The 71576-nt window shown below is 43.2% G+C and overlaps 5 protein-coding genes across 6 annotated transcripts in view; 1 reads left to right on the top strand and 4 right to left on the bottom strand.

Moving 5' to 3' along the window:
* The window catches only part of gucy1b2 (guanylate cyclase 1, soluble, beta 2), a 41923-nt gene extending 24708 nt beyond the window's left edge, over positions 1-17215 (bottom strand). Inside the window, exons 1-11 of the mRNA XM_079495959.1 lie at positions 17169-17215; positions 16602-16675; positions 16223-16317; positions 12022-12182; positions 11384-11483; positions 9922-10025; positions 8951-9052; positions 8011-8122; positions 6761-6957; positions 3142-3265; positions 1834-1982 (exon numbers count right to left, since the gene is read on the bottom strand). Of these exons, the coding sequence (XP_079352085.1) occupies positions 1834-1982; positions 3142-3265; positions 6761-6957; positions 8011-8122; positions 8951-9052; positions 9922-10025; positions 11384-11483; positions 12022-12182; positions 16223-16317; positions 16602-16675; positions 17169-17171 (1221 nt within the window). The 5' untranslated portion in view covers positions 17172-17215. The remainder of the gene's footprint in view (positions 1-1833; positions 1983-3141; positions 3266-6760; positions 6958-8010; positions 8123-8950; positions 9053-9921; positions 10026-11383; positions 11484-12021; positions 12183-16222; positions 16318-16601; positions 16676-17168) is intronic.
* A 7523-nt stretch (positions 17216-24738) lies between these two features.
* Positions 24739-29675, bottom strand: LOC306917004 (calcium homeostasis modulator protein 6-like). 2 transcript variants are annotated; one of them, XM_079495122.1, is made up of 4 exons: positions 29200-29675; positions 28341-28437; positions 27950-28084; positions 24739-25631 (listed from the first exon to the last, which is right to left on the bottom strand). In XM_079495122.1, exons 1-4 carry the CDS (start codon positions 29659-29661, stop codon positions 25378-25380), a joined length of 948 nt encoding a protein of 315 aa, XP_079351248.1. In that variant the 5' UTR covers positions 29662-29675; the 3' UTR covers positions 24739-25377. The 2 variants fall into 2 exon arrangements, with proteins under 2 accessions (XP_079351248.1, XP_079351249.1); XM_079495123.1 differs by lacking the exon at positions 27950-28084.
* A 627-nt stretch (positions 29676-30302) lies between these two features.
* LOC306917003 (calcium homeostasis modulator protein 6-like) lies at positions 30303-35816 on the bottom strand. The gene is made up of 7 exons (XM_079495121.1): positions 35798-35816; positions 34945-35030; positions 33721-34070; positions 33111-33282; positions 31983-32079; positions 31551-31685; positions 30303-31078 (listed from the first exon to the last, which is right to left on the bottom strand). Exons 2-7 carry the CDS (start codon positions 34969-34971, stop codon positions 30891-30893), a joined length of 969 nt encoding a protein of 322 aa, XP_079351247.1. The 5' UTR covers positions 34972-35030; positions 35798-35816; the 3' UTR covers positions 30303-30890.
* Positions 35817-37334: 1518 nt separating this feature from the next.
* On the bottom strand, positions 37335-61711 carry LOC306917670 (glycerol kinase 3-like). The gene is made up of 20 exons (XM_079495960.1): positions 61430-61711; positions 58931-59004; positions 57976-58082; positions 57028-57105; positions 56278-56357; positions 55964-56101; positions 53805-53914; positions 53475-53541; positions 49283-49318; positions 49096-49163; positions 48766-48808; positions 47450-47530; positions 46609-46687; positions 44932-45028; positions 44081-44165; positions 43754-43874; positions 43407-43550; positions 42303-42389; positions 41217-41306; positions 37335-39608 (listed from the first exon to the last, which is right to left on the bottom strand). Exons 1-20 carry the CDS (start codon positions 61520-61522, stop codon positions 39598-39600), a joined length of 1689 nt encoding a protein of 562 aa, XP_079352086.1. The 5' UTR covers positions 61523-61711; the 3' UTR covers positions 37335-39597.
* Positions 61712-67995: 6284 nt separating this feature from the next.
* The window catches only part of nfkbiz (nuclear factor of kappa light polypeptide gene enhancer in B-cells inhibitor, zeta), an 8003-nt gene continuing 4422 nt past the window's right edge, over positions 67996-71576 (top strand). Inside the window, exons 1-5 of the mRNA XM_079495138.1 lie at positions 67996-68213; positions 68552-68670; positions 69147-69868; positions 70838-70943; positions 71475-71576. The exon at positions 71475-71576 is cut by the window's right edge and continues 45 nt beyond it. Coding sequence (XP_079351264.1) covers positions 68075-68213; positions 68552-68670; positions 69147-69868; positions 70838-70943; positions 71475-71576 — 1188 coding nt within the window. The 5' untranslated portion in view covers positions 67996-68074. The remainder of the gene's footprint in view (positions 68214-68551; positions 68671-69146; positions 69869-70837; positions 70944-71474) is intronic.

The raw sequence follows: 71576 nt of genomic DNA, 5'->3' as shown, positions 1-71576 counted from the left end.
TTTTTTTTCATTTGTTTGATTGGCAGTGAGTGGAGTCACTTTTGAGGCATTTTGTTTGTTTTAGTGTTTATATTGAGTTTTGTGAGTTTTGAACCTACAACCTTGGCTTTAGTTTGCAATCCCCTGGCTTTTTGGCTGCGCCACGCTGGCACAGCAAATGATACCGGGAATGTTATAATTGACCTTCTGGGATTTAAGTGGAGTGTAAAAGACCGTTTGCCTGGTTCAATAGGTAAATTAAATAAGTCAAATGTAAATAACAAGTGGCTTGTGGAGGCAGCTGCATGACGATAGATTATATCTCCATAGTCCAGTACGGATAGAAATAATAAAATAAAGCACTTTACTTAATATGCAAATATTAAAGATGTGCAACTGGCCCTTGTTTCATTTGAAAATTTATTTTTCTGTTGAGTGAAGCTTTTCTCACTGAAGTAGGCTCACAGAATAAGGTCTTAAGGTACATTGTCACTCATGCATGTGCTTCTAATTCTAATTAGGTTAAGAATTTTGTTGTCCACAACATCTTCCAGGGTTCCGTGGCGGAGATGATATGACCATGCCTTGCAAAACAAAAGTCAGTCGTTCAAGACCAGTCAAAGACATTTTCTGTCAAGTGTCTTTCGTTGCCCAACAATAAAGCATCTTAAACAAGCTAATAAAGTAAAAATCACACCTGTGTGAACTGAGTGGTGCAATTCCCCTCCCCCCTCTCCCTCTCTCTGTCTCTCATTAGCAGGCAGCAGTGCAGCACTATCTCTCTGTTTCTGGCACAACATTGCTGTTCTGTTCCTTGGAGTGGTTTAATTTAATATGCAAATTGCAGCCCGCCTCCAGGGGGATCTCCTCCCCCTGGAGGCAGGCTCCTAAAAAGAATCCTCCCCCCTCTTCAACCGGAGCTGCGGGAGGAGGGAGGCGGGCTGCCTCGGCACTCTACACCTTAAAAAGCCTGAAAATGAAGGTTTACCCTTCATTTTCAGGGAGAGGTGGCGGGTCAAAAGAAGAAAATCTTCAGAAAACACCTCTACCCCTGACAGAATGACTGAATCTACAGATATACCCCCTGATGATCAGGGTTCATGATGACTCAACTGAGATTTAGGTTATTGTTTAAAACCATCTGTGGGAACATTTTTACTCTGTTACCCACATTTACTCTTTCATTGAGCAAACAAGATGTTTAGTTTGCCTCAATGTAATTACATTGCATACCAGTTATTGTCATCTCTTAGTCTTAGGTTTAGATGACCAAAACTTTAGCACTTTTAATCAACCAGAAATATAATTGTTCTTGTTTAATACATTACTTTTGCTGTAAAATATAATTGTTATTGTTTAATACATTACTTTTGCTGTTCTCACTCCAGACTTTATTATTTAAACAATTAAGATGGACACTCTCAGCCTATTCTCAGCCAGTCTTTTTAAAATTTCAAGTGATCTTTTGTATGTTAGACTTCGGTTAATACTCCAGCATTGAACTTCAGGCAGACTGGGACTTGAACATGGAAGCTCTGTGCTGGGAGACTGATCATTACACCACCATCTCTCAGCAGATGACTACTGTTGAGGCGTTCTTGTGTATGTTTTTTATAATAATTCAACTTTCTGTGGACAGCCAGCTTAAACTGAAGTGAATTTTCAGTTTAACCGTTGCGTCGTGGCACCCACTTTGAGAAACCCTTACAGTAACACAAATTTTAACCAAAGAGAATCACTTTAGCCTACCTTTAAGTAACAAATGGGAGTACTTCTTCCATCACTGTTTGCTGCTACTACTACTATAATATTTACCACAAAACAACAACAACTACTACTACTACCACTGTGCACCTTATAGACATCATGGACGCTGGTGAGGCGGTCGAACTTGGAGTACATGCAGTTGAGCATGTGGACGATGTGGATGGGTTCACAGGCAGCGCAGATGTTGGTGAAGGTTACCACGTCACTGAACAGGATGGTGCACACCTCAAACTCCCCTAACGCACGCACGTGCACGCACGCACGCACGCACGCACACACACAAGAGGGTAAGTAAAACCAAACGTTCCACCATAAACAAGAACTTTTCATTGCAGTGTGTGTGTGTGTGTGTGTGTGTGTGTGTGTGTGTGTGTGTGTGTGTGTGTGTGTGTGTGTGTGTGTGTGTGTGTGTGTGTGTGTATGTGTGCTGGCTAAACAGACATACACACTCAAAAAGGGAACCGATCGTAAGTTGCGAGGACTTTTACTTTGCCAGGAGTTTATTGTCTCCACCAGGCCGAAGGCATGGGGAGAGTGTGTGTCCGTCCGTCCATCTGTGTACAGCTAATCTCCGGCACCGTTAACCCAGTCGATGCCAAATTTTGCACACACTCGAGATGCCAACGATGAACCTCTGCCCCAAACTTTCCAGAACGGCCTGTTATAGCGCCACCAGGAGACCAGGAGGCCAACACATTTTTGGATATTACTCCTCTAGATTCTGTCCAAAGATCCCGCAAATCGTTACACAGTAGTTTATAGTCATGTGTTCAAGACGGATCTGTCCGATATTTCATATTCCATCCTAATTAGCTAACATTCAAAGTAAACATAACTTTCAAAGTTTGCAGGATTGGCCCGTTTTGAACAAAAAGCCTCAAATCATGAACGCAGCGTGCAATTTACGTAAAATCTTTCACAGACTTCTCTACTAGGCTGAGGAATATATCCCACCCTTTTCACATTGGCCTGTTGTAGCACAACCAACAGGTGGATTTTTGCAAAACACATTTTTGGAACAAAATGCTTCAAATCATCCAATTGCCATCCAAGGGGTAAGAAGAAATGGCAGCCTTTTCACATTGACCTATTATAGCGCCACCAGGAGGCCACAACCTGACCTGCCCTGGTGGAGACCTGTGCCGCAAGGGTCACTTTATCTAGTTCAGTCTTTGTCTCTCTGAGTGTCACGACATACGAGGGACGTCTAACCTCGTGCTGACAAGAGCTTGAGACCCGCACGCACGCACGCACGCACGCACGCACGCACGCACGCACGCACGCACGCACGCACGCACGCACGCACGCACGCACGCACGCAGGCACGCAGGCACGCACACGACAGGCAGACGGACAGACAGAACGACAGACAGAATGACAGAACGACAGACAAACCTGCCTCCACCCTCTTGCCATCTTTCAGCTGGTTGGCGACATGGCGAGGCAGCATGGCATACAGCAGAGTCTCCGTCTTCATCTTCTCGACCTCTAGGTGGCGCGACAGGATCCTCAGCTCCTCCTACACACCCACATGCACACATAGGTCACAGCATAGGACATGATAGGTCATCATAGCTCATATTAGGTTGAGTATTTGTCAGTGGTGGAAAAATTACCATCACCAGGGACATGCACACATAGACATCAAAAGGGGCTTCAGCCCCTGCCCTTTTACCCGTCTGTAAAACAACTGCCCTTTCCAGACCACGAATGTAGCATTTACTATGGTGAAAGTAATGAAAATGCCACTCCTCTCCTTTCCATGCCATGCCGGAAGGTAGCATTCAGGAGAATTCCTTTTTTTCCGAAGTCCCCTGAACTTGTCTTGAACACAGCATTTTTGTGTTGAACAAATTTGTTTAGAAATCCATGTCGTACACCGCATCTCCCGTAGATAAAGAGTGCTGGGTTGCGCCCCGGAAATAGCCGATCTACAAGCACTCAACGCATCGCGCTGCGACGCGTTGAGTGCTTGTAGATCGCTATGCTTTGTCCAAAAGGGCCCTCTTACGGGATTTCAGCCCCTGCCCCTCTAACACTCTGCACGTCCCTGACCACCACCGTTGTTCTCCTCAGTCAATCAGCCAAGTTCAAAGGTCTGTGAGCCTGCCTTCCTCTTTCCATTCCCTGTCCTCACGGAGCATCGTCATTTACCTGCACATCCCTCTGCAGCAGACCTGCCATTGGTTGGTATCAGTGGTATTCAGTTTCAAAGGAGCCTAATGCAGTGGTTCCCAAACTTTTTCATGTCAAGGACCCCAAAAATGATACTCATTAGCCTGCTGACCCCCATTTGAAAAGATATGCCAGGGACCCCCCATAAGGGAAGATTTTTACGGCTCTAGCAGTGATTCTCAACCATTTTCATTTCAAGGACCCCCAGTTTTAGGCTACGGTCCCCATTGGGGTCCCCCATCTTCGGGACCCCAATGTGTATTGTAAAATCAAAGTTAATTTAACTCTGAGAGTGTACAAATGGAACCAATAACAGGTCCATTTGGTTCCATTTGTACACTCTCTGAGTTACAGTCCCATAAGGGTCCATTTGGTTCCTAACTATATCATTTATCTGGGGACCCCCTGGAACTCCCTCAAAGACCCCTGGGGGTCCCCGGACCCCACTTTTGGAACCACTGGCCTAATGTACCTGCAGTTGTAGATCAACTTAGGTCATGAAAACAGTGTTATAGTATCCACGAAGAGGAGCAAAGAGCCCCATAAACGATCACAATGCTGTGACCAAATGACGGATCACGCCATGATGACACAGTTGTATAACTGATGATTTCCTTTTTTTGCAGAGAAGTGTACATTTGTACGTCTTTGTTCTGATGAATTTAAAATGGAGGATCCTTATGTAAACAATTACAATTTACAATTTAGGCATTTAAAGCAAACAATAAAAAGTCCATAGACTTGGCAGCCACATAATGTCACAATGAAAAGCCAGGCGTTGGGCTCCTCAAAAAGTAGAAATTTAAGAAGTTGACATTTCCTCCCCATCCCCCCAAAATCTTCCATTACTACCTTGTTTATATTCCAAACGAGATGCTTGGTTAAGTCAGAAATTAGGACAGAACAATTGCCGTTCTGATCAAAACCATGGACAACTACGTAGATTCAGAGAAAATAGACAGTTAAGTCGGCCCCAATCCTTAGCACCCTGGCCCGCGTTTTTGATGGGGATATATGGACATGCCACTTTTTTCATGCCTGGATACACACTGGTGTCTCTTTCAGGTCACATAACACACTGAGACTCTTGTCATATGTTGACAGTGGTACGGTTTTTCTGCAGAGTGGATACGCACGCAGCAGGCGTCTCTTCCAGTTAGATGAACTGTACTATTGACAGTTGAAAAGCTTTTTCTCCATTGTGTATACGCTGGTGTGACTTCAGGTGACTTGACGTGTTGAAACTCTTGCCACACAGTTTACAGTAGAAAGGTTTTTCTCCAGTATGGGTACGCATGTGTGACTCCAGGGTACCAGACTGACTGAAACTCTTGTCACACTGTTGACAGTGGTATGGTTTTTCTCCAGTATGGGTACGCAGGTGTTTCTGTAGATTACCTAGATGAGCAAAACTCTTCTCACACTGTTTACAGTGGAAAGGCCTTTCACCAGTGTGGATACGCTGGTGTGACCGCAGATGAGCTAAGTTATAGAAACACTTGTCACACTGTTGACAGTGGTATGGTTTTTCTCCAGTATGGGTACGCATGTGTGACTCCAGGGTACCAGACTGTCTGAAACTCTTGTCACACTGTTTACAGTGGTAGGGTTTTTCTCCAGTATGGGTACGCATATGTAACTCCAAGTGACCTGACTGAATCTGTGTCTGCTTGTTTCTGGCTGGTTACAGGGCTGTTCATTTGCTGACAGGCTGCTGAGGGCATCTGTCCATTCCTCAGCGTTTGGCAGTAGAGGTCCTTGTGGGACCTTTTCACATGTGGAAGGTGGAGGCACAGGCATATGGACACTCAGAACAGGAGACCCGAGTCTGGACATATTGGGACTCACTCCTTCCTTCCATCATCAAATCCGATGCTACAGTAGATGAACTGTGATAGGGACAAGAGTGTTAGGTTCCTCTCTGGGAGTATTCCCTTATACTACTCCCTCTTCTTCTACTGTTTCGTCTCTCTCAGGAAACTCTTTAGGGTAATCTCTACAAGACGCACTGAGATGGAGTGAAAGTCTAGCAACAATTCACACCTTATGTAGGCTGACCAGGAGCTGAGGTCTGACATCACACGAAACAGACCATTTTTAGTGCAAGCCTAGGAATGATGACTAGCGTGGGCCGTCCATGTTTGAGCCATTTGTGTACACTATGACATCATCAATATATGACAACATCACCATGACTGCAGAGATCCACATACTGTAGAAGCCAGGCCGAAATGTGCCTGAACGCATTCATTATTCAGGCACATTTCAGCCACCTCTTTTGCCCATTCGGACCACTCTATGCAAATCACATCATTCTACAGGCCACAGGTTTCTGCGTTACACTCACAAGTCACATCCTCAATTTCGGCGCCATACATAATATGTAATTATGCGTTCACTACTAAAATTATAATTAATTAGAGACGATCAGAGCATAGAATAGCAGACCTTCCAGCCAATCACAACAGCCCCTCCCTTTCTTCTGCCGTCCTCAATGTCGGTGCCATACATGGTCATTTTGCATTCACTACTAAAAAGTAGGTTGAGAGTGGCTTATTGTCGGTATCAGCCAGTAACACGCGGGAGGGAGTCTGTCCTCGTTACAATGTGCTAGACCTGTGGGAGATGGATTGCTGAGGTGGAGCGCCACACCTACCATCAGAACCCAGTACTTCCCGCACGACTTGCCGCACCCAAACCGTGCTACCCATACGCTGAGCTGGCGGTGCCTGGGATCGAACCCATGAACCTGCGGTCCAAAGGCCAGAGCTGAGCTATACCTGGACACAAAACTAAACTACTAAACTTATTAGTTAGAATATTGCGGTTTCCGTCCAACCTTCTTCCTCTCCAGCTGGTTGGTGAGCTCCATCTCGGCCAGCCTCTGCTGGTTGAGCAGGATCAGGTCTCGGGTGGTGTCGTGCTGGGCAATGTCGGCCAGGTGGAGGCCTCTCTCTTGGAGCTCCTGCAGGCTCCGCAGCTTGGGAGAGCACAGGTAGAGCATGCAGTCCACCGAGGGCATCCATATCATCTGACCTAGAGTGTTGATGGGAGAGCACAGGTAGAGCATGCAGTCCACCGAGGGCATCCATATCATCTGACCTACAGTGGTGATGGTGAAAGCAAATTTTCACTTAGTTTTAGTCTTTTTTTGTGTGTCAAATTTTAGGTAATCAAAATTGTTTTAGTTTTAGTCTAGTCTAGTTTTCGACTACATATTTTTAGATTTTATTTTTTTCTACAAAAATGTATTTTGCTGGACCTTGATGGCGTCGTAATGGCTGATTCTACTACGAGCTTTTTGTAAAGCTTGCCCTCAATTAGTAGTAAACTACTGGTAGATCGACTATTTTCAGAGCGCAACCAAACATAAAATGACTTGCCTCTTTTAGTTTTACTGGATCTCTTCTCCACTAGTCCCTCCCATTTTATATTTAGTTTATTCCTTGATGAATTTACTTAATACATTTAGTCTCAGTTTTAGTCATGGTATGGTATATGGTTTTTATCTCGCTAGATAGAAACTAAATGTACACGCCTCAACTCCAAGTTCTTATCAGTGTTATCAGTTTAATATGATTATGCTGTGGGGGTTGCAGCCAGAAAGGTTTGGGAACACCCTGACCCTGACCACACATGAGCACAAGCAGCCCGCCTGTATGGTTGAGGCTTCACCACTGAACACTATGTGATATGTTGATTAGATCTATTTATTGTCCACAAGGGAAATTTGTTTTGCTTGGGTCAATGTATACTTTAAGGATAAGTCAATACAATACATATTATTATACTTCCTTCCACAATCTACACCCCTCCATCCTACCTCGTAGTTTGTCCTGTCCCCTCCATCCTACCTCGTAGTTTGTCCTGTCCCCTCCATCCTATACCTCGTAGTTTGTCCTGTCCCCTCCATCCTATACCCCGTTTTTGTCCTGTCCCCTCCATCCTATACCTCGTAGTTTGTCCTGTCCCCTCCATCCTATACCCCGTTTTTGTCCTGTCCCCTCCATCCTATACCTCGTAGTTTGTCCTGTCCCCTCCATCCTACCTCGTAGTTTGTTCTGTCCCCTCCATCCTACCCCGTCCTACCTCGTAGTTTGAGCATGGCGTGTTGTTGATGTTGAGGAACCATCTCCCGGCGAGTCTTGAGAACAAACTGGCTGTTGATGAACTTCCTGATGCTCTCGATGGTAAAGGTCACCTTGTATAGAGACAGAGGTGGTAAAGGTCACCTTGTAGAGAGACAGAGATGGTAAAGGTCACCTTGTAGAGAGACAGAGATGGTAAAGGTCACCTTGTATAGAGACAGAGATGGTAAAGGTCACCTTGTAGAGAGACAGAGATGGTAAAGGTCACCTTGTATAGAGACAGAGATGGTAAAGGTCACCTTGTATAGAGACAGAGATGGTAAAGGTCACCTTGTAGAGAGACAGAGATGGTAAAGGTCCCCTTGTATAGAGACAGAGATGGTAAAGGTCACCTTGTAAAGAGACAGAGATGGTAAAGGTCCCCTTGTATAGAGACATAGATGGTAAAGGTCACCTTGTATAGAGACAGAGATGGTAAAGGTCACCTTGTAGAGAGACAGAGATGGTAAAGGTCACCTTGTATAGAGACAGAGATGGTAAAGGTCACCTTGTAGAGAGACAGAGATGGTAAAGGTCCCCTTGTATAGAGACAGAGATGGTAAAGGTCACCTTGTAAAGAGACAGAGATGGTAAAGGTCACCTTGTAGAGAGACATACAAGACAGAGATGGTAAAGGTCACCTTGTAGAGAGACAGAGATGGTAAAGGTCACCTTGTAGATGTAGAGAGACAGGGAAACAGCTGGGGGTCCCACACTGCTTATCAGAGTGGGGCTCCCCAGTTCAAATAATATGATTATATTTATATCACGTCACAGTCTGAAAAGGTTGAGAACCACACTGCTCTACAGTATTCCAATACCGAGGATGGACACAGGGGGAGCACTGATCAAGCCTGATGTGACGTCTAGTCTATTCTATCCTGCAGTTTGCAGTGCCGTACTTGTGGGTGTACGATAGTGAAGTATTGATCCAGTCTGATGTCAATGATCTGTAGTCCTGGAACAAACTTCTGGACGTTCAACCCAGCTTGTTTCACCTTCAGCTAGAGAGAGAAAGAGAGAGAGAGAGAGAGAGAGAGAGAGAGAGAGAGAGAGAGGCTGTATGACTGCATGAGCATACACGGCTGTTGCAATAGTACATTTGAAGACTTTGAGAGACTGGCAAAACGTGTGTCGTTGCGTGTGAGCTTAAAATATAAACCCAACTTGAATAAGTGTTACTGTAAACGCATGGGGGGTCTTCAATCTTTTTCAGGCCAAGGCCACCTTAGCTGAGAGAGAGAGAGAGGAAACAGTGACCCCCGCCCCACTACATATGTATCAAATTGTGTTGCATATTTAACTTTTTTATAGATTTCATAGATAGCGTCAAAGACTTGTTTGACAGCACTACCATCAGTGTATGTTGGATTCATGTGTATTTTCAGACATTTACCACTTCAACTGTCAATACTTGACCTTTCACTCTGTACTTGGCCTGCTCTTTTTTCCTCCACACCAAAACGCTTTGCCGAAAATAGCCGAATAGCAGATCTACAAGAGCTTGTAGATCTGCTATTTTTGGCTAAAGTTCTCCTCAGAATAGGGATTCAAGTGGTTAACATAAAAAAAGAAAGTCCTATCACACAAAGATTTGGCGGCACTCCCTGTAGTATCTCTGAGGACCGCCTATAGGGGTCCCGGACCCCTAGAGTAACTGAGGACCCCCCCTATGTTGAAGTTGTATGTATAGGACCCCCTCTAAAACGAGATGCTGCATCTCAAGGGGCCATCCTCTCAATAAAAAATCAGAAATTCTTAAAAATGGGTCGGACCCCCTGTAGAAGAGCCCTGTCGTATAAGTGTTGTACAGACCGTGCACAGCTACACATGTGAGAGCTACACAGTGACTGTGACACAGCATACATCTTACTTCTCTGTCAAAGACGATGTGGAAAGGGAAGTTGTTACAGAACACATGCTCCTCCAGCCACAGCTTGTCGGGGTAGCAGGGTGTGAAGGTGCTCTGGAGCTGGCCTGGAAGGTACATCAAACACACCCCTTAGAGTTACAGCTAGAGACTTTGATTTGTTTGAACTCGTTGTGAATCTGATTCAGTGACGTAACATATTTTAATCTAATTGAATACATGGAGCAGTTAATATATAGCAGTTAATATATATATATATTTTTTCTTTCTTTCTTTCTTCTTTTTTTTTTTCAAATCAGGTTTATAGTGACTAATTCCAAACACAAACAGTTCCGACCTTTTCCTATAAGTTCCAACCTTTACCTAAGAAGACCACGGTCCTGACCAGCCCCCAGTGACTCCTCTTCCCAGCCGGTCGCTCAGGCAGGGACACACACCTCTCCTTCATCCTCCTCAAAGTCTTCTCCTGAAAACACAGCAGCAACACAGTCACCAAAAGGGAAATCCACATTGATCAAGGGAGACCTTTTACAGTATACTCAATGTGTTATTTAAATAAAAATCACACCCGTGTGAACTGAGTGGTGCAGTGACGTCACACACTAACCATAGCAACCATGCTCACATGTACGTGGGGCCACATACAGGTACACAGGTACACAGGTACACACAGACAAAGCTGGTTGTTGGAGTGGTTTGCACCACTCAAAAAGTGAGTCAAAGTGAGTTTATGGTCGTTTAACATTGTTTAATGCAATCAGATAGGACTTTTCTGTTTGAATGTATGGGCTGTCAAGGCCAGAAAGTCGTTTTTTGCCACTCAGTAGGCGTTCCTATGATGATGTCACACGCATACCCTCTATAGATCTGTTATTTCTGCTAATCCTTCTTTTCTTTATTTGAAAATGTGCCCAAAGACAGGGACGTCAGGGGATAATACCAGATATGCTAGCGGATACCTAGTATGGGTGTAATTCATTCGAATTGAACAAATCCCCAGAACAATTTCACCCAATTTCACCCCCGATTTTCATTTCTCACTTTGACACATTCCTAGTATGCTACGTACCCTCTCCTCTCTCTCCTGGCCCGGTTCTGCCGTGGCCGGGCTGCGGTTGGTGGTCTTGACGGCCCTGCTGGTCTGTTCCACCTCAAACACCACATGCTCCTTCTTCCCCGTGCGCTCGTCCTCTTCAGACTGGCTCACAACCCTCATGCTCACATCACAGTCGAAGAAGTCGTTGGCGACCGCCTCGATGATGCCTGCATGCAGCCAGAAATACAACAGCATAGAATAGAAACACAACACAATAGAGTGAATAGACCATGGCCAAATAATAATTTATTCATAATATTAGACTTTTCTAAATGGATCAATTCCTAACAGGCATGGGAATATGAGAATCTGTTTTGTTTTGCCTGCATGGTTAAATGAAGGTTACATGCAATGTAAAATAACTTTTACCTGGTACAATATGATACAAGCCCTTCCTGTCAGAGTAGTAATGCAGTAGCAGTATCCCGTCTTCAGACCTTTCCGTACGGAAAGATGGTGCATTCATCTCCTGGTAACCACAGTTAAAGGGAAGTTAACTGTAAACATTGCATGGCCAAGCTCTGCGTCGCCAAGACTTGTATTGCAGAGCCTCGCATTGCCAAGCCTTGCAGTGCCAAGCTTTGCATTGCCAAGCCTCGCGTTGCCAAGTCCTTGGCTACTATGGCTACTACATAATCTTCTCAGGTGGGGGTCATCGGCCAAATAATACACCTTAGGGGTCCTTGACATGAAAAGGTTTGAGAACCACTGTTCTAAAGGTCTCTGCAGCGGTCTGGGTGTAGGTGTATGTATGCTGGCATGTTCCAGGAACCAGGAAACCCTGCACACCATGTGAGAAGACCCACATCAACTGCCCACCCAAGACCAAGATTCCCCACCTTACAGTACACACACACACACACACACACACACACACACACACACACACACACACACACACACACACACACACACACACACACACACACACACACACACACACACACACACACACACACACACACACACACACACACACACACACACACACACACACACACACACACCTCATAGGACAGGGCCAGGTAGCTGTGCAGAGCGTCCAGGTTCTCTATGAACTGGGTCAGGGTTCCTCCCAGAGTTCTCAGCATGGTGTCATAACCTGCCTTCTTACAGAAGCCGAAGAAGTGCTGTCCAAAGAGATGGAGCACCTGCTCAGAGGAGACATCTGCATACACACGCACGCACGCACGCACGCACTCACACACACACACACACACACACACACACACACACACACACACACAAAGCTGAAAAGGCATGCTAACCAAGAAACCTTTACAAGGTCTATATGTCATGACATGTCTAACTTCCTTTCTCCTTGCTCTCCCTGCCCCTTCTTTTTTATTTTTCTCTCCTTGAAAACAACAAACACATTTCACCCACTTCTATACACCTGTAATCCTGTGAGGTGACTACACAATTGTTTCTGATTCTTGATTTATCAGCCTTATGATGAATCTGGAATTCATAATTCTATAAGTAATGTGTGCTACTGTGCTCATCTTGACTTTCATTTGGAGGTGTCTGTAGGGTGTGTGTGACTGTCTTCCACTCCAGGCTCCCACACCCGGTCCCATGTGGTGAGGGCCTGGCCATTTGCTATGTGCCTTCCTGTGGCTATTTGTACAAAGGAGTTTGTTGACATGAAGGAACAGACTGATTGATCAAAGGACTTGTCACTAAAATGTATGCATATTTCTGTTGACACCCTACACTCATGTAAACTGCTTAAAAGGTTGACCAAGATGGGACTCTTTGTCAGTCGGGCGCGAGCCTTGTGGATGCACGTCAGGCCATCTCTGGCTGGCGTGAGCTTTAACCTGTATGCATTGCTGCGCTGTGTACTTGTGAAATAAACAACATCATCTCGGATCTGCTTCTGCTGTCTGCCGTGTGTCACAACTTTTCTCCGGGGCTCTCATGGTTCAGATACATCAGATGGTGTCCGAAATCCGTTGTCATTGGACATTTTTTATGTGCCAGACAAACAGAACCGGCGGCTTTTTTATTCAGTCTAATTCGAGGTGGGGAGTTTTTGTGAGCAACGACGGGGACGTGTGATCCAGCGTTCAGTGCGTCTACATGGGGATGGAGGCCTTCGCCGGCTACAGGCTGCCTCACGACCCTGCCCTGCGAGAGGATGGACTGGAGCGGTCGCATCGACGGCGGGGAGACGGTGGGCGGTGTGCGGCTGCGGTTGGCGGGGACCATCGTCTTTGCGTCAGCGCGCTGGCGGTGGACGACGAGGTGATGGGACGCAGCGCAGCGCGGCGGCGGGGACCCCATGGTTCCCGGGAGAGGCGACCACTCGACGCATGGCGCGGCGGTGGTTTTCACTTTCCTTGGCCGGCTGACCAACACAAGCTGAGGGCCTTACGGTCGTCTACGAGGCGTCTGTGATGAAGTTACGCAACGGCATTTTTCTTCCCGGCTCTGAGGAGACAGAGCTGGGAGGGGGGAGGGAGATGTGATGGAGTTTGCTTCGAGAACTTACAGCGAAAAACAGCGGTGAACAGACTCTCAACTTGATCCGTGGCCTGGCGAACATTTCAAGGTAACTAGGAGAGCAGCAACAGAAGATTTTTCTTTGTCCATATATCAGAGGCGAAGATGGACTTCCCTTCTCTCTGATTACAAATTGTGCGTCGTGTTTGTTTCAACATGAATTAATAGGCCTCGTGTTGATTGTATGTTTTTGTCGTATAATTAGATAAGTTGAGTCATGAGTAGCCTACTTATGCAACAATGAGGTGATTTCCTCGACGTGAAGAGAATATTAAGTTGAATATTGCTTAAACTCTGGCCTGTTAATGTATTTTTATCTTTTCTTATTACTGTTTAGCTGGTTAACAAGGGTCCAGCGTCATTTATTATGTACTACCCTAGTAGAGCAGAGTTTTATTTAAAGCATTATAAACGTATATGTTATTGCACGTCCTAAATTTCCTGAAAGCGGCAACGTCTGTTAAATGTCAGTTATTATTTGTACTAATCATTTGACCATTATTCTTTGTTTAGGATTAGGTATTTGTCGGAAAAATGATTTGAATTACAGACAGCTGAGTTATCGAGGTGTAAAGGGGATTTTTACTGTGGTTTTTAAGCTAAGATGTAGTTTTTTATATGTTGTTTCCGTGGGTGTGAATCACAAAGAGGTGGTCAGGTCTCACGATGGTCCGTCCATGACCTAAGGGATCATGAAGTGAATGTTGTAAGTGTTTATTTTTTTTATGTTTTAGCCTAAGATTAAAGTAACACAGAGAGAGTCCTAAAAGCACATCGAGGATGAAATGTAATGTAATGTAATCATTTATGACAAGCTGTAATCTTAAATGTCTGTAAACCATTTTGGGGAAAGTCCTACTGTAATGCTGCTGTTTCTGATGTCTTGAATGTACCGTCCAGCTGAGGATCAAGGGGGGTGGTAAGAATTATGATTCCATATTTTAGTATGACAGTCTTTTGGACGGTCATAAGGGGGGTTATGATTAATCTGGAATTCATAATTCTATAAGTAATGTGTGCTACTGTGCTCATCTTGACTTTCATTTGGAGGTGTCTGTAGGGTGTGTGTGACTGTCTTCCACTCCAGGCTCCCACACCCGGTCCCATGTGGTGAGGGCCTGGCCATTTGCTATGTGCCTTCCTGTGGCTATTTGTACAAAGGAGTTTGTTGACATGAAGGAACAGACTGATTGATCAAAGGACTTGTCACTAAAATGTATGCATATTTCTGTTGACACCCTACACTCATGTAAACTGCTTAAAAGGTTGACCAAGATGGGACTCTTTGTCAGTCGGGCGCGAGCCTTGTGGATGCACGTCAGGCCATCTCTGGCTGGCGTGAGCTTTAACCTGTATGCATTGCTGCGCTGTGTACTTGTGAAATAAACAACATCATCTCGGATCTGCTTCTGCTGTCTGCCGTGTGTCACAACTTTTCTCCGGGGCTCTCATGGTTCAGATACATCACTTATCAATGACTTTACTTGTCTCTAATTGTTTACTTGCTGGAGTCCATTGGCTTAATTGTTTCAGGCCTATACAGACCTAATCAGGCACCGTATGCAGCCGGGTCTCCCAGGTGTGGACTTGTTTGTGTTGTTGGTGTTCTATCAGTAATGATAGAGGAAAACACTCACAGGCAGTCCCTGTAGATTCTAGAACATAAAACCAAAGGGACCCAGTAGATTTTCAATTACTGTCAAAGCAGAACACAGCCTACAGTACACATCATATCAGGGGAATGACCAGCAAGATCTATCTAGGGTAGAAATGCTCATATTGTAAACAAACCAGTATACAGTATAAGTGTATATATGCATCTGGACATTTCTGTGACAATAATTGAATGACTTAAAAACATCTAAAATGAAACAAAGAGAAAAGTAATACCATTACTGCAAAAGTAAATCAACTAATTATACTATTGTAGCCTATATCTGTTATAATTTATAAATTATATATTTGGAACCAAGTCAATCTAAATGCAATGCCTCAACTCCTACAATTCCAAGTGCTTGTCAGGGCGGGAGGGTCCCCAGTTCAAATATGATTTTTGAGGGTTCCATTTGTACACTCTCTGAGTTTACAGACCCATAAGTGTCCATTTGGTTCCAAACTATAATTTAGCTGGGGACCCCCTGGAACTCCCTCAAGGACCCCTGGAGGTCCTCGGACCCCACTTTGGGAACCACTGGTATACAAGGTCATGGAGTCGATGTTTCACCGGCCACATTTAATTTATTTGCCTCCAAACTGGTTTATAGCACAGGCTGATCTCATGTTGGGGGATGTGAGGTTTGTATGACCCATTGCCTCTTGCATTATGTGCTAAATCAAAACAGGTGGTACACAGGTCAGTTGAGTGATATCTAACGAGCACTTCCAAACTCCAGCACTTAGAAAAAGAATCACCTACAAAGTAGCTCATAACATGTACCTTATACAGTGGATTTTTATGAAACAAACACTTTGAGGATAGAAAGAGAATAATTCAAGCTTTCTGTACAGCTGCAATGTTGGTGAGTTTGACGTTGTTTAATACAAGGACTTTTCTGTTTTGATGAATGGGCTGCCAATGGAAGTTGCACCTAGGTAGCACCTTGCCATTAACTTATATGGTAAGATGGCCGCGGTCTGCATATGGAGAATAACAGGGAATGTTAAGTAGAGTAAGTAGAGTTTGCATTCTAAACATCCTACCCAGCATGCAACAGGCCTCCTGTACCAGCTTGAGGGTCAAGGCGTCGTCGTACACCTCATAGGTCATAAAGTGCTCCTGTACACCTGCCAGGCACCTGCAGCACACGCACACCACACACACACACACACACACACACACACACACACACACACACACACACACACACACACACACACAGCTGAAGACATGAGAAAGAGATAAACCTTTACAACGACTTCTAAACCCCACTACTTTCTGCGGCTATATGTGTTACAACCACTGCTGCTCAAACTACTACAATTATCACTATACTACTACTAAGAATATTACGCACACATGCATGCATGCCATGCATGCGCGCGCACACACACGCACGCACGCATGCACGCACGCACGCACCTCAGTTTCTCCCATGTGTCCTCTCCAAACTTCTCCGCCACCAGAGACTTGAGGCAGGTGTTGATGAAACCGTACTGCAGATAGATAACACACATGTTGTTGACATCACAGCTTTACTGTAATTCACCTCCTCACTAGCATCCACTACTGCCATACAAATGTAAAACGCATGCACGCACGCACAGTAGATACAATGCATAAACAAACATCACATACACAGTACAACAGTACACCCTATAGACAAAATGTCAAAGGTGATTCACATTGGTATGTACATTAAGATTAAAATTATATTGTTTATTGTTATTGTTATATTGTTATTGAATGTATAATATTATTCAAGAAGAATGCCTATGCCATGCTCTTTTTGAAGTGTGTGCAAAACACATTAACAGTTCAATCTAGATCATCAGTGAACATGAATCTTGAAAGTGAAGAAACATCTTTGATCTTAATTAATTTGGTCAAAATGTTATCATGGATCATGGATCATGGATCATGGTTATCAATGGATCTACATATATTTGCATTGTGCAGTGTGATTATCGGAGAGACAGGTTTACTCACCATGTCTCCTGGAATTGCTTCAGTTGGACTCAAGCTCCAAATGATGGTTTAGCACAATTAAATCTTCCTTGAATGATAAATGTGGGAGTCTTCTTCTCTCTTTCAACCTCTTTGATTCTCTGTCCACCTCTCTCTTCTTCTCTCAGACACACTCAGAAATGTCCCTGAGGCTCCCTCCTTCTCTCTCTCTACCTCGCACCCACGCACGCACGCACGCACGCACGCACGCACGCACGCACGCACACACACACACACAGGAAACAGCAGACATTACAATATCTGTTCCACTCAGCAAGGTCAATTCTACCTGGCCGAGAAGCATGATTTCAACAGCATTCCAGAGTTTATAAATTGAGGGATTACCACCAGCACAATGCAGCAGGTTCATTAGTGGATAATAATAATCTCAATCAGCCATTGCTATTCAAACATTGTGTGGTTTGTCATCATGGCGCTAAATAAGTACATAACTTTACTTTTAGTTATGGTCAGCAGGCTGAAATACATCACACCGAATCAAACCGAGCACAGCCTCCATCTACAGCAGGGCTTGGCTATGGTAAGAGTCTGTCTTCTTATATGTGCACTCCTCAACTTCAACAATATGGCATTGGTCATGAAGCTCAGACTACATAGGCAATAGTACTGTCAAAGGGACTGACTTTGGACTTTCAAAGTAAAATGGCAAATGATTTGTTCTTAAATATTCACATTTATTGTTATAATGAATGAATTGAATTTTTATAGCGATTTTCCAAGTGCTCAAAGCGCTTTACAATGGTACATTCATTCATACATTGGGAGGTGAAGCAGCGAACAGTCTACGCCAGCGTCCTCACTGCCCACATTCAAACACCAATGGTGGCAAGCTCACACCAACCAACTCATTGAAGGCAATGTAGGGTTCAGTGTCTTGCCCAAGGACACTTCAACATGTGGACAAGAGGAGCCGGGATTTGAACCGCCGACCCAGGGATCATTGGACGTACCTCCTGAGCCACAGTCGCCCATGTGTACTGTGCCGTTATGTACTGTATATTGTAAAATAAAGTATGTACTATAAAGTCAATATTATGTTCGATAGTATCAATCAACGTCATAGCAGACCTGGCCACGACAGCAGCAACAGATTTATTTGAAGACGGCAAGGCAATAAAATACAGCATATAATCGATAATCTCAGAAAAACTTCTACTTGTGTGTGTGTGGAGGGAGATAAAAATGTACACATTGTAAAACTCTGACTGACTAATCCAACAGCTTATTTTTAACACTTTCGTTTCAGGTACGTCCTTGATAGCTTCGGTACCAGGCTTTCATTTTCACGTCCTTGATGATGAATACACAAGCCCAGCAGGTTCTAAATCCCCTATTCGCGGGTCACCTCCAGAGGTTCTGCTCTTCTGTAGATTCAGCAGCAAGTCAGACGTCTGGGGAATAATGGTGAGCAATGGCATAATGCACAGGTTATCAAAGTGGCCTCCTGTCAGGAGGGCAATTGGAAAGGACAAGAAAATGAAACACAAAAGAGAACAGAACAAAAGAGACAGAAAAATTATACCGGTGCCTGTTGTGTGAAGCATAGAGTTTTATAATAGAGAGTAGAGACGTCACCACCGTCAGCCAATCAAATCATCGCTATGGGGTATTCAGATACACAAAGATGGGCACCCCTCAAAACAAGAGAAGAAGCAGCAAAGGAGGCAAATGATCTTTGAATTCTGAGATGTCTTGACTCCTTGAGAGATAGACAGGTCTTCTCTGATAGGTCTATCACTCCTTGACAGATAGTGTGTGATACAGGTTCTCAGTTGCTGTTGGTAGTCATGGCTGCCAGTTCCCACCTGATGTTGTGTGGGAGTTCAGACTGCTCCAGACCGTACTGAATAACTGCTAGTTTGCATAATGTCTTGAGGCTAGGACTCAAGTCTAAGGCCTGACTCACACGTGCACAACAGATTGATGTATAGCTGCTGCATGAGACTTGTTTACTGATGCAAGCTCGCAATTAATTTCCAATGGGAGTCACATGGTTTGACACAACATTTTTGTTGTATGAGGGGGAGGGGGGCAGTCGAAACACAGGAAGCTCAGGAAGCTGCACAGGTGTGTCCAGCCAGAGGTTGGTCTCAGTGTCAAACACACTGATGATTGTGTAGTACTCCCTACAACAGATCGCCCTACAAGGCCCTCTGTTGTTCATCCTGTAGCCCCCAAATACAAACATCTTTTTTCCGATGATGGTGGCAGAGTGACATCCTATCAGGAGGTGTAGTGCCTCTGGTGTTAATAAAAATCACACCTGTGTGAACTGAGTGGTGTAAGGTCTTATATAGACTGATCAGCTGTGGTCTGACGTAATGTCTGACGTAATGAAATCACACCCGTGTGAACTGGGTGACCATAGCAACCATGCTCATTTTTTTTGGTACGGACAGACACGTAAACTAACAAAGCCAGTTGTAGGAGTGGTTTACACCACTCAAAAAAATCACACCCGTGTGAACTGAGTGGTGTAAGGTCTTATATAGACTGATCAGCTGTGGTCTGACGTAATGTCTGACGTAATTAAATCACACCCGTGTGAACTGGGTGACCATAGCAACCATGCTAATTTTTTTTGGTACGGACAGACACATAAACTAACAAAGCCAGTTGTAGGAGTGGTTTACACCACTCAAAAATCCAGACCATTGTGGTGGTGTCCAACTTGTAGGTGTCATTAGTCCATCCAGTCTGCGGTGTCACTCCTCCATGAATAAACATGACCTTCCCCAAGACACAGGCTGAGTGCTTCAACTTCCCCTCCCACTCCTTCGCCAGTCACCTCCAAAGGAGTACACATAGTGTCTCACTGTCACAGCAGTTTGATTGGCTCTCTCTGGTCCTCTCAGACACACCGCCCAGCGTAACATTACTCACAACAGTAGCACAGTACATATAGTCCAAATGAGACCAGTCAGGTCAGGTCCTATTGCTTAAAAGCATGGAATATTCTGTGGCTTAATTTATATTGGTTCAGAGGGACAAACTCCACGCAAAGTTTGGCCAATCCGTGAAGCTGGTGGTTTGGGTTGACCAATCAAGGAAGACGATGCCCGTTGATCTCCCTAATATGGCAAAATGAACACCATTAGTAAGCCAGGGAGAATGTTCAACAGTGACACCTAATGTTCAGTTAGTGCACAGCAGACAGAATGCTCAGCACAGTTGACAACTAGAAAAGCACTCTGTTGAGGTGCCAAGTACTGCCGACCTGTACGAAGTTACGATCAGCCCCTCTATAAAATATTTATTACATGGCTTGGTTGAATGCTTGATTCTGATTGGTCAATCGCTTAATTCAGCGGTGAGTTATCTCATGATAATGACCGCTCCGCTGTATAATGACCGCTGCCTAATCAAACCCTCTGAGCACCACCAGCTGCGCGGCTGCGCCCGCTTGATTTACTGCCGTTTCCAACATAACAGCCATGTAAACACACACACTACTGACACACAATGTAATTTACAGCTAAACATTGCTCTTAAAAATGTTTTTGAAAACATTTGAGCGAGAAATAGACGAAGCAGCTGGACCCGAAAATGGATTCTATTTGATCAACTCACTTCCTTGTTTTCCGACAGTGCTTCAGCCCTGCAGCTGGGCAGACGCAGCCAGCGCGAAGTTATGGAATACTTTTTTTGTTGTGTTTTGGATCAATGGATTAATTGACCACCTAGCCAGATATTATCCCTTACATACGTACCTTGAAGCCAGAGTAATATAGTAAGAGAGTGGCGACACTAGCGTTGACTCTCATTGTAACGGAATGCGGAAGTGCTCAATCTATCTCATTGGGATAGTTCCATCCATAGGAGCAATGTTTGGAACTATAGCCCATAGGCACCCGCTTTGCGGCGAGATCAAAGCGTGTCGCTACTCTCCTACTCTACACTCTGATTGAAGCGTACCTTAGTTACGTCACCGTCAACAGCCAATAAGGGACCATCTTTCATACATATACATACATACATACATACATACATACATACAGTCACAGCCCCCTGTAGTTTGGCCTACTAGGGCCTGTGTGGTTTGTTAGGTAGGTCTATGTCTTTGCTTCCCACAGGTTCTGAATTGCCAATCAGTGCATTCCAGTGTTCCCAGTGTGCTCTATAAAGGGCTGGCCTCACTCTCTCTCTCCTTCCATGAGAGCAGCAGCATGTATAATAATACATAATGTGTTTGCATTGCACCATTCAACACCCCACACTGTGACTACACTCACCACATCCACTCACTTACACTACCTGATCTACTGATTAACACACCCCACTTAGTACGTTAGTATTGTTTGATGCATAAGTTTGCTTATATTGTAAATAAATATTGGTTTGTGCACTTTTAAACAGCCGTGTGTCTTCCTCCTTTGTTATGGCCCAAGAGCCAGGTCATAACAATACATACATACATACATACATAACCTTTTACCAACATTGAAACATATCTTAATTATGTCACCATTATGTCACCATCAACCATCAGCCAATTATAACCACGCATACCATGCATACCACTTTTGATCCAGCTGACCACAGTACTTGCGAAATGCACTCTAGTTAGGTGCTAAGTAGGCCATACATGGCCTACTTGTGCGCAAGCAGAGCACGCAAGTACTGCTACTAACTAATGTATATTACAACTGCTGTGCTAAATCCTTTAGACCCGTTATTATACCCGACTTTATACCAACCTTGAAGGGTACCGTAGTTACGTCACCATCAACATAAGGGACATACATACATACATACATACATACATTATACATACCCTTTTACCCACCCAACATTGAAACATATCTTAATTACGTCGCCATCAACAGCCAATTATAACCATGCATATACATACCATACATACATATACATACCATACATACATGCCCAAAGGGCAACCACACTATAGTTATTGTCACACTTTATTATTCTTCTGGAGTAACCTACCTAACTTCCGCTGTGATTGGCCGAGCTTTGCATAACGTTTGTAGTAGCTAATTGGCTTGTTGTTGGTTACGTAACCAATCTATGTTTTATGTAAACCAATCTATGTTTTACAAATCGTTTATAAAGACATAAATATATCCCCTACGACTTCCTTACACATGATCACAGGGGTAACGTGACATTGTAATTGGCTGACAATATTACTGGGAGGGGCCTATGTAAGCGACTGCGGCAACCACACTTTGCAATTTTTCATAATTGTGACTTTTCTAGTTGATAGTTATTTTACTGTACACTGCTGGTTAGGGTTATTCCATTGGATAACCTTTTGTCGCAACAGTTGCACAGAATCACAGCTTCCACCCAATCACAGGGCAGAATGGCACACCTTCCAGCCAATCACAATTTGCATCCTGACTTCTGTCCTCACATTTTATACCCACTAAATAGCATTATTAGTTTTTTCTGTCCTCACTTGTTATACACACTACTAAAATTATTAGTTTAGATAGAGAACACCCAAATTGCAATACTTTTCATTTCACTTTATTGCCCACTGTTAGCATACATTTATCATCTAAATGATCACATCGTTGTAGATTAATAACCCACTTCTGGCTTAAACCAGTTAAAAAAAACCTACAATGGAAGTTCGACAAAACATTTCCTTTCCTTGTCCTTCCGGTTAGCAGGACATGCGGAAAAATACATTGTGCTCTGCTCTATTCCTGCTCTCCAACCACTTGTAATAGTGTCTCTCCCTCTTGTTCTGGCACCTCCGTGCACTTGTCTCTGTCCAATGGTCCTCAATGCCCCGGTCGCTTCTGGAGCTCTGTTTTGAGGTGGTTGAACTTGAAGCCTCCTCCCTAACGCCTGTTTCAAGTCTTCTTCAGGCTTGGTTGGCTGTTGCCTCTGAGGTGGAGCCGACATGGCTGCCACGGTCTGTGAACATGTCTTGTTGTGCCTGTGTCAGATCCTTGCATGTGTGCGTGTGTGTGTGCACATGTGTATGTGTTCCCGCATAGAGTGAGCGGTCATGGTCAGAAGTGTGAGGGGCGCTCAGATTGACTCCATCTGATACAGAAACACAGAGGAGTCGGAACCAAACATGAACCCGGGGTAGAGCGGTTCGGTGAATTCCGAGTCCGACTGGAACGTATGCAGGTGTGTCCATGTGTCAGAGGAGATGCTGTAGAACGACAGTTTCCCGGCTGCAGAGTCCAGATACACTCCCACTCTGTTGGCGCCGGACTGATCGACGGGGAGCTCAGTCGTCTTCTTGTTATGGCGGACGCTGCACCTTTTGTGATTTTTCCATTTATAACATTCCAGACTCCAGGACTTGTCGTTGTGCCCGAAACCACAGTCGCCGCCCACCCCTCTCCTGTTGATTTCCCTGTACGCCATTGCTATGGAAACCCGCCCGCTCCAGTCCACCTCCCAGTAACAGCGCCCGGTCAGGCCCTCCGTGCACAGCACCTGTTCCCAGTAGTCAAATCTGTCCGGATGAGGAGAGTAGTACTGGATCTCCGTCACACGCGTCGCCTTCCTGAAGTTCTCCGTCAGAGAGAGGTTCCTGTGCGCCGTGTTCGGGTCCAGCGTGAGCTTGCAGACACTTGGCTCCTTCTCCGGCGTACGGTTGCCTGTGGTGAGAATGGGCGACGGCGACGAAACCGGCGTACGGTTGCCTGTGGTGAGAAACTGCGACGGCGACGGCGATGAAACCGGCGTACGGTTGCCTGTGGTGAGAAACTGCGACGGCGACGAAACCGGCGTATGGTTGCCTGTGGTGAGTAACGGCGACGGCAACGAAACCAGCGTACGGTTGCCTGTGGTGAGAAACGGCGACGAAACCTCGATCCCTCGCACGGTTGCGGGGAGGAGACTCTCCTCCTTCTTCCACTGGTTCCTCTCCCTCCTCACCCTCTTCTGCTCAGCCTCCACGTCCTCAAGCCTCTTCTCGATCTGCAGGATGTCTCTGATCCTTTTGTCCTGCGAGAGGTGCCTCTCCTCCCAGCGGCTCGTCTCCTCGGCGAGGACCTTGCTCATCTCCTCTAGGGCCTTCAGGACGGCGTTCTCCTGTCTCCGCTCCCTCTCCTCCATGTAAGAGTAGCCGGCCATGAGAGTCGCTGCTGCCGCCATGGGGAAAACGACGGAAAACAGCTGGATGACATTAACCATCGTGACGCTCGAGACTTCACTGAGGTGCAACTTCGAATGTGTCGGTGTAGCGCGCTGACATGTTTATTTATGTGTCCAACTCTCCCAAGTTGGTGCGCCACAGCTTGGCACTGATTGGACAGAGTAAGAGTATTTAGATGTCGTCATCCTTGTGGTGACAAAAATGTACAGCAGAGGTCCCAGTGTCTGTCCGTCACCTGACACCATGCTCTCTGACTTGGCACATTCTTTTTAACCCACTGTTGAAGGCATGTGCATGATTGGACAGACTGTACACACAGTGAAATGCATTCAAATGGTTAGATAGTACCGGTATTTCATTTAAAATAAAACGTGTTGATGCAGATTCAACTCAAAAACAGTGGACTTGCAAAAAAAACAAGAGAGAGAAAGAGAGCGGCATGTCTGTAATCACAGTTCATTAATGGACAAAATACAAATCACTACTAGACATTAAAGTTCATTCCCGTGATAAAGACCTCCATTAATTGCTATGGGGGGGGGGGGGGGGTTATATTGGAGCTTAGAGGCATCAGGATGAACACATTAAATCATGATTTAATCAGCCATCACCCATTTAGGACAAACGCTTTCTGACATTTTTCAAATATTTATTCAAAAGATTTAAAAAATGCTATATTGCTATATTGCTATGTTATATTATAGTACATACTAGCAACAAGAACCCCAAAAGGGGTTCCCATCCAGAAGGGGTATAAAACGCCAAAAGGGGTTCCCGTCCTGAATGGGTTAAGACAGCCCAGAGCCATAGAGTAAGTCACGCAAACTCTGTTCACTTCATGGGTCCAGTCCAATGGCGGCTCTCCTACATAGACTTCTGTTGAATGGGGACAACCGGAAGTATTGAATGGGGACAACCGGAGGTTTATGGAATGCATTGGAGTCTATGGGCTCGTGAGAGTACATGAACCACGTGACCGGGCTGTTTTCTGCCCCCTCAATATCGCAACTCTTATATTAGATGGCTCTGAGACAGCCTAGAACATTCAACAACTGCTCAACGTCATGGTTTTCTGCTCGCCTGCTATTCCTCTTGTCCTGATACATCTGCAGGGTTTGTATCATCCACCGGCATGAAGCGCCGATACTCAGACCCGCCGCCTCCGACGTCGTTGACATCGCCAGGCAGATCGTCTATGATTTCAAAAGTGAAGTCGGAGATGGCTGCCCACTCCACGGCTCTGACTCGGGTTATCACCTCGTCCGCCGTCTCCACGCGGTCTTTTGCGGCATCTCCTGTGGGTCTGTTCTCCGCCTCCCCTGTGGTCCGCTGGAGTGCTGTGTGTGGACAGACATGTGCACATGCATGTGAGAACGCGTACTGTATATGGGCCTCGCGCTCATGTGAGTGCAGAGTTTGCACACATCTATACTGTACACCTTTGTAGTAAAAATAGAAAGCATCTTCAAATCAGTCAATAAGAGTCTACTACAGAAAAAGACAAGAGTCTACACAGCCCTGCTAGTGGACCCTAGATGATGTCCTGTACCTTACCCCAAATAGCCTATACTGTCAAGTAGTCAGTTCAAACGTGTTCTGTGCTCTAGTGGAGATACAAAAAAAAAAAAAAAAAACTATTTTCGCCGGTGCCTTACCCCTTATCCCTAAACTTCTTTTCCTTTTTTTTCTATTTTGAAAAACATTTTTAAATAGTTCAAATAGCCGACTTACAAGCTCACAACGTGTCGATGTAGATCGGCTATCTGAAATATTTTAAACAGTTTTTCAAAATGGTAAAAAAAAAGGGCCAGAATTGGGATGGGGGTATTAATACTGTAAACTACAGCAAAGGCCTTAAAGTTGAATAAAATAAAATACCTTGATTATTGTGTTTGTTCACTATAGAGAGAGGTAGGCCCAGGTAGTAATAGTAAACTACTGTAAGCTAAAAGCTCTTTGTTCATTCAGGGGAGGTTGCATTCTACTTTTCAAGCTACATAGTTGTGAACAGAACTTTGAGTAATGATGACTTAACAGTTTTAAGTTCTTGATGGTATTGGCTATAGGGCTTAGCAGTGGCAGCCACAATTCTAAACTCAATACATTTTTCCAATAGACATTTCCGAAAATATTGATATTAATTATTTTAAGCCTAGAACCAAGCCATCCAGGTTCCTGGTGAATCATGACCAAAATCAACTTTTGAATATATATTATACAGTAGACCTATCATTAGAGATGTCCCGATACTGTATCGGTATCGGGAAAAGTATCGGATCGGCCTTTATTTGTCATATCGGGTCATATCAGTATCGGTGAATATGCCAGTCTAACCACTGATCCGACACAGGGGTAAGGTGTTGACACTATGGCAGGTAAATAAAATGTTGGGACATGTGGAGTTTGCTTTGGAGTTGCCCAAACTGCAAATGCACATTTGAGTGAGGAGTCTGCTATAAACACAACACGAGATATATAGCTAGATAGCTATAAACACAACATGAGATCACGACACTGGTATCGGTATTCTGTATCGTTATCGGCTAACACAGAATGTGAGGTATCGGGATCGGATCAGAAGCGAAAAAAGTGTATCGGGACATCCCTACCTATCATAATATATATTTATGATATTTTGTATTATTTTTTCACAGAATCAAATGCTTTATGGTCATGATTCACCAGGATCCTGGATGGCTTGATTTTGCTTAAAATAATTGATATAAATATTTTTGGAAATCTCTATGGGAAAAATGAATGGGGTCTGGAACGATGGAACCAGAACATGGCCCCAGTAACTTAACCGTTTGTGTTCTTTCTTACTGGTATTGGGTATAGGCCTACTGGCTTTGGGATTACCTTTCATCTTTACTGGTATTGGGTATAGGCCTACTGGCTTTGGGATTACCTTTCATCTTTACTGGTATTGGGTATAGGCCTACTGGCTTTGGGATTACCTTTCATCTTTACTGGTATTGGGTATAGGCCTACTGGCTTTGGGATTACCTTTCTTACTGGTATTGGGTATAGGCCTACTGGCTTTGGGATTACCTTTCTTACTGGTATTGGGTATAGGCCTACTGGCTTTGGGATTACCTTTCTTACTGGTATTGGGTATAGGCCTACTGGCTTTGGGATTACCTTACTGGTATTGGGTATAGGCCTACTCCCTACTGGCTTTGGGATTACCTTACTGGTATTGGGTATAGGCCTACTGGCTTTGGGATTACCTTTCATCTTTACTGGTATTGGGTATAGGCCTACTGGCTTTGGGATTACCTTTCTTACTGGTATTGGGTATAGGCCTACTGGCTTTGGGATTACCTTTCTTACTGGTATTGGGTATAGGCCTACTGGCTTTGGGATTACCTTTCATCTTTCTTACTGGTATTGGGTATAGGCCTACTGGCTTTGGGATTACCTTTCATCTGGTATTGGGTATAGGCCTACTGGCTTTGGGATTACCTTTCATCTGGTATTGGGTATAGGCCTACTGGCTTTGGGATTACCTTTCATCTTTCATCTGGTATTGGGTATAGGCCTACTGGCTTTGGGATTACCTTTCATCTGGTATTGGGTATAGGCCTACTGGCTTTGGGATTACCTTTCATCTTTCATCTGGTATTGGGTATAGGCCTACTGGCTTTGGGATTACCTTTCATCTTTGGGTCCTTGAACAAGTTGGCAGTGACATACTTGTCAGCAGCGGTCTCCAGGCTTGACTTGATCTGTTGGTGAGTTTCTTCTAAGAGTCTGTCTTTGAACTTGTTTCTGTAGGAGTCCATTCCACCTGCAGCCAGAGAGGCACACATGTGCAGTAGTTATGAATATATTTCAATAAATGTAGGACTATTTATAGATAGATAAGTAGATACTGTAGATCAGTGGTTCCCAAACGTTTTAGCTTGAGACCCAAAAGAAAGATTTGAGGTCTCCCCGGGACCCAAACTAGTGAAAAGAAATTGCATTTTTGTATAACGGTATTTTACATTTGATTTATTTTACCTGTTTGGATTGATAGACAGACCGATCGATATTACACTTACCACAGATTGTTGGGCACACAGATCTACAGCAATGAGTGACTGCACTCAGGAAGAGCACCAGCAAGATAATTGAAGTCAGCATCACCAGGCCAATTCCCTGTAGTTTAACAACCACAGGACAGAATTTGTTATCACTTTGCTGCTTGGTAGCCTAAAATCCAGACGGACTCACTACGTTAATCTTTTGGGGTTTTTCATTCAAACCAAAAAGGTGAATGTAGTGAGCCTGAACCCGTCTGGATTCCACACTAACTGCATGGTGGCTAATAACTACAGGCATAATTCCTCTACACACAAGCTTGCAATCCACCCCCCAACAGAAGTCTGGTTGGACTAATTTTGTGATTAAACTAAAGATGTATATTAGTATATTATGGCCCGGCACGGGGTGGGGATATGTGAGGCCAGATATCGCTGGATTCTGACTTGGAGGTGTTCAGTCATAAGCCCGTGGACACCGTAGACTAGGGCTGTCATGATTACAAATTGATTCATTGTCACACAAATAATTGCGATTAACGATAATTGTGTTTTATGCATTGAATATTGGAACCTTAAAATTTGTATTTCCGTTTGCCTTTTAGGCTTCGTAATCACAAATTGTATAGAGCAAATGTGACAACTTAAATATACAAATAAATCACTTCAACATTTAATAGTATTTTTTTATATTTTCTTTCCAGAAAATGTACAAAATAGCGGAAATAGTTCTACAAGCTTACAACACCAAGTGATGTGTTGTAAGCTCGTAGATCTCTTTTGAAAATGTGTGGACATTATTTTTTCAACATAGAAACGATTGACGATTATGAACGAATTATTGCGATTATAAATTATGTAATAACTGTGACAGGCCCACCGTAGACGTGTTCTTCATCTGAAAGATGACATCCTTTTCTTCATCACTGAGTTTGCCCTTATCTTTACACGGGAGATGTGACTGCTCTTCGGGCAGGCTGTATGAACAGCAGAGGTACCAGTCTCCGTCCATCAGCAACACCACAACCCACACCAGCGCTGCGAAGCAAGCCCTGTTCAGCAGCCCCACAATCACCGAGAATAAGTGACACCTGGACCGGGAGTTCTTGCGGCAGCAGTATCTGGAGGTGAAGCTCAGACTCCTCTGGAAGCGCTTGTTGATCCCCAGGACGAGGAACAGGATTAGGACGGCGGGGAGGATCATGACGGTCCAACAGTACCAGAGGTTGGCGGCTTTGTCTGCACAGCTGCATCTGTACTCCATCCGGAGTTGAGAGTGCCAAAGAAAGACGAACCCCACGAGAACAAAGAAGCTGCTCACTCCCGAGAGGTCCGTGACCATGTGTGTCACCGCTGTATTTCCCATGGTGAGAAAGTTACCCATGGTGTGTGCACTTGCAGGCAATGTCAAAGAAAGTGAGGTTTGAAAACACTGCTGCACACACAAAAAAATAAATCACCTGTATGTAGGCTATTTCATGAAATCTTGGCCTATTGTTCTCTTGCCATCTAATGTGAGGCTCAGTCAGAGTCTAAATTGTGTCAAAATCACACAACTGTCTCTGGTTATACCTCCCCACCATATTGCTCAACAACTTCCTTTATACTCAGGATGTTTTCTGCAACCTTTTTGACATAGTTTTGTTTCCCAATTGTCTGTACCTTGGGCCATCACAGGCTGATAACACAGCATCAACTCAGGGGGACCCAAATAAAAATAGATCTACAAGCATAGCGCATCCCTGCTTTTAATGGGTTAAGGCCCAAACCGTACTAATGCAACTCTTTGCAACAAAACAGTTTTAAGGCCATGGCACACCAATGCAATGCCTTGCAACTGCCATTGGGGATAATGGTTTCATGCAACTACTCGCAACCGTTTGGTTGCAAGGAGTTGCATGGCGAATCATTGGGCCTTATTAGGACAGTTTGTTCCCTTGCTCAATTTCATTTCATAATCAGGAAATGGTTCTGAGACTGACAAATGGTGGATGATCTTTTATTTTCAACTGAAACTTGAGCCAACAAAAAGATATGTATGCAAAAGATGGCAGAGAGGGAGCATGTATATGCAAACCACCAGTGGCGTGCACAGACATTTAGAGGGGCAGGTGCTCAAGTGAAAAAAAGGGCACCTTGTGCAGCGCGTGGAACCAGCCGATTGCCTTAATAGTGTGAGATAGTAATAGTGTGTGTGCCTTAATAGTGTGAGATTTATAGATTTTGGGGCCTAAATAATATATTAGAAGCTTTTTATCAAGAATTGATCAATGTCACCACTTTTTTCTTTCAAAAGGGCACATTGCCAAAAGGGCAGGAGGTGCTCTAGCACCCCCTAGTGTCTATCTGTGCACGCCACTGCAAACCACAAATGTATGCATTCAATTATTAAATTACTGCACACCCATGATAAATACCTCTATCCATTAATTTCGGAGTGTATGGTTGATTTTACAGTAGAGCCGAGAGGCATATCGGATGACCATACAGTACATTAAATAATTTCATCATTATGTTGCTGTTGCTTTGCTCTTCTGTTGCTTTTGCTCTGTTGCTTTGCTCTTCTGCCATTCAAACATCCAGGGGCGTGTAGTGCTGACCTGGTGACCCATGGTCTTCACTAGGCAGTTCATCGAGAACTTCAAAAGCGAAGTTGGAGATTGCCGTCCACTGCAGGGGGACTTGTGTTACTTGCTTTCCTGTGAAGTCAGCAGCTAGTAGTAAGGCTGGATCCATCTCGTCCTGGTCCCCCTGCAGCGCTGTGAATGAATGAATGCATGATCAATGTCCGTACACGGACAAATGTGTCCATGGCAAAGATTGGCCTTTTCCGCGGAAAAGTTTAGCTTTTCTGTTTTACACATCATTATAATGTTCTTATTTTGACCATAAGACCCAATTACTGATGTTCTTATTTTGACCATAAGACCCAATTACTGAATGTCAAGTCTCCAGGTTTTTCTTTTTTAGAATAATGCATGACACTGATTTAGGCTAGTATATGGCACATAATGAGTGCATTAGTACTAGTGGTTCTCAAACTTTTATTTTCAAGGATCCACGTAACTCTGAGAGTGTAAATGTAGCCTGACAGCATGTCGCGGGTTTCAATCCCGATCCCGACGACCTTTGCTGCGTGTCACTCCCCATCTCTCTCTCGGCCCATTTCCTGTCAGCCTACTGTCCTATAATCAAAGGCGAATCTTTAAAGCCCTTGTTCTCTGGGATTACCTTTCAGTCTGGGGTCGCTGTACAGCTTGGCCATGACATACTTTTCAGCAGCGGTCTTCAGGCTGGACTTGAGGTGGTCGTGAGTCTTTTCTAAGAGGCTATCTTTGAATGTTTCTCGGTAGGAGCCTGGTGGACCTGCAGCCAGAGAGGTAAACATCTTAGGAATGCTTTAGAGTGGTGGTTCTCAAACCTTTTTTTGGCTCAGGTCACCTCTGTAAATAACTTTTTTCATTCACGGCAGCCCGGAATTACATCGTTCGTTTATAGCACCTTTTGCCATATCAACATACGTAATGATAATCTTACCCCCCAAAAAAATACAGTACGTCACAAGGACAACTGGAGAGAATATTTGTTTCCATTAGGACAGGCGTTTAACCTCTTAAAACCCCGAAAATGTTGAATATTATCAAAGTATTCAGACAGACTCACCACAGATGGTTGGGCACAGAGATCTACAGCACTGGATGAGTGCACCCATGATGAACAGCAGGAATACCATTGAAGTGAGTAGCATGAGGCCAATAATCTGCAGTTGGAGCAACAACAGAAAAGGACGGTAGTTTATAGACTTTTTGACTCCGAGGAAGACGCAGGTTGAAACTAGTGGTGGATATTGCTTGCAATCTCACGATAGATATGTATCACGATACAGACGACACAATACGGTATATATCGATATATTGATATATCGATATGTATCGATTATACGTTTATTCAAAATAATGACCATGTTGCACAAAAACAATAAAACACTTCCAGAACGCACAGAGATCTTTAAAATTAAAATGAAATGTCTAAACATCCTAACAAGGGGTCTGGGAAGGGAGTGCATTGCAACTTGCAAGGGGGGCTTTGATAACGTTAAACAGAGGTACGTTTGTCAACACTGTGTCACCCAGATAATTCATGCCGTTTATTGCCGTATTGATACAGCAGCCTATCCGATTCACCTATCGTCCGGATTTTTTATCGATATATATTTCCATATGGATTAATTGAATGCACCACTAGTTGAAACGTCATGTCAGCACCCCCATGGCTGCAAAACGATAAAGAACGTGCAGACCAATCGCGTGCTCCACTTTATTTCATATCAGTGCATCCCTATATCTATAATCCTCAGCTCACAGTATCATGTTAAAACTAGAAAAGTGTGCTTCTCAGAGTCACCATGCAGGACTGTGTGAGTCACCATGGGATCATGCAGCCATCAGGACAACACACACAAGCAAGCTGCAGGGGAAACGGTTCTTCTGGTTCGACAGATGGTGCAACCGTTTGCATTTGTGTCAGAAGTGGGCAGAACACTTTTAATTGACTGGCTATGGAGTTTTGTCTGTTTGATGAGAATTTTCAAATGAGTAAGAAAATAAGTGAAACGTGTGACAGATGGTCTCCCCTATACTGACAGAATTATATATCAAAAATAATTAACAAACTAAAAGACTTTGTAACAACAAGGGCAATTGGATGAAGAACAATGAAGATGCTTGAATGCCAACAATGCAACGTAGGCCTACTCAACTGTTCCATGGCATTTCTATTCTGACAGCTTACCGTCGACGTGTTCTTCAACTGAAAGACGAGATCTTTCTCCTCCTCGCTGAGTTGGTCGAGGTCTTTACACGGGAGATGAGACTGCTCTTTGGGCAGGCTGTATGAACAACAGAGGTACCAGTCTCCATGGATCAGCAACACCACAACCCACGCCAGCGATGCGAAGGAAGCCCTGTTCAGGAGCAGGGACGTGCAGAGAACGTTAAGAGGACATTCCTAAAAGGGCGCTTTTAGCCAATTGTTTTTTGAAAAAAATAGCGGATATACAAGCTCACGTGTTGCACTACCTGTTGAGAGCTTGTAGATCAGCTATTTTGGTTTTTTGGGGCCGCAAGGCCCGCGACCCCTGTGCTCTTTAGCTACAGAAAATGTGGCGTGCGACATGGATTTCTACACATTCTTTCAATGCACAATGCTGCGTTCAAGTTCAGGAGAGATCGAAAAAAGGCAATTCTCCTGAATGCTGCCTTCGGGTATGGCATGGAAAGGAATTAAGGGGGTACATTTGCATTTCTTTCACCATAGTAAATGCTGCCCCAGTTTTTTTACAGACAGGTAAAAAGGCAGGGGCCCCAGCAGGCCCCCGTTTGATGTCTATGTGTGCACGTGCCTGTTCAGCAGACTCATGAGCGTCCCGAGCAAGGGACACTTAATGCGGGAGTTCTTGCGGCAGCAGTTCCTGGAGGTGAAGCTCAGACTCCTCTGGAAGCGCTTGTTGATGCCCAGGACGAGCAACAGAAAGAGGAGGGCCGGGAGGATCATGATGCTCCAACAGTACCAGAGGTTGCCGGCTTTGTTCAGACAGCTGCATCGGTACTCCATGTTTATCTGAGAGTGCCAGAGGAAAACGACGCCCATGATGATGAAAAAGCCGCTCACTCCGGAGAGGTCCGTGACCACCCGTTTGACCACCGAGCCTCCCAAGCTGATAATGCTCCCCATGCTGCTGACGTCTGACACCTGCAGGCAACAACATCAAAGAAAGGATTTTAAAACACTGCTGAAAAACTACAACAAAAAAATATGTCCTTGGCGCAACATAAAGGGCGACTGTGAATGGTTCATTGGACTAATGGCAAGGCACTGTAGCTTCAGGGCTTCCCAAAGGGGGTGCATATGTTGGTTAGACAAGACATGCTAACAGTCCGACAGGCATACGGTCCGACAAGACCATCGCTCTCGACATGCACAACTAACCCGTGGCCAGGTTAAAACTAACCCGTGGCTTCCTGTGAGGTTAGGTTTAGGGTAGGGTGTCGGAAAATAATGCCTGTCGGACTTAGTATGTCGAGTCCAGGGGTGCCTCAGAATACTTCTTTTCAAAATCTTTTTATTCAGGTTTTTCGACAGTAGCCCAGGGGCAAGTATTAGACAGACATGTAAAATATAAAATTAAAACTCAATCCCCTATCCCACCCTCCCCCCACCCACAATCCCAAGGATAGTCGGAACAGTCTGGAGGAAATAAAATAAATATATATATATATATATATATATACACACACACATACACAAAATACATGCATACATAATTACAAAACAGAATACTTAATAATAATAATAATATCGGTTTAACCACTTAGACCCTCAATACGGACCAGAGTTAAAACTGTATTTGGTGCTGAAAGCGGAGTTTTCCCTGTGGGATTAATTAAAGGTAATCAAATCTAATCTGCGTTAAGCATACTGATATAGACCTACTTGTTTAGCCGCAATTTGCAACTCTAGATTTTTTTATAATGGGATGAATCTAGAGTTGCAATACCCTCCATTGACTCCCCATTCATCCAATTTGCTTTTGCGATCTGCTTGTATTAAACAACGTTAAACTCACCAGTTCACTCATCAGTTTGGAGCGCATGCCGTTCAGTGACTTCGACAAGTGCTTCCAAACTTCCAAACTCCAACACAAATAATCACCTGCAGAGAATTTCATGACAAAGTAGCTCATAACATGTCTACGGTTGATTTTTGAGTGGTGTAAACCACTCCTACAACTGGCTTTGTTAGTCTGTGCAGAACAAATGAGCATGGTTGCTATGTTCACCCTGTTCACCCGGGTGTGATTTAATTACATCAGACATGATTTCATTACATCAGACAGGCCTTACACCACTCAGTTCATACGGGTGTGATTTTATTATGAAACAAAAGCTTGGCAGATTGAAAGAGGATAATTCAAGCTCGCCCTACAGCTGCAATGTTGGTGAGTTTAACGTTATTTAATACAAGCAGATCGCAAAAGCAAATTGGATGAACGGGGAGTCAATGGAGGGTATTGCAACTCTAGATTCATCCAAATATTAAAATTAAAAAATTAAAATTGCAGCTACTACTTGTTGTGACCCAATGGTCACTGCTCTATCAGGACAAAGCAGGTGACCTACATGATACGAGATGCAACCTCTTAACTACATGTAGTGGTCAAATAGAAAGGTCAAGCCTAAGATTATATCATAATAACAGCACTTTATTATCTTACCCGGGTAGGCCTTAATTGTGACAAGGTGGGTGTCGGGTGAGAACACACCATTTGTCCCCATTATAACTAACAGTGTCATTGTTAACAATACAGTTGCAAATATAACGTGTGTTTAGCCACACCATTGTTAATCTGTAATTTCCACACTCCATCCATGCCAGCCTTTGTGATTTACTTTTTGCTTAAACTTCACATAGACACATACCACCACCCTGAAATGCCTTAAGAGTCTTTGCGGCATCTCGATTCAAAATGTCTGGTTTGAATAAAACACAGAGCATAATATAGTATTAAGTTGAGTCGTTGTTTTCTGGATGATGCTTACCCTAAAAAATCAAGTGCTCAAAAGAAAAATGGCTGAAAAAGCCAAAACACTTCCTGTTCCTGTTATGTATGGGTGACATCATCAATGACATCCCCGGATCGACCCAAGTATGGGGTGGGGGTGTCAGGTTTGACGTTGTTTGTGAGGTTTATGTAAGGCTGATGTAAACGTTCAATGTAAAGGATGTGAAGGTGAGGGTGTGTCTATTTGTGAGCGGTGCAGCCGCTCCAATGCACAGCTTTGTGTGTCTGTCTGTCCGTTTGAGCACGAAATGTACGTTTGAGCACGGAATGAATGCCTGTGACATTGTGTTGTTGACATCATCATTGTGATGAAAGGCACCGCTCACTTCACACAAGTGTGAATTTAAGTTGGTGAGAAGGAATAATCCTGTTTGTAGGACTATTAGGTAGGCTATTGTCTTAACCTGCAGGGATGCTTTAGAGTTTAGATCCAGTAGAATGACTAAGCAGTTGCCAAATTATGCTCTGTTCCAGTCCATTCTGATTAAACAGAGTCAGGGTGCTGATTGCTGAAATTGTGCATGTTGGAAACACTCAAAGTCAGTCACTAAAGTGTGGTCCTTGCCTTGAGCGGGTTTTTAAATGTCCCCGTAAAGGGTGTGTTATGGGGATCCATGAAGTTAAAAGGTTTGAGAACCACTGTGCTACATGAAATGGAACAAATTCAAAGGCTTCATTAGTATCATTGTTGGTAAAACATGTGAAGGAAGTATGGAAGGTGCCCATAGGTGTGTGTGTGTGTGTGTGTGTAGTTGTGTGCATACTCTTAATGTGTACCGGACGCATGTGTAGCAGTAGCACTGTGCCATCTTTTGTGCTTTCAGCAATGAACAACCTTTTTTGAGTGGTGCAAACCACTCCAACAACCAGCTTTGTCTGTATCTATGTGTCTATGTACAGTATGTGTGTACCTGTACGTGGGACCCAAAGAAATGAGCATGGTTACTATGGTCACTGACATTACGTCAGACCACAGCTGATCAGGCTATATAAGACCTTGCACCACTCAGTTCACACGGGTGTGATTTTTCATTAATGGAGAATGAAAACATTCTCCATTAATGCTCAAAAGCATATGCCAATTGAAGTCTATTGCAAACGGAAGGAAAAGGACCCGAATACAAATAAATGTAACACCCAGACATTCTTTGCATCCCATCAGTGGAACTGCTGAAATCTGAGTGTGCTCCAGACTACCTTTTTAGTTTGATGCAAAACCTTTTCATATAGGTCCACCAGCATAAAAATGCTGGGTGCATCCATGCCCAAAATGGGTGCACTCTGGTGCCCACTGTATGGACACTCGCTGGGCGGGTTGAGACAAGGTAAGTAAAGTAGGACGGAGTGGCTCATGCAATCCTTTCAAATAGTAATGAAATAAACAAACACACAGAGACAGTTACATTTTTCCCTTTGTATTCAATTCACTGACAAATAAATGGATCCCAACCCTGCAATGTACATAAGTGACAGATAAAGACCTCCTCCATAATGTCATTTGGGAACTTCTACATACGATGGCTAGATAATTTAATAAATAGCTGTCCAAACAGTACAAACCAATAACACATAATATGGAAGAATATCTGCAACATAGCAAAAACGCCCACACATAATGCACACACGGTAAACAATGCAAGTGCTGGCTTTCATTGTCACTTGTACAATCTCCCAAATGCAAGATTACCGTTGTGACATAAAATGTGCTTGCGACATAATACTGCATACATGGGACAAGCAGGTAAATGCTAATCATCTAGGTTTGTTTCTTCCTGCTTTTCAAAGACTACATGGCCTAGTTTAGAAGTGTCTCACCAGGGTTTACAGACCCCGTTAAGATAGATTTCCTCTCTGCGATACAAAGCACAGTAATCTCAACTCAAGAAAGCTGAATGCCCAACTGTTGAATGTGTTGGCTCTCACTTTTGTCACAGTGATACAGTGACAAATGTTAGGCTAAAAAATTAAACGGACAGTACTAATCGTTATCTTCCAACAGGAACATCAACTGTGCCACCGCCAAAACTGCTGAAAAGTAGGATCGTCTGCCAATTTAATAATTCTAGGTCCCATTGCAACATCTAGCTCAGTCCGATTTACTGAAGAAATGTCAATTTAACAGGAATACGTCTCGATTTGGTTAAAATTAGAGCCCAACCGATATGTCAACTATTGACCGTTTTATGTAATTTCTTTGTTAATTATGCATCCTCATTCTTGTCCATGTCTTCATAAAAAGAACGTGTTTTGATCATTCTTTTTCAAAAATGTCGCACTCCTTGAAAACATATCAACCAAAACATCTGTATCGTGCAAAAAAAATCCGTCAGGCTCAAGTTAGATTTTCTGTCCAATTATACTTTTGGTAGTGCACTGTAGATTGAAGAATGCTAAAGGACTCTACAATCAAATGGTTTGCACATAAGACACTCACAAGACAATATAGCGCCCTACTGCAACACTTTTTTCACATTTCCCTTCCATTGATCCTTCCAAGTGAAGAACTCTTTTCCTTCCAGAATGCTAAGTCAAGCTTCTTCCAGTGTGTTCGTCCAAACTCGTACAAAATATAATATCGGCGCTCTTTTCAACATGGCTCATGACAAAAAAACAAAAAACTCTATATAAAGTGCTCTAACATAATAAAAAATAAAAATCCACAAAGGTGTGCGTGTCAAAGAATGTCACATTACGCTGCCGCCTACACGCTGAATTGTTAACAATGATTAATAAATAATCACTGCACTGCGCATAACAGGGCAAAATAATCATAATAAAAGAAACAATTGTATTATAAATAAAGAAAAATCTGACAGTGCACACAAAACCTATAGGATTCACATCTAGTCTGCTGATGGGAGACAACCATGCTCGTTATTGTCTGTCGCAGAGGAAATTACAATATATACATAAAGAACCACACAAACCCTACAGTCCCTGTTCTGGATATGGCATAATAGCTGAAGAGATATCGGTGTAGGACTAAGTAGTGTAAGTACAGACAATCGGGGGACCCCAAGTATACACTATATAGGGTTTAAGTGGTTTGACCCATTACAACCGGGAAAGCATCTGTGTTATTTTAGATTTTTGCGTTGGCTATTCACAAATAGCAGATGTACAAGCTTTCAGTGTGCCACTTCAGCATCTCTTCTTTTCGAGCTTGCTTAAAGTAAAACTTCAAGGATTTTTTTGATGACATCTGCTTGTACAGTACACCTGCTATTTTTTTGAAATGTTGAATAATTATTATTATTTATTTATTTTCCCTCAAATGTTATCTTCCGGAGGAAACCATATCAATTTGGGGGTCCTTGGCATGAAAAGTTTGATTGATTTAGAAAGCTTTTGTAGAATCGGCCACAGCTCTTCATGGGTAAAAAGGGAAAAAAAAGGGAAAAAAAGGGAAGAATATGGTTCTGTCCATGCATTAGCGGGGTCTCATCTTGGCTTTTGAGTCCTGGCCGTTCAGGCTAGATTATCCAACAAATAGCAGGGTTTACACCGGAGTTCCTCTGTTCATCTGGAATGCGTGTTTACGGAAGACGGCCCAACCGTGCATGCGGTCGTTGGTGGTGTGATGAGAGGACGTGACGTTTCCACTGGCCTCTGCTTCTCTTCCAAATCCCCCCGGAGCCTCTGGGAAAAGCTCTGGACCTATTTGCTTCCTTAATGGGATAGACAGAACAGAAACCAGAGTCAGGTATAGAGCAGGGTTTTGTGGGTGCCGTGGCACCCCTAGGGTGCCGCAGAAGTTATTTTCAATCTGTCCTAAATGGAAACTGATCTCTCGTACTTTCCTTGTGACATACTGTATCTTAGGGGAAAATATTTGTTTGAAAAAACAATGCCGTGGATGAAAATGTTACTTACAATATTGGACCTATATTTTACTTTTTTGATGACATCTGTATCCGCAACCATTTATTTTTTCCTTTCTTTTAATCCCACGATTTTGCAACCTTTTTTTCCACACAGTGTCAATTATCTAATGTAATCCTGGGTGTTACAAACCTGGGGAGAGCAACGGACTGACCTCATGCTTCGCAGTCAGCGCTACTGACTGCGCCACCGTGCCCTTATGTGAACCCATTTTAACCACTTTCAAGCTGGTGTAAAGTGTTGGGAACATGAGTTGAAGACTAGGAGAATACAGTATAGGTCCAGCAGAAGTCCAGGTAATTGACGTACGTATGTGTCATCAACAAAGCCGGTTTATTTAGGCCAATAATATAAACATCGACTATATGAAGTGCACCAACATACTATGGAGAATAATGTGGAAGTGTTGTCAGATAATATTGAGTACACACTGAAGCAAAGAAAAGGAAGCAGTGACCAACTGGCATTGCACATGCCAACCAACTGTTACACCGGCACCACTTTGGTCGTCATGTCCTTATAGACACACATTTAAAAAATAATGTCTTAAAAAGACAGCTTGAGTCAACATGTGGAAGAAGGAATTCATGTAGACAGTTGCCACTGCCTGTGTGCCCAGGTGGCCATTGTGCTTCATTATATACACGTTGGTCTGGAGTCAGGACATACATTACTAGTATACTGTAGATCAGTGGTTCCCAAACTTTTTCATGTCAAGGACCCCCAAATCGACACTAATTAGCCCACGGACCCCCAATAGATACTATATGCCAAGGACCCCCGTAAGAGAAGATTTCTACGGCTCTAGCAGTGATTTTCAACCATTTTCATTTCAAGAACCCTCAGGTTTGACCTGAATTAGGCAACGGTCCCCCATTTAATGGCAATTGTATTTCTGGGACCCCAATGTATATTGTAAAATCAAAGTTCATTTAACTCTGGGAGTGTACAAATGGAACCAAATGGACGTGTTAGGGACCATTTGGTTCCATTTGTACACAGTGAGTTACAGACCCATAAGGGTCCATTTGGTTCCCAACTATCATTTAGCTGGGGACCCCTAGGGGTCCCCGGACGCCACTTTGGGAACCACAGGTATAGATGGCAGTCACAGAACTGTACTGATAACATGAATCATAGCGCCACCTGCCGGTGACTGCAAGTTATTGCCACAATACGCTTGGAATCACGCTGCATGGTGGAAACCATTTAGTCGACCATAGTCGATGGTCGACTAAGGTTCATGCAGTTTACTCCGATCATGTGCGTTACTTTGCAAGTTGCTCTGGATGAGAACAACTGCTAAATGCCCAAATCACTCAATACTAGTGCTATAATAACATGGTGTCTGCATATAGGTTGTGCTCCCAACGTCCAACGAAGCGGACACTAACCTGCGATGTATTTTGCACCGATGAGCATCAACATGCTGCCCATGATGTAGAAGCCAAGTGGAGCGCTGCTGAAGATGCTGCTCTCAACTCCTGGGGGGGAGAGAGAGAGATTGAGGCAGAGAGCGAGAGAGAGAGAGAGGGGGGGGATAAATGTTTGTTTTTATTACAATCAAAAAAGAATTACAGTAGCCGGAACAGATTTTTTTTTTTTTTTTACACAGAACATGGCAATAACAAGTGCTTTTCTAACACACAACCAGTGTTTTGAATTAGTGCTAAATGTTCCCATAGTAACCCATTTAGGACGGGAACCCCTTTTGGGGTTTTTGAGGGGCGCTAGCCCCTCCGATATCCAGCTTTGAGGGTTTGTGTAAACACAAACATTGTCCTAACACAAACATTGAACCTCCATTATAACATGATTTTCATAGCCCTGTATATCTAAAGCTTCGAGCGCTGTCCATGGTGAGATGTCGCGCATCCCGACAATCGTAAATCATTTGTGACTTTGTCTCGCATCACGCCAGACATGTAACCATTTCTGACGAGAGCTAAGGGCTATGAGCTGAGCTACTGATCACTGTGCTCACAACAACAGCCCCCACCACACTGATCACCCAGAAATGAAACAGAGGAGCGTAGAGTGAGAGTGGATGGATGGCACAGGTTAGGTGTGCTTATGCTACCACCTAGCGGGCATCCAAAGAATTAAATGGCATTGACAATGAATGGCCAGTTTTGAGTGCGTGCGTAAACACAAACATTGAAGACAAAAGTGAGGACGCAAATTGTGATTGGCCGGAATGAGATGGTGTATGATGATAAGAGTGCCGCTCACTTTACACACGTGTGATTTTTACCTTTCAAGACGGGAACCCAGTTTTAGGTTCTTGTTGCCATGTACTGTACGTATGTATCTACACGCTCACACGTCACTAGTTCACAACGTGTTGCCCAGCTTGTCGACCGGCCATTTCTAGCGGAGAGGTTTGGTGTAGAGGGGATAAAAGGAGGGGGGCCCAGTATAGACCCCTGGGGCATCCCGTTCAAGGAAGTATACAGGGTTTGGGACACGATCACACCTACCGTTTACGTTACCAACAGGCTCCGTCGTCTCCCAGTTCATGGCTTTCTGGACTGCTTTCTTCCATCGCGCGTAGCGGAACTCGCTCTCTATGCGACAACACATGCATTTTATTGGTGTTAGCACACAGGTATGTAATTTACTGAGGACATCTAGTTTGTATCCATAGACATTGTGCATTCCTTCAGTAGAGTTCATATCAATATATACATTTTGAGAGACATTCGGTGACACATCTTCACTGTGTCGGGTGAAAACCTTGGAACCTTTGTACAGTACGTCCAAACCGTTACTTAAACATCTTCAGATGTCCACGGCCAGATTCATATCATTTACATACCAAATAAATATCATTTTGATATGCCAAGTGGCACAAAAAAGTTTGAGAACTACTGATTTAGATGGCATTTTATTTTGTAGAATCGGCCTCAGGTAGGGCTGTCACGATTACAAATTTAAGTTGATGATTAATTGTGACACAAAAACCCAAGAAATCACTGGCACTGGGGCCCCCAGTGGCCTAGTGGTCCAGGCGCATGCCACATATAGGCTCTGGCCTGACAGTGTTCGAGTCCTGTTCATGACAACCTTTGCTGCATGTCTCTCCCCTTTTCTCTCTCCCTCTTTCCTGTCATTCTTCACTTGTGTCTATCAATAAAGGCAGAAAAGCCAAAAACAAATCTTTTTTTTTTTTTTAAAAGAAAGGAAATCACTGGCACGATTTTTCATAATTTTTTCTTTCCAAAAGATTTACAAAATGGCGGAAATAGTTGATCTACAAGGTTACAACACATTGTAAGCTTGTAACAATTGTAGATCTGTTACAATTCCAAACATGCAAAAGTTAACATAAGTATAACTAAATTAATTTGAAATTAAATGAAAATGTTACTTTTCAATTCAAAAATAGCAAAAAAAATTGAATCTGGATTTCAATTCAAATATAGCAAAAATAGCAGATCTACAAGCTCAAAATGCGTTGCAGAGCTTGTAGAGCTGCTATTTTAGATACGATAGTAATGTGGCCCTCTGGAGTGAGTGTGGAACTATAGTGGCCCTCTGGAGTGAGTGTGGAACTATAGTGCACCAGATCATCATTATAGTACCTTCTGGGTTGATCTGTGGCTCAAACTTCTCTGAGATGACCTCGCTCAGGTCCTCGGGTTCCAGGCTCCACACGCTGACGCCTTCGGCGGCCCCCGCCGCCATGGCTGCCCCCAGAGCGGTGGTCTCAGGCATAGACGGCTTCACTGAGGACACACCATCATCATCATCATAATCATCAGTGTTGATTTTGACAGCCAATTTTGATTGAGTTTTAGTCGTAGTCTTTTGAACCAGTAAGACACCCTGAGGGCGAGAAGTGACCTCGCCCTTGCGTGCACGCATCCGCCTGGGTGACGGCAGAATGTAGAATCGGGACCTTAATGGGTTAGTCGATGCCATCACGTACCGACGGGGATGCAGAGGATGTCGGCCTGCAGCTGCATCAGCAGCCTGTTGGACGTCATGCCTCCATCCACCTGCAGCTGAGTGAGAGGAATCCCACTGTCCTGGTTCATGGCATCCAGAATCTGCGCACGCACCCACACACCAAATAGAGGTTTTCACAAGTCAAACGGATACATTTCAACCACCAGGTGCTCTCCAAGCGTGCTAGTAACGTCCAATTCAGACTCAGAGGGAACCACAGCCTAATGTATGGCCTCTGTGTCTTAGTGAGAGCTTATGTTCACAGTATGTCGTCATAGATATTTATGTGGGAAAAGAGAGAACTTGCCTCTCGTGTCTGGAAGCAGACAGCCTCCAGTGCTGCAAAGGCTATATGACTCTTGTTTGTGAACTGAGTTAAACCACATATAATCCTGAGAGATAGAGGGAGGGGGAGAGAGAGAGAGAGAGAGATTAAAAAAAGAAGAGAACACTGAAATGTTTTGCACACACATTTTAGGTGGGTTGCAAAGTTTCAGCCAATCAGGAGAGAGTTTATCAGCTTCATTCGTAAGCCCTAAACCAGGGTTCCCCAATTAATTTTCCTCAAGGGCCATATTTTGACTAGGGTACCAGGCTGGGGGCCGAGTCCGCACGCGTGAGGTCGAGGTCTTGCCCTGAAAATGAATTTTCAGGGCAAGACCCCATTTGAAAAGGATGTCCAGTTTGACATGCATAGGCTACTGACCCCCATTTTTTTTTTTTAATTATTATTATTCTTCCGCGGGCCGCAAGGGGGCGCTCTGCAGGCCGCAAATTAGACGCGGGCCGCCTATTGGGGAACCCTGCCCTAAACACACCAAAGGTTCGAGACGGTTTTAGCGTTGTCCCAGCGGTGTGATGTGTCCTGTTGCACGTTGACGCACGTCGTCCCAAGTGCTTCAACGCTTGGAATTCAATGGCCCAAACCACACCAAAGGGTCACCTTCATGGTGACCCTTTGGTGTGGTTTGGGCCATTGAATTCCAAGAGTTGCATACTCCTTGCAACCGTTTGGACCCAAGGAGTTGCATAGCGACCCTTTGGTGTGGTTAGAGCTTTACAGTGTTCCAGATCCAATTTTGTCTGCTCATTTCTTTGTGTCATCCCTAAAACAGACAGACCTATTGTTGTGGGGGACTGTACAGTACGTGAACGTACCCTCTTGCACTGGGTTCCCAGTAGGGGGCGTATAACCCGGAGAACGCCGGAACAAAATAACAGCCGTAGGACGTTCCTACCGACGCAGCCAGTTTCTCTGCGTGTGTGGGGAAAAAAGGGAAGGTGGTGGTGAAACATACAGTACACTGTAGCGAGGCTTCTAACTTTTCTGCCCAAAAACATGGTCAAAATGTAATGTACAGTATACTTTAGGCCCGTCACAATTACTGCATGATGGCCTAATTGCAATTATTTGAGATAGTCGCAATATTTTTCTCATAATCATATATCGTTTCCATGTTGAAAAATGTCCACACATTTTGTAAGCTGTATTTCCACTATTTTGTAAAAAATAAATAAAATGTGGATAGAAACAATTATAACTAGAAAAAGTGCCCTTCCGGGCACAGGTCTCCACCAGGAGGATAGGAGTGTGTGTGATGTTTGGCAAAATGTTTAGGAGGATGTTTTTTTTAATTTGTTTTTGCAACAATTTTCTTCATTTTGTTGAGGAAATGCAGAGCCAGATCACTCATAGCATCTCTAAGGATAGAATTCTGGATGAGCAGGACATGTGCAGCATTTTGTACAAAACGGGCCACTCCTGAAAACTTTGGAAGGCAATCTTAGCCAATCAGTGTACAATCTGAGAAATCCAACAGACTCGTCTTGATCACATGACTACAGAGATCATGTGTACCGTTTGCCATTTCTTCATACGCCTTTGATGGCAATTGGATGATTTGAGGCATTTTGTTCCAAAAATGTGTTTTGCAAAAATCAACCTGTTGGTGGCGCTATAACAGGCCAATGTGAAAAGGGTGGGATATATTCCTCAGCCTAGTAAGAAAATGTGTGAAAGATTTCACGTAAATTGCATGCTGCGTTCATGATTTGAGGCTTTTGTTCAAAACGGGGCAATCTTGCAAACTGTGAAAGCCAATTATAACCAATTAGGATGGAATATGAAATATGGGACAGATCCAACTTGAGCACATGACCATAGAGATACTGTGTAACGATTTGTGAGATTTTTGAACAGAATCTGGAGGAGTAATATCAAAAAATGTGTTTTACAAAAGTCGGCCTCCTGGTGGCGCTATAAAAGGCAGATGCGGAAAATGCAGGTCAAAGGTTTGTCCTCGGCCTCTGGGGAGTGTGCATGCAACATTTCACGCAGATCGGTGCAGTTTTAGGTAAAAATGTGAAAAGCTGCCTCATGGTGGCGCTATAACAGGCCGTTCTGGAAAATGTGGGGCAGAGGTTCATCGTTGGCATCCAGGGAGTGTGTGTGCAAAGTTTGGCATCGACCGGGTTAACGGTGCCGGAGATTAGCTGTTCACAGACGGACGGAAGGACGGAAGGACGGAAGGAAGGACGGACACACACACGGACGGAGTGCAAAACATACTCTCTCCCCATGCCTTCGGCCTGGTGGAGACAAAAATAATCTTAAATGTGTCAGTGATTTCTTTGTAATAAGTTATTTGTCATATCTGCCCTGAGCAATTTGTGATTACAAAGCCTAAAAGGCAAACAGAAATACAAATTGTAATGTTCAAAAACCATAATTAAATCGTTAATCGCAATTATTTGTGTGACAATTAATCGTCGACTTCAATTTGTAACCGTGACGACCCTAGTATACGTATATGGGCTGAAAACAAGCAGACGTACCAAGCTCAGGAGAGCTCTGGATGATTCCCAGGTTGTCTTGCAGCCAGCGAACCACGGCTCCTGCGATGGCCACAGAGCCCTGTGGAAACAAACCACCATAGTGAAAATAGACCACTGGTTCCCAAACTTTTTCATGTCAAGGACCACTAAATTGACACTATTTAGCCCCGCGGACCCCCATAAGAGATTCATTTTTAGGATTCTAGCAGTGATTCTTAACCCGTTTAATTTCAAGGACCCCCAGTTTGACATGCATTAGTCTATAGTTCTATACGGACCTCCATTTAATCGCATTTCTATCTCTGGGACCCCCAATTTATAATTGTAAAATCAATGTACATTTAACTCGGACAGTCAGTGTACAAATGGAACCAAATAGACCCGTTAGGGTTCATTTGGTTCTATTTGTACACTCTCAGAGTTACAGACCCATAAGGGTCCATTTGGTTACAAATTAAAGCGAAATAAAATCTCACGGCTGAACAATTTGGTTAGGCGAAATCCTCCTAATCTGCGATTTGTGAAACAGAATGAAAGGAGTTTTCATAAAACATTATTAATTGTATATTGTAGAAATTGTAGATTGAGGCTTTAACCTTTGCTTCTATGAAATATCTGAGCTCATGGGGGTTTTCTGGAACATTGAACATGTATTCTATCATTAGTTTGACCACTTCAAATACTATTTAGGTGTAAAATAACTAATAACCAAAAATAGGCTATGTACAGTATGATTCATGCATGCATAGCAGTCATGCTGACTTCTATGGAATCCAAATGACTGAACTCAGTTGTGGCGACTGAGAACTTTAATCCATGAATGAAGGCCATGGTGGTGTACCTCCAGTGCATAGCAGGCAGGTTTGTCTCGGCCAAGCTTGTACGCCACGGTGGTCAACAGTCCATGGTCGGACATCACAGGCTGAACAAGTCCACAAAAAGACACAACACATGAAGTCACTTGAAGTAACACCAAAGACATTTGAAGTCTAGTAACACCAAAGACATTTGAAGTCTGTAAAAGCAATATCTGCAGGAATTCTAGTGTTCTTACATAATGTCCTACATATAAATACATACTGTATGTAAATGTTCCTACAGAAAGGGAAAAATCACACCAAAAGTAGGTACTTCCAGGGATGTAACAGCACAATGTAACACTCAAGAACTATAATATTCTGTTTGTTTGTTGTCTAATCCAATCGAAAAGAGAACCCGCACACTCACTGTATGCTCCATAAGGTATATTTATTGACGACGTTTCGAGCCAAGGCGCTTCATCTGGTCAAACTCGACCAAATGAAGAGCCTTGGCTTGAAACGTCATCAATAAATATACCTTTTGGAGCATATGAGTGTGCGGGTTCCCTTCGCTTTTCCTATGTCACTTTTTGAACGCAGCACCTCCACGAAGTGATGTGCGTATTTTACTATAGTTTTTGTCTAATCCAATCCACTTTATTTATAGAGCACATTTAAAACCAAAGTGCTGGAACACTAAAGGTGGCCTTACACTAGCCGATTTTTTTCAATATGAAATCTGATAGCACCACACACTACAGGATAATCGGAGCGGGGCAGAGCAAATATCAAACATTCTTGATGTTGATCGGGCCGATCCCGATCGCGCTTTGAGCGGCCCCGAGCAGATCGATTGAGTCGGGCACCCCCCCGAGCGTCAAAAAATGCCCGATTATCGGCTAGTGTAAGGCCACCTTAAGGCCCCGTTTCCACCAAAATAAGTTCTAGAACTGGTTCCGTTCTTTCATCACATCTGCATCTTCCAACCTGAACAGAGACACGCCCACTTTGGTTCCCACTTCAGGACAAAATAATAATTTTTTGGTTCCAGTTCCGAACCAACCTTTAATTAGGCGGGAAAAGAAAATCGGCACCGGTTCAACCCCGGTGGAAAGGGGGCTTCAGTAAACAAATACAAAATACTAAGAGTAAAACATCAGGTGAGCAAACACACAGAAACAACTGTCTAACGGAAACAGCAACTCTCATCAATCTGAATCATGGAAAATCAAGGAGTACAAGTGAGTTTTCGAACGTGATTTAAACACACGCAAGGTTTGAGATGCTTGAGATGAGACTGTGCGAGTGCTGTATTGAAGACATGGTGGATGACAGTCAAGGCAACTAGTTAACATACCTTAGTTCCAGTGTTTAGAAGCAGAAAGCAGCCAGTTCCATACCTGAAAGAGACAGTGAGGAGAGGTTCATTGGATTATTATTATTTTTTTACACCATAGAGAACCCGTTAACTACCTGAAGCCTAGTGTCCCTATTCTGAGGCGAACATTTGGCAAACCTAGAAGAACATTCAGGGAAAATAGAACATTCGGCAAAAATAGGCCATATAAGTTCACAATGCGTTGTAGGTCACCACCTAGAATATTGTCTCCAACTCTCTTGCCTCATTAATTACCGATTGATCCAGAATTCCACAACAACACGTAACAAAAATAAACAAACATCTTACGTGTTTTTGGCCTGTCCGTCCTGAAAGCACATCTGTCCAACGAGCGCTGCTGATTGGTCCCCGAGACACTGTGTTTGACAAATACAAGGAAATTATTGGATGGAGAAACGTACGCTTGCTTACAATGCACAAACAAAAAGAATGGAGTTGAATTAATCAGACTTTTAATAAGAATACATTTACTTACCCCTGAAATAGGTATACCTGTGAGAGCACCCGATTTCTGTCAAAAGAGAAGTTAAACTAAGATTAAGTTGAACTAAGGGACTTTTCTAAATTAACAGATTTTGACATGTAGCATTTTTTCAGAATGTTTTTAACACTATGGGATGAACATTTCCTTGTTTTCTTATGCAAAACAATACAAACTTGAAATTAAACTGACTTTCAGACTTGTTCAAACAAGTCTTAGATACCACAAACAATAGTAATAACGTCATATCGGTTTATATTCATCTCTAAACATTCATGCTATGTCCCCCCTGTAGTGATCACAGACACTGTTTTGGGAATAAGCATAAGACTTCAAAATCTAAAATAAAAAAACAACAACAAGTCTGACACCAGTGTGCCACAGAGGAGCAGAGGCAGAAAACTTTCTGAACATCACGTACAGACACAGACCAACAATGTAATCCCCAAGTCTTGCTGACATGGGGGCGAAACAAAATGTCTGTATAAACAATATTGAACCACACAAAAGCCAAAAAGCGAACTACACTTTGTTTTAGCCATGTGCACAGTATGTCAAATAGATCTACTGTAACCTTTTGAACATAAAAGATATTCTATGGATGGAGAAACAGTGTGCGTGTGGGGGGGGGGGGGGGGGGGGGGGGGGGTGGAAGTGTGGCTGTGAACTTGCATGGATCAAATGTCTTCACTCTTCCTGGACTTCAAACGAAGACGATGACACTGACAAGTCTAGGTCAGTTTAACAATGACACCGACATGTCTGGGTCAGTGCATAGTTTAACAATGAACAATGAACAAATGTTGAACAAATGAACAACATTAAGCTGGGGTGACAATTAGACACAAATGATTAACGATGCTTTACATACGAATAAAAAAATTGTAAACCACATGACGGCCAAAATGTGACTATATCTGTCGGGCAGAAACCGTTCATGTCCATATTCTAACTTTATTTGTCAATTAACGCCCTAATTGATCATACAACGGTGTCACAAAAAGCATCAATTGTAGCAGATCTACTTTTGATGCTTTTTTAATTTGAATCCTGAAAAGTAAGTTTTGGACATACTGTATGAGGTTTCCACCTGACAAGAGACGATATCTAGGACGTACGACTTCAGATTTGGGCAGTGCGCCTTTTTGTTCTCTAATAAAACCGTTTAAAAGTATAAAACGGACAGACACACAGACAGATTCTATTATAGTCGGCTGGACTCCTGCAGAGCCACAATGTAATAATAATTATAATAATACACTTTGCCCAAGAGTGAAGAGATTTTTGGAGTGTCTGTGAGGGAGAGATAATCTGCCAGTGCGGTAGCCGAGTAGCATGCTTCAAGTCTGAAAGAGGCACAAAGTGGGATGACGACGGCCAGTGGCCATCCAGCACATTTCCAATGAAGGGGATTTTATACACACTGTAACAGGGATTCGAACCCGGGTCTCTAACATCTATCTACCACTTTACTAGAGGGGGAAGGGAACGCCACCTTGCCCAAGGGGAAGCCCTACTCTGCATATAAAATGGATACCCAACTATGATACATACATACCATACTACTTTCCAACTACAGTACACATAACAGAGGTGGTAAGGGAAAAGGGGAAATTTCACATAATGCACATTATGTGAAATTTGTATTCTGGATTTAAGCCCAACTAATACGGAGCTACAGTACACAGGAGCAGTTCGGGGTTAAGCGTCTTGCTCAGGGACAGTTCAACACAAAGACCAGGGCCAGGGGGGTGAACCGAACCGAACCGAGTCAGTTCTGACTCTTAGACGGTGACTCTCTACCCATTGTGCTATCTATATTCTATAGGCTTACAGTACATCACTCTCACAGCTATTAAATGGTGCGACTAAATGGTGCTGTATATCAGTGGTTCCCAAAGTGGGGTCCAGGGACCCCCAGGGGTCCTTGAGGGAGTTCCAGGGGGTCCCCAGCTAAATGATAGTTTGGAACCAAATGTACCCTTATGGGTCTGTAACTCTGAGAGTGTACAAATGGAACCAAATGGACCCTAACAGGTCCATTGGTTATAAATTGGGGGTCCCACCGTCCCAGAGATAGAAATGTCATTAAATGGGGGTCCGTAGACTAATGCATGTCAAACCTGGGGTTCATTGAAATTAAACAGGTTGAGAATCATTGCTAGAACCGTAATACAAATGTTCTCTTATGGGGGTCCCTGGCATACCTTTTCAAATGGTGGTCTGTGGGCTAATTAGTGACAATTTGGGGGTCCTTGACATGAAAAGGTTTGGGAACCACTGCTGTACATAACAGTTGCCAACTTGCGGTGGTGATAGAAGCAAGAGATGTATGTTAACTGCAGCTACACTTTAAAACCACTTTAACCAAAAACAATGCGTACTCTGGGCTTGTCATAATGTGGCGAACATTCCGCAAAAATAGCCGATCTACAAAGCTCACAATGCATTGTGTAGATGGGAAAAAAGAAGGAAAATGAGCCAGGTCTAACGCAAGATCTGACTGTCACACCACAATTTCCGTCACGCTTCACTTTGCTGTTAGTAAACAGATAACTAGCAAGCGGGACAAGTAACGTGTGCTGGGTTTCAGGCTTGGAAATGCACTGTTGTGATGGCTTGTTGCTTTGGCCTCAGAGAAGCAAGTTTAGGGCAGGTTAAGCTTGCGTTGGTAAGGTCACGGGAGGTGGTTATTACTTACCCGGCTAGAACATATTTTCTACCAGTGAGAGAGGAGACAGACATGGTACACACAAAAGTAAAATGCCTACAACGACTCCTCAAACAACCCAGCATGCACTTAAAAAAGGTTTATAGCACACATGGTAATAACACAAACAAATTCACCGTTCGCCTGTTGCACATAACGTCTCCATTAAGACGTGTTGACTCCCACAACTTTCAAATGCTTCCGCCTACCTGTCCATAATTCAGAAGCTCTGAAAGTTACTAAAATAAGGCAGGATAGCCAGTAATTTACCCACTTAAATGTTTGCTTCTGCAGTCACGCAGAAAACAAATTAGCTCAGCTAGCTTGCTAGCAGAAATGGAAATCAAAATGGTATTTTGGATTAATTTCATTCTGAACTTCACCGTCTGGTGGAAGATGACGGTGGAAACTTTTTTTAAACCCATTAAAACCGGGAAAGCATCTGCATCATTTTAGATTTTTGCGTCGGCTACTCAAAAATAGCAGATGTACAAGCTCACAGAGCATCACTTTGTGCAGCCCTGTGAGCTTGTACATCTGCTGCTTATTTTGTAACATTTTTGAAAAATCTTGAAATCTTGTGAGAACTATGGATTTAGAAGGCATTTGTAGAATCGGTCTTAATGGATTAATTGGGTGGAATCGCATTTGAGGATTGTGAAAGTGATAGGCTAGCTTGAGAGACTACACAGATATTTAAAGTTTTTCACAACAAAGTCAGACTCACGTACACATCAGTATGTTATTACACTGGTGAAATGTTTTTCACCATTAAGATCTACTGTATGCATTATATTTTCCCTAAGACATAAAGATGAGAAGTATCCTTCCATGACAGAGGGTTGTCACAATTATTACATAATCGCAATTATTTGGTCATAATCGTGTCTATGTTGAAAAATAATCATACATAAAAAGCTGAAATAGCTGATCTACAAGCTTACAATGAGTCACTTTGTGACACGTTGTAAGCTTGTAGATCTGCTACCTTTTAAAGTATAAAATGTATTAAATGCCAGTAATTTCTTGGTATATTTCTGTTATTTGTCATCTGCTCTGTGAACTTTATTACTAAAAAGCAAACGGAATTGTTCTATTCATATTGTTCCAATTTCTGATGCCAAAAACACAATTAAAACGCAATTATTTGTGTGACAAATTGACAATTAATCGTCAACTTAAATGTGTAATCGTGACAGCCCTAGACATACACCATTTGCTAAATGTTATGTCTATTTCTAAAACATAACCTGAAGCACAAATGTAAAACAAAATATATGGTTGGTTACTTAAACAGGGGCAGTAGGTTAAATACAAACACACCAAAAACATAACTACGTCATCTAGAACTTAACGATAATACATAATAACCATGTGCTGTCTTGTAAAGTGTCGCCGTTTTGTTTTTCAAATGGATATGCAGGCTTTTGAAAGGCATGTGCCCTAACTTCAGAGGGAAATCGTTGACAGACTTACCATTAAACCGTATATTTCTGAGGAGCTCCTCACTTTTGGCAATATCTCCATTGGAATATCAAAGTATCTGTAGGTAATTGCGGAAAGACATGGAAATATTACACATTGTTAACAGTAGAAGCTGTACTAGTATTACAGTATTCTTATGGTTCTTTTTTTGAGTGGTGTTATGATCCCCTCCTACATCCAGCTTTTAGTTTCCGACCACAAACTTAGTCTTAAACAAAACTCCCATTGACAATGAATGGAGGACCACCTCTGTGGTGGTGTGCAGGGACATTTCTGCACCACCCAAGCTCCTTATTCTTATGGTTCTCATGGCGAACGTACTTGCAAAGGTCCGGGTCCCAGTCCATAGTGTGAATGTTGAAGAGCATGGTTCTGCTGGCGTTCGTCACATCAGTGCAGTGAACTCCACTGGACTTCCCTCCTGTCAGGCACTGCAAAACCATTGTCATCTTTATTTTAAAAAGTCAGCACCATACTCAGTTACATAGGCATTAGACAGCACCATAGTCAGCACATTAGTCAGCTACATAGCCTTGCGTTCACAGCAACGCTCTTTCCTACCTCAAGGAATTACTCTCCCTAAAACCCTTGACTCGCAACCTCCACTCTTCAAACACTAACCTCCTCAAACTCATCATGACCAACCTATGCACCATGGCGAACGGGCCTTCTACTTGGTCGCTCCCGAACTGTGGAACGTCGTCCTCCCTGCCCACCTGAGAGCACTACACGGTCAGTTGACTCTTTTAAGAGAGGACTAAAGACCTACCTTTGTAACAAAGCATTATTTTAGCTACACTGGTTTTACCTCTAGGCTCTACTATGCCCTCATGTTTTAAATGTAGCACTTGCACTAGCCTTGACGACCTTACAGGCGTTTAGCAAAGGCTAAACTTATGTAATTTAGATTTATAATTTAGCATTTCATGTAGACGTAGCACTCTATAATGTATATGCATAGCTTCACTGTACAGATAATCTACTGTTAAGACAGATATTAGGTTCTTAGCTTGCTTATTATTCTTGATGACTATTTCTATGTATTTAATGTATTTGATCTATTGTGTTGTTCTTGCTTACTGTAAATCGCTCTGGATTAAGAGCGTCTGGATATGCCTAAATTATATCACTTTCTTAGATGTTTTTAGTGGTGTGATGATTCTTCTTTTTATTTTATGCAGCAGAGTTACAGCAGCTCATGAGCCACTTCAGCGAGGCATGCCACTACTTTGGACTCACAATCAGCCTGAAGAAAACACAGGTCATGGGACAGGACGTGGACTCACCACCCAACATCAGGATCTCCAACTACATATTGGAGGTCGTCCACGACTTTGTGTACCTGGATTCAACAATCTCAGACTCCCTTTGTAATGACCAGGAGCTCAACAAGCGCATTCGCAAGGCAGCTACCACCATGTCCAGACCATAGAGTATTAAAAGGACAGCCCTCCGCTATTCAGTTTCAGTGGAAGTTGCTCAGTGGAGTTTTGAAGCACCCGGAAGAACCGTCTACTTCCGCATTTTGGGCACCAAATTTTGGTGTCCAAATTGAAAAAATGCGGAAAATGCGGAAGTGCAAACGAGCGCCCCGTGCAGTTAAACCCCAGCTGCACGGGGTTTCCCGGTCATAACTCCATGGGTCCGCCTGCATTCCCACCTCTTACCACTAGGGCCGAGTGCTTCAACGTTGGAGAGCCTCACTGGGGCCTTGGTCCAGACTGACAAACAGGGTGTGGAAGCTGACACAGCGAACCAGTCCTAGAGAGCATGTGTCATGAACACCCTCCTGTATTGCAGTGAGTCCTGGACATTGCATGCTCGTCAGAAACGCAAACTTAATGCCTTCCATATGCGCTGCCTTAGACGCATTATGGGCATCACCTGGCAAGACAAAGTGCCAAACAACAACATCCTGGAGAGTGCTCGAATACCCAGCATGTACAGCACACTAAAACAGAGATGCGTGTGCTGGCTCGGTCATGTGGCGAGGATGGAGGACGAGCGGATTCCCACCAGGGATCTCCTTTATGGAGAACTAGTTCAGGGAAAACATCCTTTAGGCAGACCAAAACTGCACTACAAAGACGTCTGCAAGAGAGACCTGAAGGCCGCAGCATTGGTTTCGCACGGCTTGGAGACGGATTGTTGAGGACGGCCTCTCCAAGTTTGAAGAGACGCTCGCCCAACAGTCCGCGGCGAAGAGATTGAGGCAAATGTCCCAAGACCAACCAGACAGGCCAGCATCAGTCTTCCCCTGTGTGAAGTGCGAAGGGATTGCAAGGGAAGGGATTGCAAATCTCACATTGGTCTATTCAGCCACACTCAACGCTGCACCAAAAGCAGAAGTACCCCTATCCAGAGCGCAACCTCCCGAGACTGACGGATGCCAATGATGATTCTTCTTTTTATTTCATGCATTTGCTTACTGTAGCACTTTGAGATTCTTACGAATGTAAAGTGCAATCCATTATTCTTACCCAGATGAGCCAGGAGTCGATGGTACCAAACATGGCACGCTGAGAGCGGATCGCCTCCTGGACCTCCTCCACGTTGTCCATCAGCCAACGCAGCTTCACAGCGCTGAAGTATGTACTGATGGGAAGACCCGTCTTGTGCTGCAGGGAAGAAGGAACACCCAAATTTGTTTTAATAATACTTATAATAAATGTAACCATCACAGATTAATTAAAGCAAAGAAAACAGTTTTTTTTTTTGTCGCGCCACCCTCCCTCACACAAGAGCTCTGTTTCCTAAACGACAATACGTAGAGTACAGTACAGTAGCAACTGACCTTGAGGTGGTTCATATTTCTACCAGGGGTTTTGCTGATGAGTCGCTCCACCGTCGACTGGGTCCGCATGTCCAACCACACTGAAAGAAAAATCATAAAAATATTTAAGGCAAAAGAGACACAACTTTGTGAATGAGCGGTGCCTTTTTATCACTTCTATTGCTACCGTTCTTATTTTTATTTCATCATCGGATTTTTCCTCGCTTTTTCAAATTCCTCGTCTTGCATGGAAAATACACTAGAGTTAATTTGAATGGCTGGCTGACTGAGGTGTACGTACAGTATACAGATCATCAAATGGATATTCGTTGTTGCTTACTTTGTTGTTGCTTAGTTTTGTTTTTGAGTGGTGTAAACCACTCCTACAACTGGCTTTGTTAGTTTACGTGTCTGTCTGTTTGTCTGTCTGTCTGTTCGTACCAAAAAATGAGCATGGTTGCTATGGTCACCCAGTTCACACGGGTGTGATTTCATTACGTCAGACATTACGTCAGACCACAGCTGATCAGTCTATATAAGACCTTACACCACTCAGTTCACACGGGTGTGATTTTTTACAAAGTGCCCTGATAAATATCCAGGGGGTAATTAGTTCCATTACCCATAGTATTATTTAGTCATAAAGTCAATGAGAAAACAGCATTTGGATCAGTGCAGGAAGCATGGCAGAAATGGGTGGGATTTTACTGTGCATGTGATGAAAAGGTGAATTATAGCATGTTGTGTTGGCATCTCTTATTCACACTTTACCAATAGCGTTGTAGAGAGGTTCTCCTGTCATTTTGTCCCAAACCACAGTGGTCTCCCTCTGGTTCGTCACTCCAATAGCTAGAGAAGAGAAAATAACACTGGGTCAGCGCTGCAGTTTGGATAATGTGCCTCTTAACCAGGGGTAGGGGAGTATACTAGCCTAGGCCCTCTCCTTTTCCCCTCTACACCAAATGTCTTCACTGCAAATATCCGAATGACAAGCTCACATCATGCCACTACTGTGAAAAGGGACGTTGTGGTTTCATGTGCATAAGGTTAAGGAGTATTTTGTTGCGACCGTAGGTCACATTTACTATGAAAACCAGCATATCCGTGCGTTAGTCACACCTCCATATATGGTCACGCCTTGTGACATCATGCCTCGTCACTCGTGACATCATGCCTCCATATATGGTCACGCCTCGTGACATCACGCCTCCATATATGGTCACGCTTCGTGACAAGTCATGTCACCATATATGGCCATCTCCATATATGAAGATCATGACACTGACCTCATCTAACCCTGGATACATGGAGAAGACTGGATCATCACCTATATCTGCATATACGGAGCCGGCCAGCAACTCTACATCTGACCTCAAACCATAAGATCTATATGGAGCGGACCTGTTCTGACATATACATCTGACCACTGAGATTTGTCACAGACTTGTGAAGCCCTCGCTCATGATTATACTCTTCATTGCGTGATTGGTCGGACATCTCTGACCTTTTGTAGCATCAGTCATCAGTGCATGAGTAAAATTTACTTTTTGATAATCTATCTCCAATGTATTATTAATGTGCCCTGTTTAATGAGCCCAGTGTTACTATAGGCCCTATAGTATAGGGTCATACAAGGGGCTTCAATGGGCTGTCCACGGGTGTAATTTGTACTGCCCTGCTAGTTGTCATTCATTACAATAAAAAATCTAAATACTGTACCTTTGATGTTGGAGATGTCAATGTTGAGCTGGGTGAGTTTCTCACACGTTCTCTCCATGCATTCGTACACAGAGTTGAGAATTTCTTTGGGGTCCTCCTCCACCCATCTGAGAAATGCAGACAACAGATCACACCTTTTCACATGTCCGTCAGCATTCTCCAAAGTATTTTTTGTTTTGTTTCGTCATGTCAGTAAGAAGAAAATGACGTCATTGGGGAGCAAACGGACAAACACCCCAATGACTTTATGAAATTGGGCTACTGACCGTGCGCAAAATAAATGTTTAGGTTTGCAAGATTAGCAACGGACACAAACAGACAGCTAGACTGCTGCAGAGACACAGATGTAATTTGTTTCTTTTTTTCTTAACAATGCGTCAACATGCAGAAGGCAGTGGGCTGACGAGAAGAGTGTGGCCATCTTGGAATGGGAAGATTCACAGTTTGATCCCAGGTTCCACCTGGTTTCATACCAAAGTGTACCAGAACGCTCTCAAAACAGTCACCTCGGGCGTACAGCCGGCGGAACGGTAGAAAGGTGTCTGGCTGGTAAACCTAAATGAAACCTCAGTAAAAGGTGAAAACTTAACCCTATTCCTAAACGTAATCCCAGTAAAACTATGCCGAACCTTAAACTTATTTTTAACCTTATCCTCAGTAAAACAAATAAAAGAATACAATAAAAAAACAGCTCCTGTTGGATGAGAAGGTTGGTGGTTGCCTTTGCCTCTGGTGTATGAATGTATGTGTCAATGGGTGAATGTAAAGCACATTGTGCCGATTTAGAAGGTTTTTTATTATAGCAATATAAAAACAAGTGTGATCCATAAGTGAATCTTTTTTTTTCCTTTTTTACTCCATCCCTAATGTAAATACCATACTTGTTATTTTCTTTTGTCATTTAATGTTGCCTGATATTCTATCCAAATAGTATCCATGTATTGTACAAACTTACCCTTCTTTGGGGAAGCTCTGTTTGATCTCCACTTGATGATGGCTGAGCAGTTCTGCTGTTTTGGAGTTGAACACCTTCAAAAGATGGAAAAAAGGCACATGGTTTAAATCTAACCGTTTAAGAATGTGTCACCAACTCCAAACCGTTTGTTTCTTATATTTAAAATATTTTTTTGAAAATAGCAGAACTACAAACCCACAATGCCTTGCTGTAACGGTCACTGTAAAGTCTACTCTGTAAGCCTACATGCAGACATGTCACACCTGTTTCTGACCACCAGGTGATGTTACTATATTGGTCTACACACTTTGGACTGCCCATTCCTAACATATTTTATATTAGGGATGCTCCAATCAGGTTTTTTGGGACCGATCCCGATCACCGATTGTTTTTCTCATGATCGGCCGATACCGATCTTGTGCGTAAGGGGAATATTCGAATATTTTCAAAATTATTATATGTCAAAACCTACGTCAAAACTGTTCCCGTGTTTGGGGAGGAAGGGGAGAATGTTTAGGCCTGTCACAAAGATGCAAAATGTTATTATACTTTATATCTGATCGACATTTATACCACTTAAATGGTGTAAATGATCGGTTTCTCCAGATGAGGGTAAATTGCCGATCACAGATAGGGTAAATTGCTGATCACCGATCGAGTCTATTTTATATCAATATATACATTTGAGAGAATTCTGCCTGTGTTCACAATCGGGTGGCCAAGTCATAGACCGTAAAGTATGCGTAAGTGCAGTTTACGCCTGTGCGGGCTCCCGTAATCAAACTGTCTTGGCAATATTGTTGGGGAGGTGGCTCTATACGGTTTACAAATACGATAATCACTCATAAGATACAGTCTGTTTCTGTTGAACATTTTACTAATTCGGCAGCAGTAACATTAGCGTTTTCTCACAGTCAGTTGATTCTTCATATCCATAGGAATCAAACCGCTGGGATCATTTGTTTATTTTTGGAACACAGTTTTGACGTGATATGAAATGGGAATTCAGAATGAGGGAAAAAACATGTGTAGATGTGTAAATGACCTCAGACTTCATGATTAAATGATAAAATTGCATAGGCTTGCTTGCTAAAACAGCTGTAAAAAATATGTTTAGTAGAAATATAACATTATAGATTCACTGGAATAAAGGCTAGTAAATATCAGGCGGTAATGTAATCATAGCTGATGGCTAAATAAATACGATTGTAAGAGCAGATAGTACAATAATACAAAGTACACCCGTCCCAATTTAAGTCTGCTCATATAGGTTCCTGCCAACAATGTAACACACACACACACCTTGTGTGATCCTGACAGAATTGACATTTTATTAGCCCCTCTCGGGACCCCCGTAAAGTTTCTGACATTTGGATGTCTTTACGGAGGGTCCCTTTGCATCTATTCCACGCGGAATGGTATACAGACATACATACCGTCGGAAAAGGCCGTGCTGCGGCCTTTGGGTGGTGGTGAGATGTTTCAAAAGAAGCATATATCTGCTATAGGAGACAACGGAAACCTCAGCGAATTTTCATTTGGCGCAGAAGCCGTTAAGTACTTTGTTTGACCGTTTTGGCTGCTGTGAAATTCTCTCTTCCTTCCTTGACTTCCTTATTGACATCCCATTGTACCGCCTCCAGCACCGGGGCTGGCTAGCTGCGTGTCCCTACGTTCCTGCCTCTGATCTGCTCTGTCGCAGCTAGCCAGTTCCGTTGCTGGAGGCGGTACAATGGGATGTCAATAAGGAAGTCAAGGAAAGAAGGAAGAGAGAATTTCACAGCAGCCAAAACGGTCAAACAAAGATTAAAAATACTTAACGGCTTCTGCGCCAAATGAAAATTCGCTGAGGTTTCCGTTGTCTCCTATAGCAGATATATGCTTCTTTTGAAACATCTCACCACCACCCAAAGGCTGCAGCACAGCCTTTTCCTACGGTATGTACGTCTGTATACCATTTCGCGTGGAATAGATGCAATGGGACATCCAAATGTCAGAAACTTTGGCATGAGAAAACTAATGTTTTACATTGCCAAAGCAAGTGTCAAATCTCTCTCACACACACACACACACACACACACACACACACAATCACTCACACACACACACACACACACACACACACACACACACACACACACACACAATTGGGGGGGGGGGGGGGGGACTATAGTCCTTTAACATGGGTGAGTAAGAGTATAGTAGCCAGTTAGCACAGTGTCTCCAACCCTAGTGGAGCTGGTTAGTTAATAGTTAGTAGTATTAGTAGTTATAGTATGTCTCCTACTAGCCATGGTTCACATGACGCTCGTACTTCTATGACAGTCAAGTCATGTTTCAGGGCTAGTCTCCTACCAGGAATCTAGTGGAGCTGGGTAGTAGTAGTAGTAGTTGTTATAGTACTATTAGTATGTCTCCTACTAGCCATGGTTCACATGACGCTCGTACTTCTATGAAAGATTGACAGTCATGTTTCAAGGCTAGTCTCCTGAGTCCTACCAGGAATCTAGTGGAGCTGGTTCCCTGGTCGATGGCAGCGACCAGCGGTCCCATCAGAACTCGGTTGGAGGACGCCGCCATGGTGCCGTTCATGTGCGGTGCTCAGTGGGTCAGTGTGCCCGCGGTCGGTCGGTCTGTCCGTCCGTTGCTAAAGCAGCCTGCTGCTCAATGACACGCACGTGTCGTGCAACACACACACACACACGCACCGGTCAGTCACGCACCGGTCTATCGAGTAGGGTAATCTGGATTTGGGTCGCGGTCATTGTGCGTAAAACGGTGACGCATTTGGCCATTACTGATGACGCATAAACTGTCAGTAGCAGGAGGAGAGGTCAATCAATTTCAAACCATAGACATAACGACATACTGTATCATCATGGCTAAATTCACAGATATTAATACCTCTTGTTCATTTTAATAATGATATATATATATATTTTACTTTTTTACAGTAATGTCTGAACTCTGAAGGACATTTTGTATAGCCCTAGAATCTTTTTTTATCTGTCACCTTATAACAAGCCAGTAGATGGCGCTCTTGAATCCATTATCAACTTCATCATCCTCTTCATTCACAAACAAAAGTTGTCTTTGCTCCTTTTCTCTGATTAGAACTATGAACATTATACATAATTACATTAAAAAAAACATATTATTGTCTGTGTCCTTTATCTTGTCATTCCTGTTGTATTGTCCATAAGTTGGTTGTGCATAACAAGAAAAAAAAAATATCTGCTTGATATATCTTTCTTATTCTATCTTATTTTATAGGGCCAAAAATATCCAGAAATAATATTATTTTTTTTCATACATAGGCCAGCTAGTATTAACTTAGCATTGATCCATAGCTCTAATGCCAACGGCAGCAAGAGCAGTAAGGCTATGGACCAGAGCTAGTATTAACTATAACTGAAACATCCATCCATCCATCCATCCATCCATCCATCCATCCATCCATCCATCCATCCATCCATCCATGTTCAACTGCTTATCCGTAGTCGGGTCGTGGGAGCAACAACTCCACCAGAGAGCTCCAGACTTCCCTCTCCATAGCAACATTAGTAACTTCCTCCTGGGGGATCCAGAGGCATTCCTTCCAAGGCCAGTGAGTCGATGCCCTGGGGTCTCACTCTCCTCCCAGTGGGACGTGCATCGAGGACCTCCCTAGGGAGACGCTCGAAAGGCATCCTAACAAGATGCCCGAACCACCTAAGCTTTCCAGGCGAAGAAGCAGTGACTCTACTCTCTACTCTCTACTCTCTACTTCTGTCTCAGTCTCATTGAAACATATAAATGAAAAAGCTGTTCAATACACAAATTAATTAACACATTCCTGAGTCAAACGTTCAGGTTCATACATGCTTGACTCAACCCTAGACTAGTCAGTCACTGGACTCATCTGAAGATAGGGATGTATTGTAAGGGGTATTTAAGTATTCTGACTCTCAACAAAAAGGTTGTATTGACATTGAGCATACTGCTCTACAATGTTTAAGCATCTTGCACAGGCGAGGGACACTTTGACAAATGGACACGAACGGACGTACACCGAGGACCTCCTCTTTCCCAGTCGGCCTCGATCTCTACCCACTCAGCTCAAACCCAGTTCAAAGGGTACCGGTATATTCATCTGGAGATGTGAATCCAACAATCATCATGTTCAGAGACTTAAGTGTCTCTGCAGTTGCATAATAATTTGTAGGAATCGGATTTGCTGAATTATGGTATGAATGAATTTGTATTGTGTATAAAAGGGTGTAACCCGTGACTGAGCAAATGCATAATGCAATATGGTTTCAGCACAATATGCAAATGATTCAAAATACCTGCAAAGCAGCTACAACTAGTTTTATGGGTTGACAGTTGCCAACAGCCACACATTATTACATGTTGCATCAGGGTACCCCAATTAAAGAGCATAATATACTGGACATTTTTGAATTGGTCATATCTTGTTCTGGTTGTATTGTATGTCAAAGAACACCTTAGAAAACCAATGTATAGACATACATTACATGAAAATGGACATGTTTAGAAGCACATATTTGACACCGAGATATGCGAACAGACCCAAATGTCGAAGTGGCCTCGACCTGAATTGACCTTGATTCCCCAACAACAATACACTTTTTTAATATGCTGTGTTCTGGATGTGCCTGGCTATAACATACAACTTTGAAAGATTGCTACTGCAATTTCTCCTGGGTCAAACAAACCATATATTGACAGACTGGATTTATCACATAATCTTTCAGAAAGTTGATGGGCCTGCATTAGTTTGTTTTGCCACCAGCCAAAGATGATAAACACTACAGGCAGGGAGAACTTTAATAGGAAATGCTTTAAACTTCATACTGTACCATTCATATAGGAGTACCGTTAGCGTGAAGCCTAATTTATAGCACATACACATCACATGATCATGCTGCATGCCGAAAGTAACCTCTTTACATCCCAGCACATTCTTAAAATATTAATTTGTTTTAAGCAGTTACTTGAGGTGAGTGACCCTGTTGTGTCTCGGTAGGGTTTCTGAAGTGCATGCCATGGCTACTAGGGTGCCTTGACGCAAGGCCAGGGGTGCCATAGAATACTTTTATAATATTTGGAATTTATCAATTTCACTTGGATTTTACTTGCTACTTAACTTGCATACTTGCATTACTTGCGTTCTTTTCCAGTCTACGGTACACCAAGTCTCTTCACCAAAATAGCAGATCATATCTGCTATGTTATTTTTGGTGAATGTTCCCCCAGTGCTCCACCAGTCCCACGTGCCGACAAAAGGTGCTATAAAGTAACAATGTAATTCAGGGGTGCCATGGATGAAAAGGTTATTTCACTTTTTATATATACTTTATTGAAAATTATTCAGGGTTTTTACAATGTATACATATATTACATCAAAGTACAAAGAAATCGATCAAGGCTTTTTTTTTCATTTTTTTTTTCTCACAATGTTAATAAGTGCCATGGTGTCAGTTTCTTTTTTTTTTAGTCCAGAGTTCTTTGTCTTTTCAGTTCAGTTTGTATCTGTTTAAACACTACCTCTCCTGTGATGACCTCCTGGTGAATCACCATGGCACTTCTGGTGTTATTTCCTGAGCCAAACATGTTTGAAAACCACTGACCTATCCTAAATTCCTAATCAAGTTGTGTCATGACATCCCAAACCCAGTTGTGAGATCTGATACCCAGCCCCTTCATACCTTCTGTCTGCTGTCAGATTCTGACCACACTCATGTTTAGACTTACTTAGCCAACAAGCCTACAAATTCTTAACCTACAAAATAATTACAAGCTCGACATTAATTTCCGCAAATTATAAATCTATCAGACGACGGCAGTTGATTCAGAACGCTGCACTCGATCCTTACTAATACCAAGAAAGTGGAGCATATCACTCCAGTTCTTAAATCCTTACACAGGCTCCCTGTGTGTCAAATCATTGATTTCAAAATACAGCTTTAAATGGTGGTTTAGGGCCAAAATACATTTCTGATCTTACACGAAATCATGATCCGATCTAGACTTCTCAGGTCGTCTGGGAAAGGTCTGCATTATGTCCCTTCCCTAAACCAAAAATGAACATGGGGAAGCAGCAGTTTTTATGCACCACATATCTGGAACAAACTCCCAGAAATCTGACCGCGTTGAAGTTGACCGTAGGACTGTCTGCTGGCACCCTTATTTCTTGTAAAACACAAACCTTCGACCTTCATTTTTGCTGCTGCCTTTGATTGAGTTACTTATCTTTTCCCCCTCTCTCTTCTGCACTGTAACTGTTATTTTTTACTTATTTTGTTTTATGCATCCTAATGTCATTGTTTAATTGTTTTTCCTTTGCTTGATGTAAAGCACATTGAACAACAAGGCATGTTGTTGATATGTGCTATACAAATAAAACTGTCTTGCCTTGCCTTTAAACATCAACTAAAACCAGTCATTTCAATCCCGGCTCTTGGAATCAGGGTAAAGAGTGACTGCTTTAATTGCCTGCACCACTGAAACGTTTTTGGTTTCTTTCCTCAACGTACTGTACAATGAGACTTGTTCTGCCTGCATACTTTCACCTTTTGATAGTATGCGGAACATACTGTCAAAACATACAGTAGGCCATATATGGGAAAACCCCAAGCTATGGAGGAGCTTGAGGAGTGGTTGGCCACTCAAGGACATTCTTAAGTTTAACTCCACAACATTCTGATCTGAGTTCCTGTTTGGTAAGTTTCAAACGTGTGTCTACACTGTCCTGTCTACCTTTAATTGATTGTATTAAATAAATTGTATTAACAACAGTTTTCATAATGGGTACAGTTCAAGGAAAGTACAGGTCTCAATACAAAATCTTCTAAGAGGATAAAACCAGAAAAAGCACTCAAACTTGTTTACTGTAGATAATACTTGCCGTATGTCTTTAAAAGTGATCTGCCTTAAAAGATTCAAAAGTAGCCAGCAAATTTGAAAGTACATTTTCTTTTTTAACTGTTAGTGGTGGGATTACATTACAAATATTGTGAATCAATACTTTTTTGGTAGTACATTTTGATACCATACCAACTTTTTCTCAAGTAAATTTTAGAACTTCTGACTTTTACATTTACTGCAGAATTGATACTTTTACTTATGTAGTATGAAACATGAGTACTTTTTCCACCTCTGGTATAGCTATTGCCCTCCAGAATGTTAGTGTGTGTGCGTGTGCAGCCAGTGTCTGAACATAAGCTAGTCCTATGCTATACGAGTACCACAGACGAAAAACAGTCTAAGTCCAAATTTCAGACTGACCCCTCCACGAAAAGGCCTCGTTGTCCTGAACCCTTATCTATCATTGATACATTATGGATCAATAGTGTGGACTTAGACTGTTATTCGTCTGTGGCATATCTATCTGTCAACATCGCCCCATTGTGTCTGCTATCTCTGTTACAGTTTGTAAAAACATTAGGCTATTTTTATAGCTGTTTGACATTTGTGATAAGAAATGGAGAGCAGTCTGCATGTACTACTGTATAGTTAAGACAATTTTAGAAATTGTAATGAAATGCCACAAGTTTGGTTTAGTTGATTAACCCCTGCTGGGAATTGTGTATGAATTCAATTGTAGGGCCCAGTGGTTCACACACCTTTCAGGTTGAGTCCCAAAAAAAATCATTTGAAATATAATGTAGGAAGGGAAAATGGGATTTTAGCATAGTTATTTTACTCGAGTCGTGACCAAAAATTGGTCCGTGAGTGACCCACAAATGGGTCTGACTCTACTGACGCTAGCAGTGGTTCTCCAGGGGTCCACGAGCGGTTCCAGGGGAACCCCTGCAAGAAAAAACAGTTTAAAGCCCAAACCACACCAAAGGGTTGAGGTTGAGACAGGACAAGAGGTTTTTAAGGTCAACTACACCTATGCAACACAATGAGTTGCAATACGTTTCATTGCGGTGTCGTTGACCTTAAAACGGTTTTGTCCCAAGGAGTCCCTACAGACCCGTATACAGGTGTAGTTTGGGCTTTAGGCAAACACATTGCAACACCTTGCACGTGAGCTTGTATGTGCTATAGCCTAATAGCCTACTGACACAAAATATTTTCAGATGGGCCTGGGGTCTCAGCTAAATATCAACCTGGGGGTCCTTGGCAAAGTTGGCATGAAAATGTTTGAGGGCTATAGAAGACCAATTCAGATCCATTCACTTTAAAACTAATTTAAAATCCATTGCAAGAGTTTGCCGCCGCTGCCGCGTAATCTGTTATTTTTGGCAAACGGCCGTAGCGATGTATGGCGCAGTGCGCCTTGAAGCGCAACTGTCGGCGGCGGCGCTCGCGGCGCGTAATTACGCACCAGACATGAAATTATGAATGATTATGATCTGACCATTTTTGTGACGTTGTGCATATTCGAAAACGACAGCAGCTTGACAGACAAGTCTTATTTCCTAAATAAAAATCAAGTTGCCGAGCTATATAGGCCTACGGCCTCCAATGCCTGCTTCAGTGCTTCGTGCGTTGCATATCATTTAGGCTAAAATGATATGAAAATTTGGTTCATTTGTACTTTAAACGCAACATTTGTTAAATTATAAAGCTGCAAGACGAAACTCACTTTAAGGAATACAATTTAATTGAAATATGTTGACACTCGCACTCTTCCATTGCGAGTGTCAACTTAAGGATAACCTGTTGGTTATATATTTGGATAATTAACATGTCATGCCTGAACCTTAGCCCATAATGTGCCCTCTTCCTACGCTCATTCTGGAGTAGACCTACGCTCATTCTGGAGTAGGCCTACGCTCATTCTGTAGCTCCAGAATGAGCGTAGGGAGAGGGCACATATGGGGCTAGCCTGCCCTGAACCATAAGAGCGTTATCCGTCCTGGATAAACAGCGCGTTCTTGGATGAGTGCTGTAAATGTTGGTCTATGTCTATGACTATGCCATGCAATTTACTTTTATGTCTGTATATCGAACATCAAAGTAGGAGGCAGTGTGTCCTAAGCACTAAGCAGTCCCACCCACCTCATCATAATGTCATGTTTTGTTTTGGTTCCTCGTTGTTCACATTCACAGACTTCACACAGACCGACATGGAGGACAGGGAGTAGTAGGACGTTGATTCGTCACTGCGGTCTACTATCTAAAGGCTGAATGACAGCAGGTGTTGTTGTGAAAAGAAAAGAAAAAGCCATGATGTTTCACTATAGACACGATAAATCCATGTCGGACTATGGGAGTGTGCAGCGAGACGCAAACGGAGGCGAACATGCTGTTGTTCGCGGACGACTCGGTAGGTTATTTTTAATTCTGTTTATAATAGTAATAATTTATGGTTATGATTATGAAACTTATGATATGATGGTGCATGCTGATCAAGCTGTTTTCGGACAGGGTTCGTAGTCTAAAGCCTTTTAATTATTACTTCCTCGTAACCGACCAAATTAAGATAAGATAGGCCACTTCAAAGACAATATAAAATTATTATTTCCAAGCTCTAGGCCTCGATCTGAGAAACAATTTGCAGAGAGGAAAAAAATCATACTGCAAAGACTTAACGATCCATAAAATATGGAGGAGACAATATAGCCTGTTTTTTTGTTTTGCTTTTTCTGGATGTGTGCCATATAGGGCGTCCCGGAGCACCAGAATACGTGCAAGCAGGAATGACGAGGAAGACTGTGAAAGAACTCATCATGATGAAACGCCAGGCCAATGAGGCCATGCAGAGCCAGCAGGGATTTCAACAGGTAGGCTATAGGCCACATTACAAATCCACCGGTTGGATTCCATTTTCAATAGTTTTATTTGTGCCTGCAGACCATAGAGTATGCTGCAGACTGCAGTGCTAGCTGGTGCAACCATTTAGTGCACAGACCATCATGTTGTTTGAGAGTATTAATATTTTGAGCCCTCTGTTGTTTATTTCTGTATTTCTGTTTACAGTATGTTAAAAAAAAGGAATAGGCCTACAATGGCAATATTTTTTCTTCTTCTTTTTACCACTGTTTCAGGACATTTTAGAGGTATTAGTTTAAACTATTTCATAATGTTGATAGCAACTTCTCTAATCAATTGCCAATTGGCCTACAGTACACTTGCAATTTACAAGTCAGGAGTTTATTAATGCCTAAATTCTTAATGGTAGACTGAGCATTGGGGAAAGAAATGCTTCAAATCAATCATTGTTTCCAAATCTTTCTTAAATATCTTATCCCTCTTTCAGTCTCAGAAATGCAACCCCCCTCAGAAAAAGCCTCTGCGTGTCCACCGACCTGACTTTGAACCCATGAGCACGGCAAACGAGTCCATGCCTGCTCTGTCAATCACGCCACCACCTCCAACAATGACGGCGGGCGCCACAAACCTGTTCCCCCCTGGGCCGATTAATGACCATGTGCCCCTTCTACAGCAACATGTGCGATGTTCAGCACCGACCAATTCCCTGTCTCCACTCGCTGTTGACCTTTCAAAACAACATGCACGATGTTCAGCACCGACCAATTCCCTGTCTCCACTCGCTGTTGACCTTTCAAAACAACATGCACAATGCTCAGCCTCAACCAGTGCCCTGTCTCCACTCGCCGTTGACCTTTCAAAACAACATGCACGATGCTCGGCCTCAACCAGTGCCCTGTCTCCACTCGCCGCAGACCTTTCAAAACAACATGTAAAATGTTCAGCATCAACCAGTGCCCCGTCTTCACTCGCGGACAGCCTTCCACATCAACACGTGCAGTGTTCAGCACTGACCGCTGCCCTGTCTTCGTTCATTGATGGCCAATCAAAACAACATGTGCAATGTTCAGCACTGGCCACTAGTGCCGTGCAGGCTCCACTCGCCGATGGCAAGATGTCATTCTTCCAGTGGCAAATACTGCAGGAAGTCCAGAAACTGGAAGGAATGGACCCTGAGGTCCTGATGGCGCAGGATGACGACGGAGACACGTATGTATTGTATGCTGCTCAGTTTGTCTGGTCCAGTTAACCACATGACCCCTGAGATATCTCGGCCACTCCCCAGCAAGCACGGTCAGGACCTGGACGAATTATTGGGGCCAGATCAAGTCAAACCAAGACTAGTCAGATCTGGCCCAGAATATCACCTGATTTCAACCAAAATTCTGCCCACTAAGACGGACGTCCCTGGATGAATCAGAGAGACTCTGATCGAGGCCACATCAGCTTAAGTCATATCATATAGTCAGATCTGGCCCAGAATAAGCTATATTATTTCAACTGGTGAAGACGTCCTGGAAATGACGTGAAGATCATACCCATATGGGCTGTGATCTGGCCTAGTCCTGAACGTCCTGAACGTCACCGGAGGACGTCATCATGACGTCATTTGGCTTGCTGGGTCCTCACTCACAAAATGTTATAGTGAAATATGTGCCCATCTTGAGGACTTACTTGGAGGTCTTTAAATATGTGGACTAAATACAGCTATAGGTTGAACTCTGTTAATAAACAAACCGCAATGATTTACGTTCGGACACTGACGTTATGTGATGTCCACATAATTGTCACATATTTCAGCAGATAACCAATTTAACGTAACACTGCCATGCTGGAGTGAGCGAGTGTGAGTGATCGAGTGGCAGAGATTTTGGGCTCTAGCATCCCTATTCTCGGGTGGACAGTCAGCGAAAATAGCAGATCTATACCAGCTCACAATGCGTCAAATTGTGGCGCATTGTAAGCTTGTAAAGTTGTAATATCAGCTATTTTTGGCGAAGACACAAGTCATTAATATGTTTACCAAACTTACCAGAATAATCAATAAGTCAATTTTGGCACTTTACATTGAACTGAAGTAAAATTCTAAATAGCCTATAGGCCTGAAGCTTAATTTATAAGATGAAATCCTATAAATATGAACTAAATTAGACCTAATTGTTTTTCTTCCACCTCCAGGCTTCTTCACATTGCAGTGGCACAGGGGAAGAGGGCCCTGGTCCATGTGCTGGCCAGTAAAATGGCCGCCACTGGCTTCCTGGATGTGAAAGAGAACAAAGGCCAGGTATTCACCAATCTATCTATGATGGTTTACATAAATTGGCGACGCATGAGTCTTAACCGGCCACGCATAACCTTTTTTGAAAATAGCCAATAGCCATACATTACAAGCTGGAGCTTGGAGTTGGGCTATTTTCACAATGTCTGCCTCTTTCTTGCATAATATTTGACAATTTGGTCAATTTGGTATTAAAAAGGTCTTAAAAGTCATTAAATTCAGATTTTATAAATGTTCAGATACCCTGCATACACTTATACTGCATGTTGGCTTGTTTACTGTTGAGTGGGCAATGTTTCACATTAAACTAATCATCTGGGGACCCCTCCGAAATAAGATTTGGGACCCCCCAGTTTGGAAACCACCACCATACATTATTTCACTACATTTCATGTGCTGGTTTTACATCCACACTCTATAATTCTCTTGTTACCTGTACGAGGTATCTATTTTCAAACCGGTTGCATTATCTCTGCTGCTCGCAGCTCTGTAAATGATTGCTGATAAAACTTCTTCCCTTTTGTGCACCACAACAAGACGGCACTTCAGCTGGCAGCTGCGACCAACCAACACTTGATTGTCCAGGACCTGCTGTTCCACGGGGCCCAGCTCAACACTGCTGACTGCTGGGGACGCTCG

This window comes from Electrona antarctica (assembly GCF_951216825.1).
Source record: "Electrona antarctica genome assembly, chromosome: 24".
NCBI lineage: Eukaryota > Metazoa > Chordata > Actinopteri > Myctophiformes > Myctophidae > Electrona > Electrona antarctica.
Note: the sequence above shows the minus strand (reverse complement) of the source record. Positions and strands in the feature narration are given on the sequence as shown.

Bases quoted from the DNA above. Each gene is read 5' to 3' on its own strand.
- LOC306917004 (XM_079495122.1), bottom strand. From the start codon at position 29,661: ATGGTCACGGACCTCTCGGGAGTGAGCAGCTTCTTTGTTCTCGTGGGG. The intron at 28,438-29,199 runs GTGGGCCTGTCA...GTTAAACTACAG, and splicing joins AGATGAAGAACACGTCTACG to GGAATTGGCCTGGTGATGCT. The intron at 28,085-28,340 runs GTAAGTGTAATA...CTCTGGCTGCAG, and splicing joins TGTGTGCCCAACAATCTGTG to GTGGAATGGACTCCTACAGA.
- LOC306917003 (XM_079495121.1), bottom strand. From the start codon at position 34,971: ATGCGCTCCAAACTGATGAGTGAACTG. The intron at 34,071-34,944 runs GTGAGTTTAACG...TGTTGCCTGCAG, and splicing joins CCAAACTGATGAGTGAACTG to GTGTCAGACGTCAGCAGCAT. The intron at 31,686-31,982 runs GTGAGTCTGTCT...CTCTGGCTGCAG, and splicing joins TCTGTGCCCAACCATCTGTG to GTCCACCAGGCTCCTACCGA.
- LOC306917670 (XM_079495960.1), bottom strand. From the start codon at position 61,522: ATGAACGGCACCATGGCGGCGTCCTCCAACCGAGTTCTGATGGGACCG. The intron at 53,542-53,804 runs GTACGTTCGCCA...AATTACCTACAG, and splicing joins TGGGACCCGGACCTTTGCAA to ATACTTTGATATTCCAATGG. The intron at 49,319-53,474 runs GTAAGTCTGTCA...CTCTTTTGACAG, and splicing joins CAGAAATATACGGTTTAATG to AAATCGGGTGCTCTCACAGG.